Raw genomic sequence first — 72,089 nt, forward strand, 5'->3', positions numbered from 1 at the left:
TGCGAGTTTTAAATAGCTGCCTTTACGTGATATTTCTTAATGTATCTAACACGGTTTCTGTTTGGCATTGGACATTATTACACAGTCAATCATTGTCAAACTTGAATATTGATTTCTCCATAATCCTGAAATGGACTAAAAATAAGCATTAGATTCAATATGACAGTTACAAAGGCATATACTGGTGTCATGTACTCATTCTCTCTAGACACAAACTACAATGGCTTATCTTATATACTTTGTATGACATTTCATCATTGTATCAAATGCCGTCTTTCGACAGATCATACGAAATCAAACACATGTTTAACATAGATATGAAAAAAGGAATGGATATTGACATATCTGTGAACCATATGGTCATCGACTCTATAGCGAACAGACTGTTATTTGCCGGAAGAAGACCAATCATTCACAATCATTGACAATGTATATGCAGTCAATCCGTGTATTGTTTTCACACCTTAAATGCTCTAGAATCCCTTGCATGAATTATCAAAATCTACATGGCGGAAGCACATGATACTTAAGATTCCGGAGCAGGTCAAACATCGGCATTTTCAATTTGGTTCTGCAATGTGCAGATGCTGGAATGATTTTTTTTCAAAAAATCAACACTGCGCATTATTCTTCTTGTTGAGTACATATGTAGGTGACACGTGCGTCAGTGTAGGTGTCTAGAACAGAAAACAGACGAGTTTAACGACACACTTTAGACTGACAAAGTTATACGATTCCAGGTAGCAGGTGGTAAGCTGCCTTTCCCAAACTTCGATTACGAACGATACTGTATGTATTTAAATTATGAGTAATTCTTAAGACATGATTGAAATGATATGTAACATATAAATCGGTTAGATTGTTTTTAATTCTCTCTCATTTCTTCTCCTTCTTGTCTCCATAGACGCATACTTGCGTTTGGCCTTTAGTTGAGCTTTCGCTCTTGTGAGCAAAACTTTGGGTTTTGCCGCATGTCTTCAAAAACGATATTTACTACTCCCCGCGCATTATAGTAGTTGCAACTGGTTCACCCATTGTCATTATAATGTGACAGGGTTTCCTGCTGGAGGTAATATACTTCAGTGTGATAACACTATAAAGTCAACTTCAGCTCTGCGTTCTCAAAAGGACACTTACACGCTTACACGGAAGGCCTTCTTTCAATTACCCTAGCTGTTGACAGAACGTAAGCAGTATCAGTCTAACCAAACTAAACGTATCAAGAAATATCCTAATGGATTTATCAGGTCATCGTCGACGTGGACCGTCCGCCGTGCGTCTTGCGTAAACGTTTTTCTTTAAAACCCTACTCCTCTTTCATACCGTGGTGGATTTCAACCAAATTTGGTCTGATGCACCCTGGAGTGCGGATAATTAAGTTTAAATTCATAACTTTCATTTGACCTCTAGGGGTCGCGGGACAGGGCCCGAAAGATGAAGATGCTGAAATAAGCTTAAAATCCTACTCCTCCATTCTGCCTTGGTGAATTTCAACAAGCTTTGGTCTGATTCATCAGTTAGGGTAAGCAATTATTTTGTAAATTAAGAAATAAAAAAAAACTACTCCTTTTTAAGGCTTGAATATATTTCAACCAAATTAGGTATAAAACATCATTGAAAGTGGAAATCATTGCTTAAATTCAGAAAGTTGATTACACCCCAACGGACTTCGCGGTAGGGACCCAAAAAGGGACATCAGACAACGGTTTGCTTCAAAATGCTATTTTTTATTAAAACTTGAGTAGATTTCAACTATATTTGGTTTAAATTTGCCATTGGGAATGGAGAATCATTTATTGAATTCAAAAAGTTAATTCGATCCCTACTTGATATGAATGACCTTGATCGACTTGAAAGGTCTCAATAACCAAAGCCCAGCCCAGGGTGCAGGTATTGAGTAAGTAGCAGGCCAGGATCTAGGGTTATCAAGTTTTGAATAAGAATGACATTGACCCGCTTTCAAGGTCACAGGTGTCAAATATATTAAAATCTTTAAATGACTTCTCAATAACCAAAGGGCCAAAAGGCTCAAGGTGCTGATATTGGACCAACTTTCAAGGTCACAGGGGTCACATTGTCTTGATATTAGGCATGTAGGTTGCTTCTCAACAAGCAATACTTGCAAAGTAATGACATTTGTGTAGTTAATGTATAAAAAAAAATATTTCAAGTCTGCAGAAAATGTCTTTATGAAATCAAACATCTTCTATGTATAATGTAGAGTAGTTGAGCAATATATTTTATGCCTATTTGGCCTCTTTCATAAAAACACATCAAGTCGATGACGAGATTATATAATTCTGCTGGTTGCTGATGTCCCTCTTCTAATTTCACTCATTCCTACAGTTCGCTACCACACAATTCGACATGCACACATGCATGGACTGTTGGTATACGGCAACGTTTTCGGATATATAACATGTTTTAATAGATAAAACAGAATTCTTAGAGCGATGTAAAGACTGTTTGTTTCTTTGTACTTTTCATAATGGTAATCCAAAGAACTATTTGTGTGTACAGTAGATAGCGTGTACAACAGAATATCCTGTTGTGAACGATAAGATCACATTGGTCGCCGAACTCCAAGAGGAATGACGTAGGTTCGAAATCAGGTTTCTTCTTCTTCTTTGTAAAATCATATAAACTGCGCCCCACAAAATTTATTATTTGACGTCTCGTAATTTCAAAAACTACCGAAATACAAAACTTATAGTTAAATATTGGGTGAATTTTCCCTGTATTGTATAAACGTCATTTACATCGATTAGGATTTCACAAAACAGTACAGAAATTATTGACAAATCACCAGGATCTTCTTTCAAAACTTAAGATTGATAAAACTATGGCAGAATAGGAAGAAAGATTCATACGTAGAAATCTGTAAAAGGAAAGGGAGAATATGGCCAGATGTTCCAGAATGGTAAGTGCCTTCGGCAATTCTTGCTTTTCACATTTTTGTCCACAACATCACTACGAATCCTACCAGGAATATTATTAATATTTCATCGATACTTGGATATTTCAATATCCATTGTACATGTTCTCTACAACCCTTTAGCTGAATGGTCACATTATCTGGTAGATGTTTACGAAAAATCTGCATACTTAATACTGATCATTAGTGGCACCAATTCAAAATATACATACATGTAGGCATAAGAAGGTAATTATTTCATACGTTTCATGCATTTGTTAAGGTCGACTTTCTCTTCCAAATTTGCTTCATGCGTGGTTCCTAACCCCACTGAAATGTCTTGGGTTAGCAAGAGAGCAATATGATCCAGATTTACCATCCAATATGTATATCTCTATATAAAAAAAAACAAAAAATGTAAGGGTTAAGTTAGATAACACAAGGACGAACAATCAAACTGAAAACAAGATCGATATAAAGACGGGGAATCAGTGGGATTTGTAAAATAGCGGATTTTGTTTTTAAGAAGCAACAGCTAGGTTCTATTTGTGGTTCCAATTAACACGGGACCATTAATGGATTTCCTTGTTTACACTAGCTATCATTAACCATGCAAGTAAGGCTGGCTCGGACTAAATGACATGCGGTTCAGTTGAGACTGTATCTATAAACGCTAAAAGCCTGACAACGTCCCTGATTTATAGAACAGAGAAATATGGCCACAACAAACATTTTAATGAACACCTCTATTCCCTCGACAGGTTTAGGCGTTAACCGTATTAAATACACGTGCCAATTAGTGAAGATCACTTTTTCCTTTTAGAGAGACGTTTGCTATTCAAGTAGATCTCCAATTTGAACAAATTCCATACGGTCATAAGATGTGTAATCCTGGTGTACTCGGTAATGTACGATATACATAGGGTACACTGCTAATGTTACAGTAATTTGTACCTTATAAGTAGTAAACAACGAATCACACACTAAAATCTTTTAGAATCAATCAATATTATCGGCAAAAGACAGCAGCATGCGTAGGAGATGTGCATGTAAGTGGTATGGCGTTAATAGTCGATATAAATGCCGTACCTCGACTGTTCAATGTTTCTTCTCTGGTATCCGAATATGACATCTAATACATACATGGTATCTTCATAAACAAATCCTGCAATGTTTCGTGTATTCCATACTCAAATAACCAATCATTTATCCAATATCTTCTTAAAACAAAGTCAGTAGAGTTTACTTGTATACCTGTGGGCCTTACTTGGACAGTGCTGGGCAGGTAAAGGCACTATTTACTGGAACTTGTGTTTAGTGTGTATGATTACAGACCGTTCTGATGAGTGTGAAACGTCTTGATGAATTCCTTCAAAATACAGATGAAGGTTCGAATGACACGCCAACAAGGACTGTGAGAACACCTATTCCTCTAACGGATAGCAAAGGTTTCAGCCTTTCTAATGTTTATGATACAAATAACTTCCCATTCAAGAAGTGGTTTGAGGCTGGTGCCAGAGCTGAGACACTGGTGGATATTTTTACATCACGTTTGAGGAGAGCAGTTGAGAATAATGTTCTTGTATAAAATCAGCCTAAGGCATTTATAACATTTGTAGACTGCCCTCATATGTCAATCAAAAAATGGAACGTGTATAAATGTGTCCCTGACAAGAACGACGAAGTTGATGATAATGAGCTGCAACGTCAAGTGGATCTATTAAATTCTCACAAGGCCATTCTAAATATAAACTTAGTGGAAACCACTGTGAGAGTGAATAACTTTACAAAAAAGTAAAGGTGGAAAACGAGTAAGGAAGAAACATTACAAAACAAACTTCTCACTTTACAGAGATAGTGTTCATCCTGGTCCAAAATTAGCAGAATCTTGGAGACAGATTTTCAGAAAAGACATTGGAAGGGGTTGTGAAATTCCAGAACATGATGTTCTGTAATTGGCTACTGACGAAGGCACAGAGAGTATTTAGTATCCGGTTTTATTTTTTTATTTACCAAGCAAAGTCTGTTAAGTTCTTAGTCATATACCCATAAATTCTGACCATATTAAGACATTATTGCTTGAATTTATGAGGCATTTTATAATGTAAAAATGATATTATCTCGCATACAACTGAAATGAATATGGAAGTGGTCTAACTAAATAATTACTGTATAAAAATAAAATAAAATAAAGTTAGTGCAAAACATCAGATATTCTTTTAAGGAGAAGATAAAATACAATTATACATACAACATTAAATCAAATAGTTTTTCTTGTCTCCATCATTCTATCAGTACATCTACTGAGTAAATCTGGCTGGCATTGTAACCGTGCTGTCCAATGCATTGTTACAACACACTAAGACTTAGGCAGGGATGTTTTGTTTACAGTGACAGGCATGGTAACCGTGCTGTCCAATGCATTGTTACAACACACTAAGACTTGGGCAGGGATGTTTTGTTTACAGTGACAGGCATGGTAACCGTGCTGTCCAATGCATTGTTACAACACACTAAGACTTGGGCAGGGATGTTTTGTTTACAGTGACAGGCATGGTAACCGTGCTGTCCAATGCATTGTTACAACACACTAAGACTTAGGCAGGGATGTTTTATTTACAGTGACAGGCATGGTAACCGTGCTGTCCAATGCATTGTTACAACACACTAAGACTTGGGCAGGGATGTTTTGTTTACAGTGACAGGCATGGTAACCGTGCTGTCCAATGCATTGTTACAACACACTAAGACTTAGGCAGGGATGTTTTGTTTACAGTGACAGACATGGTAACCGTGCTAGTCTATAGGCCTATATAGATATATGTCTACACAAACAATTCATACACATGTGTATATTTAATACCTATGCTGCTTGACCAGACAACCTGTGAGTTTCTTACAGACTAGCATGGTAACTGTGCTAGTTTGATCTTCATATATCCATCACTAGACCAGACATCTTGTGAAGTAGCTTTCTGTGATTGCCATGGTAACGGTGCTATGTAATTAATTACTGTTAGTTTGTAGATAATAATAACTCTATCATCTGTTATGTGACAGGCATGGTAATCGTGCTAGTTAACTGCAGTTGAGTGATTGACCTCTTAAATTGTAAAAGTTTGTTCGTACTTGACCGGCATGGAAACCATGCTAGTACACTGCTAACTGAAAGTATTCATTTGTTTTACTGTTAATCAATTTTGATATTAAAAATTATGTTATCTTGATAGTGATTTCCTCCACTATCTACTGTACATATGACTGGCATGGTAACCATGCTAATCCAGATACTTTTGTATACAGTGAGAATTTGTCCTAAAGATTGCAGATCAGTATACTCGTAAGAAGAAAAAGGCTCCGTCATCTGATGTTTGCTCAAGATGCGATGGGGAACTTGTTTCCAGAATGTTCAAAGCATGCAATGGTTGTCATTTGAACTTCTGTCCTGCCTGTGCTAATGTGAAGGAAAATATTGACGGTGAACTGTCGGGCTTCAGATGGACATGTCTCTCTTGTAAAAATATTCTACCCACACTGGAAAACATCAGTAGAACTCTCTCAAATGTCAAACATACCAACGATAAAAGTCTTGCTAATCTTGAAAAGAAAACACAGAAGCTGGATGCTAAAGTAGAAAATCTTAAAGCTATCGAAAGACATCAAGGAAGTACATGTAACAGTTGTGAAAGAAATCAAGGCAGGTATTGAAAAGTTATAGATGAAAGAGTGAGAGAACTTGATGATCGACGGAGGAGAAACACAAACATTGTAATATTTAATATACCTGAAAAAAATCAATGGTGATGGCAAGCAAAAGAAAATGGAAGATGAAGAGGACATCAGACTGATAACAACAAAACTTGATGTACCCAACTTGGAAATTATAACACATTTTAGAATTGGTAGGTACACTGAAGCCAAATTTCGTCCTGAAAAAGTCGTACTAAGCAATAAACAACAAAGGAAACAAATTCTGTACACACAAGGAATACAACATCCGCCTTGTCAAGTACCCCATTATTTAGTCCTATTGGAGCGTCTAGATATGTCGTACACAGGAACCACATTCAGAATCACAGTACTATGATATGGAAACGCTTGACAATTTTGATCCCGATCAGATAATATTAAGCGGTGTCCCAAACCTGCAACTCTTTGCTGGGACCGATGGAGTTAAATCAGAATAGGACATAAGTTTTTCTCAGTGATTCTCTTAGCAACCTTCTCATTTTTATTCAAATGTGGATGTCCTGACCACAAACAAGTGAGAAGAACTTAAAACACTTGTGATAGAGAAATACCCACGCACGATATTGTTAGCTGAAATTCACTCAAAGAACAAATCATTACCACTGAACGTAAGCTTTTATAATATACCAGGCTTTAAATGTTTTATTAAAAAGGATAATGGACGTGGAGTAGCTATTTACACTGTCGAACATCTAACAGTGGAAAAGGTGACATATGCCACAACATTTAATGAACATCTGTCTGTAGAGCTAAGACTAAATAACGGAAATAAGTTTCTTGTGGCTAACATCTACCGAGGTCTTAATAGCACACAAGAAAATTTTAAACAACTAGTTAGTCTTTTGAGGGAAATCTCATAGGAATGCCAGTTACCTCCTGATTACTGGCGATTTCAACTTTCCAGAAATTGATTAGTCTGAATGGACCACAAGCGTTTCTGAAACACACAAGGCAACGCTTTTTTCTGGAATGTATCCGAGACACCTTTCTATACCAACATATATACAGTCCAACACGATACAGGGAAGGTCAGAATCCCACAGTCCTTGACTTAGTATTTAGTAATGAGGAAGGAATGATTGAAGAAGTGGACTACTTACCAGAATGCTCTACAAGATGGCGACATGACATTAAACCAGTCTTGGAGTGTCTTTGTTGAAACCTTAACCAAACCAGTAGATGATGAAATCACATCTTGATATAGAGGCCAAGCAGTCGATTCGCCGCAAGAGGCGCAAGTGGATTCGTTATCTGCATTGCAAAATTGAAAGTAATTTCTGAGCTTACCAGAGAACTAGAAATCCTGCTACACATCAAATCCGACGTTCCCACTACACATATCAGAGGAAATTGGCTCATAACATAAAAGAAAACAGTAAACTCATCTGGACATATGTTCGAGAAAAAACTGTAACCAACGTGGAAAAAGCTGACGATAGTAAAACCAATAATATCCGGGAAACCGCCAATGAACTGAATAACTACTTTGGAACAGTCTTCAATCCTCCTGACACCGATGAAGCACCAAACTTTCCTCACAGACCGTACCACCCTGAACTTTCAGATATTGAAATCAATCACAACATAATTTTAAAAGCTATAAAGAAACTAAAGCCAAACAAATACCCAAATATCCAAAATTCATCATTGAAATAGCTGACGAAATTTCCAAACCATTAGAAATCTTATTCAGGAAATCATTGGACGAGGGCAAAATCCTGGCGTGTTGCCAATGTAACACCGATAATTAAAAGTGGAAACCTCGACAAAGTTGAAAACTATCGCCGTACCAGTTAAACATCAGTTCCAGGCATTACAGAGGATAGTGCGAGACAAAATTGTAGAACACGTGGACAAAAATGAATCATTTTCTGAACACCAACATGGCTTCAGGTCAGGGAAGTCGTGTACCACAAACCTACTGGAAGATATAGAACATTGGTCAGAAGCCAATGAGTACAGACGTAAAAGAAATGATATGCTTGAGGTATATAAAATCTTAAACAACATTGACAAACTTGACAAAGAAAAACTATTTACAATGTCCACAGCCTCTACTAGAGGTAATAGTAAAACACTTTTCAAGAAGCATAGCAGGACAAATGTCACTAAAGGGACTTTTAGTCGACGGGTAGTGGATCTTTGAAACTCTCTTCCAACCACCGTAATAGAAGCCTCTACGCTAAACACTTTTAAGAGTCTTTTGAACAAACAATGGCAACAAGTACCGTTCAATTTTTATCCTAGTTTTTATGTGGCACAACCGGACAACGAGTTGACTCAACAGAATGCGCCTCAATTAGCTGAGCTAACAAGTGGTGTCTATGAAGAGGTAACAGGTAATAACAACAGACTATATTGTCCCCTTACAAAACGACAAATTTGACAGAATGTACACAAGCAACTGTGCAAAGTTCATTAGCCGGTTTTTATACAACCTTACTACCTTGTCCGCCCAGTTATATAAATGGTTGTGTTTTAATGATAGTAAAAATGGCTGATACTTGAACAACTGTCTACGTTTGTTAACATTATTCTGTATCCTGACTAGGATCTCTATGCGGTCCAGTAAATATAATAACACAAGCGTTCTGCTACGTCACCGAATTTGATCATCACCAATCAAATGACCGTATAACAGATGTAGGTACAGCGTAGTGTAGATGTTAGTATAGACAGTGCTGAAAGTCAAATCTGTAAATAATTTCAGTAGTTTTAAAAGATCAATGGGAATATCTTTCTCGAAAACAGTTTGGGATGTCGGAAACACGAAGCAAGCCAATTAAAAATGTGTAATTTTGGTGAGCACTTGTTGACACGAACACACCGAATTACAGATATCGTAAGAAGTGAAAACAGAAAACTAGTGGTATTATAACTTCAATCTATAAAATCTCGACACAGATATTTCAAAATTGATTTCTTACAACATCCTTCTGAACATTGGCAAAATGATGCCCATGAATCTTGTTGGAACCATCCTCGATACTCCAGCGGCTACTATCTCTTTCGCTCTCTGCAACCCTAGAACATTTTATGGCAAAATTTAAAGTACAAGCGAAGTAATTTGATTGGTTTATAACGGTTTCAGGGGAAAAAACTGACCAAACACAGGGGTGCAGAGAGTGGAAGTAATCATAACCCCTGGGGCATCGAGAATGGCTTGTAACAAATTAGCACATAAACTAATTTGGTAACTAAGCATTTGTAAAAAGGTTGTACCGTGTTGTACAAATCCAGCAAATCTTGTTATTGCCATTGAAAATAACTGTCACCGATGGGAAGATGCTATTTGGTGGGCAAATTTGGTTGCTAATTGGAAGCTTAACGAGACGCTCTAGTCCCTAGAAATGTCAGCAAAACCTACACAACATGATCCTCGATAAAATCCACCTACGGGCAAAATTAAGGAGGTAGTGTAGAATCGTGAACATAACATAATCTGGCGAGATTTATTGGTACCCCAGTGGAAATAGATATAATTAAATACGTACGTATCCTCTTATTTCAACTTTAAGTCGGTATGACATCCGGGGAAGAGTGGAGAAGGGTAATACGTGAAAAAAATAAATGTTTAGTTATATACTGAAGTGATTTTATTTTTATTTATGTCATGTCCTCGGGTGATATGTTGGGAAGTCTTAGGTACACAACAGTTGCTGATTGGTCCATAAATCAAGCACACTAATATTTCTGTTTGATATATATATAGTTATATACACTTCCAACACTGACCTGTGATGAGGACTTTTACCTGAACTGAAGATAGCCTGTATGTCCTTGAGCTTATATTTAGAAATAATGTTAGGGAAGCCAAGAAAACAGACTAAGGAAACAACTGGCGTATACATCTCTGTACAAAGTCTAATGACAAGAGACCAGTGGCATTTACAATCACATGAATTTCAATTCATTCGAATATTGTTTGTTACAGCAGTTGTAAATGTTCATGAACTGGTCTTCATTGAATGCACTCAATGATGGCACAAGATATTTAATTAAGCACCTATTAGCAAATATCATTTGAAAAAGATCCCAAAGTATTATTAGATAGCAGTCAGTTACAGGTGGATAATGGACAATATGCTTGTGCTGTATTACTGTTGACATCCAAGGTGGCTGCCTGTGGGCCACCTTGATTTCAAATCAGTCCAAAAAAGGTACAATGCACAACTAGGGACCAAGGGAAACCAATATCTATGAAATATCAGAAGGATCCATCCAGTACTTCCTCAGATATAGCAGTAACATCTGATGATGGTGGGCTAAAAATTCAAAAGTCATCTATAGCATGTACTGTGACCTATTTTATGATCCATGTGATGGGCGTGAGCACAAAACTGGTTCAAAAACATAATCAATCATTAAATTGAGCCAAATCCTCCTCATGGAAGTCTGCTGCATATTTTGAACTAAAATATATAGCGAAGTATTACAGACATAAAAAGTTATGGAAGTTTAACTGGGGGAAAAATCATAATTTTTCATTAAAAAAAATCAATAAATTCAAGTTTTTGGAAAATTATTTGACAAACTTAGCTATTCATCTGAAATGTTAACACATTTTTGGCCACGCATATGTACTTAAAGTACCGAAAATTCATCGAATTCCGGGACCGATGAAATTTTTCAAGTGACCTGTTTTCATGTGATAGCATAATCAGGAAACTTATTTCTTGCCATTTTTTCCCAGAGTGTTATTTTTTATACAGATATATGTTTATTTCAATTTCATTCATTATTTCTGTGTGCCGTTAATTGAAAATATCAAATCACGTTTTGCCTCATCGGATTATCAATAGAAATGGCTCACATGGTCTGTACTTGCTCTTGTTTTTTTTCAAATACAGCTGTATGGAATATATATTAACACAGCATTTCGTGCATCATTAATGAATCAATAAGGTGGTAGTATCTGTCCTTGCGTAAAAACATTCAAGCTGAAACATGACATGCCTGTTTTAAACTTCTAGGAAGTTCGATTGGAAGCAAGAAAACATTGTCAAATTGATTATTTAACAGATGGCATTCAGGCTCCTTTCCTGGTGATGTAACGCATATACAATATTGAAAATGAATGACACCCAGCTCAACCTAAAACTACACTTAAACAACAAAATAATACAGGTGAGAACAAGACTAGGTGTTATGGAGTTAATTAAATCCTTAACAGATTTGCAGCAAAAACAAACAATTTTTTTTTTATTAATTATGGTTTATTGCTGAAAGTGAATCAAATAGCTTGCATTTTTTTTTACAACAACCCTGACTGCTGTGAGGAAACCTGATCAGTACCTTTTTACTGATTTTGTCCTTTGACCCGAGTCGACCCCATGTCCTCATGTAGTCCCGGACTGCTGTGAGGACATCAACAAGGGACATTGGACACTTATCTAAAAGGTTTTACCAGTTTCATCACTGCCCTTCTCTCTTAATTATTTCAAAATGAAAAAATGAAAATGCATCTTTACTAAGTTATCTGAAGGCTTTACATCCTCTAATACAGCAAGACTTAGTATAGGTCATGTAGTCAATCATGATAATGGTATTTACAAAATAACAAAAGAGTCAATCACATATAGATATTAGGGATGTAGTTACACTATCTGAAGTCATAGAATTGGTTTCAGAAAAGAATATTTGCTGGTACTAAATCCTATACCTGGGTAAAGAATCTTAGTAGCCATTAAATATAAATACTGGCTTTTCCATGCTAGTAAGATTTTTTTTCTAAAGGATGCTAAAAAATGCAACATTAAATATTGCTAAATTTCTCAAGAACCAGGAATGACCATTAGGAATAGCCTGTGTCTAAAATGTGGTGTCTACAGCTGATAGCAAGGTCAATAGAACCAAACACTGAATGTAATATACAATTTTGATAATGAAATCAGCAAAGAATGATCACCTGATTATGACATCATTATAGAATGATGTTTTCACCTGACACCCGATCATCATTATAGAATGACGTCTTTACCCGATCATCATTATAGAATGATGTTTTCACCAGACACCCGATCATCATTATAGAATGGCGTCTTTACCCGATCATCATTATAGAATGATGTTTTCACCTGACACCCGATCATCATTATAGAATGACGTCTTTACCCGATCATCATTATAGAATGATGTCTTTACCTGATCATCATTATAGAATGACATCTTTACCTGATCATCATTATAGAATGATGTCTTTACCCGATCATCATTATAGAATGACATCTTTACCTGGTCATCATTATAGAATGATGTTTTCACCTGATCATCATTATAGAATGATGTCTTTACCTGGTCATAATTATAGAATGATGTTTTCACCTGACACCTGAACATCATTATAGAATGATGTTTTCACCTGATCATCATTATAGAATGATGTTTTCACCTGACACCTGATCATCATTATAGAATGATGTTTTCACCTGACACCTGATCATCATTATAGAATAATGTTTTCACCCGATCATCATTATAGAATGACGTCTTTACCCGATCATCATTATAGAGTGATGTTTTCACCAGACACCCGATCATCATTATAGAATGGCGTCTTTACCCGATCATCATTATAGAATGATGTTTTCACCTGACACCCGATCATCATTATAGAATGACGTCTTTACCCGATCATCATTATAGAATGATGTCTTTACCTGATCATCATTATAGAATGACATCTTTACCTGATCATCATTATAGAATGACATCTTTACCTGATCATCATTATAGAATGATGTTTTCACCTGACACCCGATCATCATTATAGAATGACATCTTTACCTGATCATCATTATAGAATGACATCTTTACCTGATCATCATTATAGAATGACATCTTTACCTGATCATCATTATAGAATGACATCTTTACCCGATCATCATTATAGAATGACATCTTTACCCGATCATCATTATAGAATGACGTCTTTACCCGATCATCATTATAGAATGATGTTTTCACCTGACACCCGATCATCATTATAGAATGACGTCTTTACCCGATCATCATTATAGAATGATGTTTTCACCTGACACCCGATCATCATTATAGAATGACGTCTTTACCCGATCATCATTATAGAATGATGTCTTTACCTGATCATCATTATAGAATGACATCTTTACCTGATCATCATTATAGAATGATGTCTTTACCCGATCATCATTATAGAATGACATCTTTACCTGGTCATCATTATAGAATGATGTTTTCACCTGATCATCATTATAGAATGATGTCTTTACCTGGTCATCATTATAGAATGATGTTTTCACCTGACACCTGAACATCATTATAGAATGATGTTTTCACCTGATCATCATTATAGAATGATGTTTTCACCTGACACCTGATCATCATTATAGAATGATGTTTTCACCTGACACCTGATCATCATTATAGAATAATGTTTTCACCTGATCATCATTATAGAATGATGTTTTCACCTGATCGTGACCTCATTTAGTCATGGTCACTTGTGAGATAAAGAGAATCTCACACAGACATATACAACATTATATGGGTATTTCACATAGGTCTTTCATGATGAAGAGAAGAGAGCAAGTATTTTGTCCAGTCAAGGAAAATCAAGCATTTTTTCTTTGAAAAAAACTGATGTTCATTCACACATATTTACAATTAAGAACAATCTCTTTACATATTATTATACCAACATGATCATTTTTAAAATATGAAATCCTTTCACACGTAATGACTAAATGAATTTACGGAGTGTTTCTTTCATACACAATGATCCAATGAAGTTACACTGACATTCTCTCTCATGTACTTGCACAGAATGTTGCACCTATGTTCTTGTATTGAATGGCTGTCTTTTATCCACATGATGAAAGGATGCTACTCTCAGTAATATTTGAACTTCCACACGAATATGTCGCACCAGTCTACAAACTGTCAATAAATACTGTAAAAGTGTTCGAAGTATCAACACAACTTTGTATGCAGTTTCTCCAAAGGTCTTTGGGATCATTACAGTTAGACATCAATAATTTGTATTTGTTTCACGTCTATGATGCCAGAACCATTATGCGTGGAGCGATACTCATAGACATGAGCTCCTGGAACAGCAGCTTACAGGCATATGGCATGCGGATCTGGGAGATCTGAAACAAGCAACAATTTTCACAGATGAGAAAAAAAAAGAACATTATCACACAACAAAACCAAAAAAGGAAAATTAAGGGTGGCTTTGGGTTCTCATTGTCTGCAGTTAGTTTGATGAATATCAAGGCCAGAAACAGTATTTCTGACAATATCATGTTAAAAGCAAGAAATACTTTTGAGAATATAACAAAGTAACTTTACAACAGCAACTAATAGTACCGATGTTTGTGAAAAAGGTATGTATTATTTAGGTATACAGTATGGTACATATCGTTCACAGCTTCATTTTTCCAGATCGGAACTTTAACATGAACATAAAATCTAATGCTGACTAGTGCTACTTAGTAAACATTTTAATTTAGGTTTCAGGTATTGAATATTTCAATGCAGCAGTATGTATGAAATGGAAATGGACTTTTCATCACCTATTGGCAAGTGCCGATACTGTGCTTTCTAATCAAATGTGTTTAAATTATCTGCTTTCATATCTATAAGAGATATCTGTAATAATATTCTGCAAGTATTTGCTGTCAAATCCTTTGCTCTGAAACCAGAGTGTTTTTCATAGCAGAATATTTGGAAGCAGGTGAATCCTTCAAAATTATTTGAAATGGTGAAATGTTAGGCTGCTTGCAATTAGATCTCATTAAAACTACCCGACCAATCAGAAACTGTCTTTTAACTAGCATTAGGAATAGCCAACACATAAAAGTTACAACCACTGTGCAGGTAAATAGTTTGGAGTTACTATATTGTAAACTGAACTGGAAGAAAAATATCATGGTTCAACTACACAATGTTATACTGTTTCACCTCTAATAAAATTGTATCCGCAACAATTCTTTTGACTAAAAGACAATCTTATATTGTATAGGACATTATTCTGTTGACTAAAAGACAATTTTACATAGTATCCAACATAATTATGTTGATTAAAAGACAATCTTATATTGATTCAGACACAATTCTGTTGACTAAAAGACAATTTTACATAGTATCCAACATAATTCTTTTGACCAAAAGACAATCTCATATTGTATACGACATAATTCTGTTGACTAAAAGACAATTTTATTGCATGAAATAAGGGATGATTTAATCCTGCAACTGATTGCATAAATCCAACTCCCAAAATGTTTCATAATATGCTTTGAAGAATACTTCCACTAAAATTTTCTTGAAAATTCATGTCACTTTAGAGCAAAAACTATTCTGCACAGCCAAGATAATAAGGTAACAATGAAACGATTCTTTAAGAGATTTAATTGTTTCCAGGCAAGAAATGCATCCTTGACAAATAAAACAATTATAAAACAATATATTATTATATTAGATGATAAATCATCACAAACTTCCACTGTTTGTTGAATGTTACAGATGTATCAAAATTATGAAGCAGTCAAGTTGGAAAAAATAACAATTTTATCATTAATGGGACATCTCACTACATTAATCAATACAAGACTGAAAATCTGATTGCATGAACAGGATTATTTTATGCTTTACTATAAGGAAAACAATTCTATATTTATATTATAATCTTGTATAAAAAGACACACTTTTAATTAGCTTTATATCAAATGTCCCATTACATGTTAATTAAGTCTTGAAACTTGTCAATTAAATCTAATACTCTATTTGTGACAATACTGCTTTATAACTAAAACATTCCTGAATCCAGCATGGAAATCAATTACCAATCAAATAACCCATTACCTTAATTGGGCAGGATGTGATTAGTTGTGTGGGTCCTGTATATTTATGTTGAATCATTAGAAAACAAATTTAATGTCACAACCTGTGTTCAGTAGAGCCACCATCTTATACAATGTAATACATTTCCAAGCTTGTCACCTATCACTTGAAAATGTGATTTGTCATTAAAGATAACTATCACTTCTACAAATAGAAATTACAAGCCACGGACAATTATCCTCAGAGCAGCTAAGTCTGCTTCTGGAACAGTTGACATCATCAAGCTAAAATTAACCTGATTTATTTGGAGAAGCTAAGACTTAAAGCTCAGTTATACAGCCTAGTGCCATTAAAAAGATAAAATGAGAATAGTATCTTATAGCCTCTGGTCTGTATCCAATTCTCATTACAGAAATTGAGAACTAACAAGAGACCCACGGGCCTTAAGGGTAATCTGACTTTAAAGACCTATACATGAAAGAAGCCAAATAAGCCTAAAATAAATTACTCAACTATGCTACTGCTTACATAGAAGATACTGGTTAATTCATTAAGACATTTTCTGCTAACTTGAAATAATATTCTTTATACATACACCACAATGAAATCATATTCTTTATATATGCACTACACAAATGCCATTACTCTGGACATATTTCTTGTTGAAAAAGCATGCTACAGATCCAATATCAAGATCCTTGTCCTTTTGAGTAGAAGCTGCTCATGCATTTCAAAACATTTGACCTCTATGATCTTGACAGTAGGTCAAGATGAACAAACTTGGTAGCTCTTCATCAAAGCATGCTACAGGCCTAATATCAGTACCCTAAGTCTTTTGGTTATTGAGAAGAAGTTGTTTAAACATTTGACCCTGTGACATTGAAAGTGGATCAAGGTCATTCATATTACAGTTGTGGGATCACACAACATTACACAATGTGCAATGTGTGCATGATGTCTGCACAATGTATGCATGATATAAGTGGAGGAATTAAGCTATCGCACATTGTGCAATTCTATCATGGTTAATATAAATTTAGAAATTACTTATAAATAAGCGTGGAATAGGGTTTATCTATTTTCTAAATATATAAGAATACAAGTAAGTAAATTTCCTTATTGAGCCATTAATATGTAGGTAGGACACTTGTTCATTTTAAGTGTTTTGTTCATAAAGATCCACACGTGATCAGCCTTAGTGTAAGGACACACATGATATACATTATTATGTAAACATTTAAGGGAGGTCTCGTTATGTCACAGCAATGATTCATTTGAAATCTCATATCGTCAGAAAGGAAGTATTCTTTTTTATTACCTCCATATTACTCTCATTTTCATTCATTTTGTTAACAAAAAATATATGCTCAAGTAAATCTTAAGTGTTGTGTTTGTTACACGGGCGACCAAGTCAGTATGAATCCGGACCTGTCACGTATATATCTGTATACAGGTAAACTTTTGATGCCCGAGACACCACTATTCCCCACTTTATGAGGTGTGAAATTATATATGATAAGAGTTATTAATGCAGGTCCAGTGTTATTTCGAAAATTGTCAAATTAAAAAGTACCTTTGTAATCACCAATCAATTCTATTGTTCTTGATGGCTATTTAGTAATAACTTCACAAATTTTCCGTTTACTTTTCAATTTGTAATATATTCGTCCCAGACAAACATTTATGAAAATTTGAAACAAGGTAAAACACCAAAATCTGATAGATTTCACATAAAACCATGTTGCATCCTGACCAATAAAGGAGGAGGAAGTTGTGCTTTAAATGATGGAGAAAATACAGCTGTTTTGTAGAGTGTCTGGAGGTAACAGGACACCAAAGGCTATTCATTCAGCAATATATTTCCTTCTAAATACATTTTATTGTCAAATTCATGAAAAATTACTTTCTATTTCAATAATTATTGCCATGCAAGGAACAACTGGCTTTATAAGACGCCATATGCTCCTTATCCGCCATTTGTTAAATGTAAAAATGTCTTTCCTGTATATTTGGTTTCCTTGTGTTGTATGAGGCTAAGAATAAAACATATCGGTTAGATTTGAGAGCAATTCATCAAGACATAACAATGGATTTTAAACTGCATCAAACAATATAGCAAACCTCGGCTAAAATTGGTTATATTACAGCACAATATTTCGTCGGGAAAAAATATCAAATATTCAATGACTTTTAAAATCAGATTTGTTCCAGATAAATCCTGGCATTTCAAACAACATTTTCAATGGTTGGCCTACATAGTTATCTTATGTCATGGGCCTTACATTGGACTTCACCACCCCTCAAATATATAGATCACCTTTTACATCGTGGTAGTGCAGACGCCCGTTAAACAGCCGGAAACTGATCTGTGACGTGTGTTTTTAACATGATGTAGTAAAACATATATACCAGCGTACTTGTAATGAGAGATAAATTGCTGTAGATTCAAAGTCTGGGACATAACATTATAACATGATTTACACCAGCCCTAAATCATATGAATTCTTTAAAAGATGTTCAGAGGTTTCTCACTACATTTGCTTTTATCCAGACACCAACAACTTCCGTGAGAATATACACAACCACGAGGTGGAAATAATTCACAAGTAAACATCATTTTTAGTAAATATTTGCAGGTAACATTTCTGAAACGATATGTTACATCCAGGTGCTAATGTTTTAAAAATGTTGTAAATGTAAATTAAGGTACATTTCTGAAAAGTAAAAACATTTCATAAATCTTTTCAATCTTAATCCATTCACCTTGTCTCATAACATTAACAAAACATTCAATGTTAACATTGTTTTTTGTTGTGATAAGACTTCCTCTTGACTATGGACGCCTATAATTGTGTGATGTCCATGCCACATGAGACTTGCATCAGAAATCGCAATTTAAATATTTCATTATATCACAAAATGTTTTGATAGTATATATCCTTGTTTGAGGAACTTTCAATTGATATAATTAATGTTTCGTTCAGCAAACTATATCTGGAGATACATTCAAAAGAAGCGGATGTAACATTTTATGACACCATGGACTTACTCTTATAACAGCTAAGAAGAATAGTATTTACATTTATTTATTTTTCTCTGTAGAAGTAGCTTTACCATAGAGCAATCATTAACTTTCCCTGTAGAAGTAGCTTTGCCATAGAGCAATCGTTAACTTTCTCTGTAGAAGTATGCTTTACCATAGACCAATCATTAACATTCTCTGTAGAAGTATGCTTTACCATAGACCAATCATTAAAATTTTCTGTAGAAGTATGCTTTACCATAGACCAATCATGAACTTTCTCTGTAGAAGTATGCTTTACCATAGACCAATCGTTAACTTTCTCTGTAGAAGTATGCTTTACCATAGACCAATCGTTAACTTTCTCTAACATTCTCTGTAGAAGTAGCTTTACCATAGAGCAATCATTAACTTTCTCTGTAGAAGTATGCTTTACCATAGACCAATCATTGACTTTCTCTGTAGAAGTATGCTTTACCATAGACCAATCGTTAACTTTCTCTGTAGAAGTATGCTTTACCATAGACCAATCGTTAACATTCTCTGTAGAAGTATGCTTTACCATAGACCAATCATTAACATTCTCTGTAGAAGTATGCTTTACCATAGACCAATCATTAACTTTCTCTGTAGAAGTATGCTTTACCATAGACCAATCATTAACTTTCTCTGTAGAAGTATGCTTTACCATAGACCAATCATTAACTTTCTCTGTAGAAATATGCTTTACCATAGACCAATCATTAACTTTCTCTGTAGAAGTATGCTTTACCATAGACCAATCATTAACTTTCTCTATAGAAATATGCTTTACCATAGACCAATCATTAACTTTCTCTGTAGAAATATGCTTTGCCATAGACCAATCATTAACTTTCTCTGCAGAAGTAGCTTTACTATATACCTTAGACAATGATAAATCATGACACACAGTACAATGTAAGTAAGGCTTACACAAAATATCAATAATCAGCCAGAAGAAAAGACATTCTATAAAATGTTCTGTGATCTGAATTTCTCTCTGGGAAAAAAATTCATATTTCAAAGTCAAAATGATAAAAAATGTTTAACAGCTCATTTAAAGAATTTAAGTGGTTCAGTAAATATGGTTACAATAACACTAATTGGAAGCAAAATTCACGATAATATTATTATTTACTTAAACATATGTGACTGTTCTTAACTACATGTTTCTTACCTGTGTTTTGTTCTTACATCCCCGGCATTCAAATGTCTGGTTGCGTAGATTAGCTATGGCGATAAGACCACAGAAGTTACATAAATGTACTCTGTAGGGATCCGACGCTTCAAACAGCCGTTCACGCAGAAATTGAGCTGCTCCATGGGCAATCTGACAATCACGTTCCATCTCTCCAAAACGTAAACCACCATCCCTGAGGGAAATACCAGATACAACACATGTTGAATAGAAGTTTGTATATTACAATTGATTAGAAAATTTATATGTGACATTTCAATGACTTCACTGGTACATTCAATTTGTAGTGTATTTGCACGAAGGACACACATAAGTTTCTATATGGCCATGACATAAGTACTTCTATGTACATTACCAACCTGAATTACAATGAGTTGAATTATTCTATAGAATTAAGAGCTAAAATTATTACATAATCCTATTTCAGTGTAATAACATCCATCATATAGCTACCCTGTTATAAGTATAATAACATCCATCACATAACTACCCTATCAGTGTAATAACACCCATCACTTTACTGCCCAGTTATCAATATAATAACACACATCACTTGTCTACTTTTCTATCATTGTAATAACACTCAGTACACAACTACCCTGTTATCAGTGTAATAATGCCCATTACATAAATCTTGTTAGGACAACACATGTAATTACACCTAGCTGTGAAAGGTTTAGATTCCCACAGTTTTAATCGTGATGTCATAATTTCATGACGTGTTATGGACATCTCCAAACAAAGAGAGAGGAAATATCACCAGTTTAGATTTTGTATTCATCCAATAAAATACTATTTTCTTGAATGCTTGCAAAAATATAAAAGTATATAATAAACAAAATCTTAATTCCTTTCCATTTCATACAAGATCTATGAAACTAAATAAAATATTCCATTTTACCTCATCAGTCCTTAAAAAAAATTCTCAGACTTGTTTCATAAAACAGAAACTCCTTCTGGATCCTCGATCTCTTTATGCTTTTCTGCTTATCAAACTTTCAATAAGCCTAACCACTATTTTGTTGTCGTGCGGTAAGCCCACCTTCTGCCTTAGATCACATTTTTTATCTTCCTCCCCTAAAGTATTGCATAACTGTGGTCCATCTTCAAGACTATTTCAGCAAAACATCTACTTGACCCCAAGTCTCCAAACTAAATCACTTTTATCAAAAATTCTTTGGGTGGTACTCCTTAAGAAAATTTGTGGTTTGGGATAGATGTTATACTGGAACAGCCCTTACCCAAGAACAAAACATTGAGTCGACCTGGGCTGGGATATATGTTTTACTTGTAATGAATGCCCTTCCCCTTAATATAGCCTGGAGTCTTGGATTGGGATGGATGCTTTAGTGGAACAGCCCTTACTGCAAAATAAATAACTATTGAAAACATTTGTAAGACTCCATTAATCTCTTACCTGGCTCTTCCCTCCATAGGTTGTCTGTTGAGGATTTGAAGAGGACCTCGCGCCCGAGAATGGATCTTGTCATCCACCATATGCTTCAGACGCTGGTAGTAGGTTGGGCCTAGGAACACCTGGGCATTCAGCTTCCTTCCAGTGAAGCCATTGTATAGAATCTGTGGCAATGATTAATTTAAAGGTATTTCTATATTCATAAATGTTTTATTTCACGTTTAAAGCCTCTGATAACTGACATTATTAATTTGAATAGCTAATGTCATATATTTTTCTAAAATTCGTTTTAATACATAGAAAACCTGTCACAGTTTTTCCGGTTTTTTCTCAACAGGTCTGTTCTACACCTACCTCATTTCCTCGCTGATGATAACCATACTGGTGTAATAAGTTTGATACTTTCTGTACATTGACAGCATCGTTGAAAGGTGTGGCATCACCGATCTCTCCTTTGTTGGCCGCAACTTTACTCTGCAGGCACTCGAACAAATGGCCAATGGTCATTCTACTGGGAATGGCGTGGGGGTTGATAATAATATCTGGAGTGATTCCCTCACAAGTGAATGGCATGTCCTGATAAAATAAACAAGAACCTTTTATTCCATGATTGCTGCAGTCCTTTCAGTTTATTTGTGATTTTGGTTCAGTGTATGTTCTTATAAATGAAATATAAACAAGGATAGCCAAAACACTGTATTTCTATTATTATACATGAATTGTTCACTATAAAGATGTGTACATAGTCTACTATGCTACGTAACTGAATACCATGATGTCTACAAGAACTTGGTATTTACACACTGACAGTTTTTTCCTGATACTTCATTACATTTGGTGCATAAGACTTTAACATTTAATGTGTATTTAGATTACCTTGAAGCAATATAGGAGATCAATTCTACAGTAATATCACAGCTTAGGCACAGAAAGACTTTTTACCTCCTGTCGATATGTGATTCCACAGGTTCCTTTCTGACCATGACGACTGGCAAACTTGTCTCCAATCTGAGGGGTCTTTACTGTTCGTACACGAATCTTACAGAACTTGTAGCCTTCCTGGTTTATAGTGACCATCACCTGAAGTTAGAAACATCACTGGTGTCGAGATGTGTAACAAGCAGTGTCAAGTAACATAACAACAAGACTACCAATAAAGAACTCTGAATATACCTTCTTCTTGATGCCGATAAAAGCTTATATGATGAAAAGTGTTCCAAATAATTCTGAATTTTATTTTCGTAACTTTATTTTTGTAGGTGGATCACACACAGTATGTTGAACAGAGAATGTAAACTTTTGATAAAAAGTAAAGATCTGCCATTATTACGACTCACTGCACTTCTGCACTTCTACTCAAGTGCATTGCCATTTTTTTTTATATCTTTTTCCTTTTATATTCAAAATGTGACTATTCAAAATATTTTGAAACTTTCAGACTATAATTGTTCACTGAAAAACGCACCATTTTTCTTGTCAAATGTCATTTTTAACATTTATACATTCATCTTGACCATTTTGTGCCAGACTACACTTCTGACAAAACTTTAATCCTGTACATAAAACAGTAAGAAAGAATACCTGATCAATAATTCCAGTTTCACTTCTTCTCATGAACACACTAGCATCGCGCTTGGAATATCTCCTTGCAGTGGCATCAAGCTACAATACAAAGAGGTACATAACCAGAAATCAAACAAAAATAACTACCCACTAATATTTGTGATTTTTAAGTACCTTTGAAATAAGATCAATATACAGAAATTCCTAGTCTGATTTCCGACTTTTCATGAAAAATACATCCTATTTACTTCAAGCAACACCACAACATATTTAAGCATCACAAAAACAAAACAAAAAAAATCGAACGAAAGGCTCTACATAAAATTTTCATTAAATACTGCAGAAACAATGTATTGTTAAAATGATTTCTATTTGGCGACTTTCATTTTTATCTAATGAGGTCATTCCTTACAATATTTGAAGAGATTTTCACTTTTATCTAATCAGTCTATTCCTTCCAATGTTTGAAGCTATAATAAAATATCAATCAAAACCTGAATATTTCATAACTTGAATATAAGTCTAACAAATCAATGCATCGTACCTCGTCATCATTGGGAGGTAAGGTCATTGTCTTGCCAATCAGTACGTCGTCTCCAGATACTCTAAGTCCAGGAGATATAATACCATCATCGTCTAACTTGTCGTAGATGGCCGGCCTCATGCCTGTTACATAACATTCACAGGTGTAATAAATGATACAGACACTGAAGAGTCCAACATGAAAACTATTTTTACAAGTTCATTACCGAAGACCTTAAAAATAAAATGTATCGTGAGAAAGAACAAAACATATCTATTTCATACCAAAAACAGTTAAAGAACTCTCCAATCAAAATATCAAATACATCTTCGTTACAATAAAGCCTTTAATACGTTCCAAAAAAGTAACACATTAGTACTATATAATAATTGTACCTTGAACATTTTCTCTGTCTGGCTTTTCAAACAACTCTTCTTGATCCAATCCTTTCTTTGCTTCAGCGTCTTTGTAAGACCGAAAGAAGAAAGATCTGTAGGAAATGAAGAAAACACACTTTTAAAGGATGATTTTATCTGTCAGGAACTCAAACTTTCAACTTACCTATTCAAATCTTCATACACATCTGTGTAGAAGTTTAAGGGGTTGTACAACAAAGATCAAAGACATGTTTTCTAGGAACTTATCCAATTCAAACTGATGAGAGAAGATTTTGTGATTACACGAGGGCTGATCAATAAATTGTGAGCCTTGTATTGAAGAACTTAAGAAGAGATGTTCATTTTCAGCTCTACTATTCCCAGACTATTGAAGACTTTTAACCAGAAGACTAGTGTCATTTGGTCAGTTTATGTCGAAGAGGTAGCACTCTAAAAGTAAAAACGACAAGTGACTTTTGCAAAATGGACAAAATCGCATAAAAAGCAGCAATTCAATATTCCCATAGGAAAGGTCTAGCACCTAAGCATATCCATACTGATGTGGTAGCGTCACTGAGGAATAATGCTCCTTCCTATGCTACAGTGAGAGGTTGGATGGCAGAATTTAAATGTGGCAGTCGGAGCCTTGGGGATGACACCCCCTTCTGGAAGGTTGAAACACCAGAAATAGTCAATAAAGTCTGTACTGAAGGGGATTATGTTGAAAAATAATGCAATGAGTCTGCCAAAATTCAAACCCTTAAATATGAGGCTCACATCTATAAATCACACCTAAAAGTATTGGTAATTAATTGTATTGGTTTCTATAAAACATCGTTAAAAACAATCAAATGTTTTAACTCAATTATAATCCATACCTTGACATAACTGAACAACATGTTTACCCATTTGTAACAGTTATATTAGATCAGACACAGACTGGCACCATCTGGTAAACCATGAACAGTGTTAGCTCGCAAATTGTGTCATAAATACTGAGCGAGGGGAGATAAATCTTGTTTCAGTCCTCAACAATTTTATATGATATATGTTAGATTAATACATAATGCCATCCAATCACAACATACATAGCACTAACAACTTGAAAATGTTATTTTACATGAACATTCACTCTGCTGATATTTTCAACCATTTTTTACGTAAACAAGATGTTGTTACCTGAAAAAGCCCCGTTCAATAGCAGAAGCATTTAGAATGACAGAATCTTCCTGGTTATATCCTGTGTATGTCGCAATGGCAACAACAGTATTGATACCTGTAAAAAAATATTTACAAGCGTATATCACAATTAAAGGGATGATGGACAAGGTTTGGATCCCTGTAAAGCTGTCTCCTTATCCTATTCTACACATCCTATGTTGTAACTACTGTTGGTATTTTCTTGTATTTAGTTAATTAATCACTACCTGATCTGTCTAACTTTTTAAAGCAGTTCTGATTCATGCTAAATGATTAAATTTTTCATATGTTGTGTGTGTCTAGTTTGTATGACATTTAAATATGCAAACAATTTTAACACAAACTGATCAATATGTACAGTAAAACATGGATAAGTTGAAGGAAGTCAAAGAGACCAAATGAAATATTTGACTTATCCGATGTATTCAATTTAAGTGTGTTCGACAAAAGCTTTACCGTACATCCTTGTAATGCAAATCTTATATAATCCACCAGAAACAAATCAAGTCACACAACTTAATAATGCCCTGATTTGGATTCCTTGTTATCATTCCTGGCAGAAATGACTTGTCATCAGAAACATAGCCTATGGAAAGACCCCAGAAACAACAGTATGATTATAATATCAGAACTCTGAGTCTTGAGTGAAAAGTTACCTGCAGGAAGTTCTCTGAAGCGGAGATACTCCATGGAACGTGTGGTGACTAGAGGTTTCTGAGGGTACAGGAGTCCATGGGCAAGGGTGTCCATACGGACATGGAAGTTGGTAATATAGACACCCATAGCTTGCTTACCCATAGCGGACTGGTATGTGTTACGTGGGGACTGTCAATAAAGAACAAAAATTACTTATTTTTCTATTTGTTAAACCAAAATTGGTCAGTTTAAATTGCAAGTTCAATGTCTTACTAGCATTTGTAAAAGCATGAAAATGAATTTCTCATGATGAACTCAACAAAACCATTATGGTCTAACTGATTGCCATTCCAATTAGATTGTAAGTAATCACCCACAAAATAATTAATTGATTTAAATATTACGATTTCATCTTTTTAAGTCACCTTTTCTTTCCTTTGGTTCTAATAAGAATTGCAATAAATCAATAAGATACTCTACCTGGTTGTGATCTGGGAATGGGATGATAGAGGCACATACACCAAGTATCATGGCTGGATGAATCTCACAATGTGTATACGTAGAACAGTACTGGACATCCTTGTCCTCGGAGAGGTCATCAGGGGTCATGGCCAGCATAATGGACTCTTCTTCTAGGGGGTCAATGTACTCTACGACTCCACTCGCAACCAAATCCTGCCAACTGTCACATATAAAGGGTTACATAAGTACTGTAGAACAGTTGTAGATGTAGATGCTGCTTTTTTAATCATCAAAATTTTCACCTTTAATTTTCTGAAATCTTACCTGTAGCTGTTGTATTCCTTCTGTTTCAGCTGTTTGATATGACTCTGTTTCAACAAAAGTTTTTGGTTGTCAACAATTAACAACGGCCGACAGATCCTTCCAGCATCAGTATAAATTCTGATTTCTCTGTCACGAATATCTCTGATCATCGACACCTGTAATGATAGGCAAACCATCATAAATAAATTTCTACAATACTGGTCACAAACTTTTATAGTATGCTCAGATCATAATGTGTCCTTCAGTGCAGCCAGATATAGCAACCTCCTATGATCTGTAGAACAATACATGTTATGGTTTTGTTCAAATTACATACATTTAACAGGTGGTAAAAGTTTTAACATTTCTGGAGTTCTCTTGCTGCTGCTGATATTTTGTCCTAGTTTAAAATGTAGGTAGTGATTTTTTTTGTTAAGAGATTACATCAAGCAAGTGAGTACTGAATGATATTGTTATGAAACAAAGCATGTGATGTCATCCTTTTTTCTGTTGGTATCACTTAAGATGATTGTGGTTAGTAATATATAATCAATATAAACTCTGCTGCTCAAACAATTGTTAAGAAGTTATTTTTTGACTGACACTTCCTATCTCGAAATGTAATATTCCGAGGCCCTAATGGCATTTTATGTGTTGACTGATCGCTAAAAAGGCAATAATAGTAACATTCTGATGAAACAAACTAAATCTCTTGTGAATCAGCTCCGACACCATTCCTCCAATGACTAGCAAGCTCCCTAAAACTGAAGCTATAATAGGGAATATAATCAAAACAATATTTGGTCGATCAGCACTGATGTATTATCCTAACGTAATTAATTTACTATTTCTCATAGCACATGAAGCGGTTCTATATCCATCCTCAATAACTATCTCCTCGACAACCTTACCTCAGAAACAATGATGTCCATCTCTCTGCGGAGTTTTCTCAGAGTGTTCATCAGATGTTCTGCATCCCTGTGTATTCCTACCCAACAACCATTCACAAAAATTTTTGTAGCACTGAAATTGACAAACGAATCATTGCAATATACATCAGATAAATAAAGAAAATCTTTTGTGTGTTTAAGTTATGTTGTATGCCATAAAGAGTTCACCTTTGAACACATCTTCTTCATTAACTTTTATAAAATCTGTTTTCTAATGTCAATTCAGCCTATGACATTAGAGTTACTATGTATCTGAAACTTTGCTGCAATAGTGACTGTATCATTACAAAACATTCCTAATGGTTAGTAAAATCATAACTTTGCTTAGCTAAGATTTGTTGTTACATCTTAAATACATGCCTTTTTTAGGCCAAATTTAACAGTATCGAAACATTCAACTGGACAAATTTTAGGTCAGAATTTACTGGAAATATTACAAGACAGATCACATTTATATGGCATCTCGCTTACTCCTGTATAGATGACGGGGCAACCTCCTCCAAGTTTTCCATACTCCACTCCTCCAAGAACTCAAGGATTGGTGATGGTTGAGAGCCAACAGAAATGTAAGCCATTAGAGCGAGGTTCTTCACCAGGCCTACAGCTCCTCCCTGTCCAATTACAATATCAATCTCACTAAAACTTAACTCAAAAATAAATCTTAAAATGGAGTTGCAATATTTTATATATATTAATCTACTTGGATGTGGAATGATAACAAGAAAACATTGAAACAAAAACAAAAAATGTTAATAGATCTTCCTAAATGAACTACCATCCTATACACCCAGCCACAAGAATGTCAGCAAAGATGATACCTAACCAATCTCAACAGCTTCTGGTGAGGAGATTCTGTCTAGAATCTGAGGAACGTGTGCTAGATAAGCTTTTGGCTTAACATGTATTTATCCTTGGAAAATAAAGATTATCAATTATTATTAATAGAAGAAACTTAACAGCTTTGGTAAAGCACAAAACAAATTGCTTACACGATTTCTTTGTGATCATGTAAAATTTTGTTTTTCATTTTGCATTGTTCTGTCTTACCTCAGGAGTTTCAGCAGGACACACCATCCCCCACTGTGTGTTGTGCAGCTGTCGAGGACGAGCCAATTTACCGTCTCTTCCGATTGGAGAATTCAATCTCCGCAAATGAGACAAAGTGGACACAAATGTCAGTCTATTTAACACCTGAAAACATAATTGGCCAATTCTGTTATACCTTACCTTATGTAATAACCTTTCTTTAAAATGAGGTCAAGTCATAATTCCAGCAATATCATTTTCAATATTAATGGTTATCATATACATATTTAAGGATAAATATAGAAGTAGGGAGACAATGACTCACTAACTGGGGGCATATTAACTCAGTACATTACCCTGACTGACTTACTCCACTTAACAGGTACATATAACACTTGTCAAATTACCCCAGACACACTAGCCAACTAATCTGGAACACATGACACTTGTCCTAATTAACAGAGACACACAAACCCATCAAGTCTGATTACCTTAAATACACTAGCCACTACCTCAAATTACCTGAGACACACTAACCCACTAAGTCAAATTACCTGAGACACACCAGCCCTTGCTTGATGAGCCTTCTTTTGATCACCCCAATTTCCTGTAGCCAAAGAATATTTAAGTCCATCAGTAATGATTCGCGTCTTGATTGCCAGCTCCAGATTGAAATCTTTCCCTCTGTCAATGAACTTCTGTGAATACATTCTTACTTCCTTCATCAGATTTCTGAACATACTGTAATTGAAACAAATGAAAGAGATATTAGTTATTTTCATTATCAATGAAGTTTTCAGAAATAACTGAAAATAATTAAACTTTTCATTGAAATCAATTTAAAGCTAACAAACCTATTCAGAGACCATGAATACGTGACTTATACAGACACATGCATTTGTCACTGTAAATAGATTATACTATATCTCACAATGCTTCATGGGATTAGGAAGTACAATGTGATAGCACAATGAAAGTGTTATTTCTTGTACATATTTAACTTCTTCAACAACAGACATATGACTAAAAAAAAAAAAAAGTACTCAGAATTTATAGCAATACCTCCACTAGGATTTGAACCCATGAGTCCTGGCTCACTAGCCTGATGCTCAACTGATTGAGGTAAAGAGGAGTTCTCTCTAGGGGTATGATGTGGCTAATACTTTACCAGACTAACAGATACAGCTGTCTTAGTTAAGGAGATCATTAAGAAACAACCTAATTAACTTAAAATTCTAATTAGATGTGCAAACCTACTAAAGAAATCTTCAGTATGTATAAGTATCTAATCGACTTAAATTTTACCCTCTGAATAAGAAAGCCAGTAGAGGGCCAGCTAAGTCTAGTCTCTTGTTTCCATAGTGATCTCTGTCATCTACTTCTCGTCTGCCAAGGGCTGCCAGAAGGAGACGATGTACCATGTACCTATATTTTTACGAACAAATAAAAAAATAAACATTGAAAGTAAATCTGAAGATTTCTATTTAAAAAGGCATGATCAAAATACAATGATATAAGCAACTTCTGTATGTAGATACATTTCTTCTTTTCTGCTCCTTGGCACAGAATTGGAAACTACAATGCATGCGCATCCATTTTTTTTTCAAAACAATTTCAGCAGTAATTGTCTTTTGCTATACTTTCCTAAAATTCAGAATCACAGAGTCATCATTCTGGCTTTACTTTAATAAAAATATATATTTACAAAGAATGATTACCCTAAGAAGTAAGCTTTCTTGGTCTCACAGAAGTCACTGACACCAACATGCGGCAACATTTCTTTCTGCAGAATTTCACGAGCATATTTGATTCTCTTCTCCTTTGTCACACCAGGCCGAGCACCACGAGAACCTATAAAGTTGAGTGCAACATTTCTCTCTTGTATCACAAATGCCTCATCAAGGGAGGGCTTCACCTATAAAGGAAAACACAGAGGCTCTTTCTAAGACACAACGACACATCAAGGTCCTACTAAGGAAGTCATATGTAAAGGTACAAACAGGTTCATCATGTGATGGGTTCAAAATACCAAAGCATTAAGATTTCAGGCTTACAAACTTGTTTAAATGCCATTTGAATAAATCCTAGTTTAGTTTCAGAACACCAAAAGTATAAATCTTGCATCGAACATATCAAATGAATGAAACCTTTACACTAGTTTCTTTTGACCAAGCTATGTGCAATGATATCAGGCTTACTACACCTTAATTCCAACCTTACTTTGCCAAAAAAATATCCAATAAAATTTGATGCCTCACAAAATACAATCAACAAACCATTTCCATCATCTCAGGGTCATCAAAGTCATAGATGATATGTTCCAAGATGTCTCTGTCCGACACAAAGCCAAGGGCTCGGAATACAATAATGATTGGAATCTCCTGTTTGATATATGGCAGAATACCAATGATTCTCTGTCCTATGGCACTCTTCTTGGCTCCCTGCAACACAAAATCTAGAATTTATTGTAAATCAAAGTACAACTTCTTAATACATATGAATTGGCAAAGTAATGGCACCTGTATAATCTTTGGTGAAAAGTGCCACAATATTTGAGAGATATAATTCAGATATCAAAATTCATGACTTAAATTGAGTTTTTTTCATTAACAAGAAAATATGTATAGCTCAATCACTTCTAACACTGACTTCAGAGTGAAGCTTTCCCGATTCACACAAAGCAAACCATCTGGAATGTCAGTCCCATGTGGATTACTGTCCTTTGATAATGACAGGTTTTCAAAATACCATGGATGTCCAAATGAAATGACTGAAATCTGACATTAACTAGACCTACCCCTCCTCCTTTTGCCATCATGTTCACCCACAGTGTACTAGTGGGTCTGGAAGAATGTTCCAAACATGATCTTATCTCTGTCTTGAAGGCGTATTTGGAATCTTTCTGTTGAAATACATACACTGCAAACCACAAGAAAATGAAAATGATTCAGAATGAAAAACTGGCTCATACACAAACACAGAAAGAGGCTGAATTCCGCCAAATAGTGTCTTTGTTCCAAAACAGACAAGAGTAGAACTATGGCAAAAATTTCACAATACACATTTATTACAATTTTAGAGAAATCCAAACATGTATGATGAACATGTCAGATTAATTTTTAATTCTAATTACTCAAAAACAAGATCTAACAATTCTGATGATTCAGTTCCAGGTCAGCAAACAGAATTATGTAGGCAATAGAAATTGAATATCCTTATAAATCATCAATATTACAGACTGGAACTAATGAAGTGTTGTAATATCTGGCTGATTCTGGCTTTTTTTTTATTACCTGTGTTAGTTGCCATTTTCTCTTGAGCAATGAGCACTTTTTCTGACCCGTTGATGATGAAATATCCTCCAGGATCAAGTGGACATTCATTTAACTCAGTTAAATCACGATCTGTTAGTCCGCTAAGTAAACAATATGTTGATCGTAACATAATGGGTATTTTCCCAATAAATGTCTTTTGGTGAGTGGTTTCAATAGGATCCTCTCCTTCCTTTACAACTGTTTTGGTAATATCCACATACAATGGGGCAGAATACCTGTTAAAAAAAAAAATTTCATCTAAGCTCTACAATATCCATTTTTCATTTATCATTAAAGTTTATTTGTTATCACAGTAAGACAACATAATCTGGATATCAGGCATTGTGCATCAAATACTTCTAATATTCAAAGATTCAGAAACCATAAAAGTAGATAACCTAATACTGTAAACGTACATCTTATTTTAGTGCTTTTATGCTAAAAATGTCGCACTGAACAATGATTGCTCTATGAACTACAGTTCAGTAGTTTAAAACAATATCAGATTCAACAACGATAATTGTTCACATTATATCAATATTTTCATATATCAAGATTTTATGTATAATCAGAATAATCATATATGTGTTAATTGTAAAAATTTCTAAATTAATGCATGGTTTTAATAACATACGTTAAATTTCGAAGTCTTGCTTCATTTGGCATCATAGGACTTGGTGCACCATCTTTTTCCCAATGTGTTGGCTTTGACAAATAGATCTGTTCAAATTTTAAGAGATATCTTGGCTGAAAAGAAAAGAAAGTATGATTTAAATGAAAGACAACTTTTTGACTTGAGGTCTCATCCTATTAAGAGTCATAGTTACAGGTAAGTTATCAAAGGTTCTATAAACATGAGTTAGACTTTAGACATCAATTGAGAAGATGTTTTGTTAACATAAACAGTGATTGAAAAACTGCTTATGAGCTTTGAAAATATGTTTCCTTAAAAAGCAAAGACTAATTTGATGAAATATTAAGGGAATTTTCCTAATGTGATCACTTTCTGGATAATAGTTCGAGGTGAATGACTCCATTTTTATGCCTTACAGGAGTTTCAATGGTTCCGGATGTGTGCTGTGCCTCAGCTTGTAGGTCGATCTGCGGGGAGTCTTCCACAATACGCTGTACTGACATCTGGATGAATTCATCAAAGGAATCCAATTGTTGTCTAACTAATCCCTTCTCATCAAAATAGGAGCTGATGACGATCCAACAGGCCTCCTGCCAGAGATCAGGTGTGATATCATCACTCTCATCCTCCATCTCTGTAATGGTAAAAGGAATTGAGAAAATTCATCATATAGCCATGACTGGCATGTCAAATATTTATCAAGATCACTATGCAGGAAATGCTCTTTTCAAACCAGTGCAATGGAATTTTTTTAAACATAGATATTTCAAAATGTTTTTAAATACAACATAGACCAAGATGTCTATTGATATTATATATTGTACAGACATCATTACAAGTTTGTATCTAGTAATACTGCATCACCCTCTTGCAAGTAGTATGTGCAGCAACACAAATCACTGAAAGGACAATGGGATGTTCTCAAAAGCCCCTCAGTTTTACTGACATAAATGGCCCATCAGCATCAAAGATTTTACTCTATGCTACAATCAGGAGACATGATCTGACTGATCTATGGTTGTTGGTGCATGGAACATAAAACATTTACAGAACACAGTAGGTTCTACTCTTTACACATATGGCAATAGATTGTGAAATATAACGTTCTTTCTACGACGTGTATTGGAAAAGGCTCCTGCTTACGATTACAAGAATAGGTGTTCTACACTCGAAAATATAGCTTTATCCTACACAGACAAACAAGAATCACCTCATGTCTTTATAATATGACTGCTATTTAAGTAGTATGACTCGTAAGCCAGACATCTAAAAGCCCAGCTCTGACTGTTAACTAACCAGACTTCAGTACCGGGAATTTTTGTTGTTGTCAATCTTCCTTCCATTAAAGTTCTGCGTTTGACAACTGGTTAGTGATCTTCTTAAATCAATAAAATAATTACAGTTGCTTTCTTATTACACTAATGGTCACAATAAGTATGTAATTTCATGACAATTGTGTTTTGTTCAGGAAACGGCAGAAGCGCCATATTTGAATGTACAAAACGTAAACAAAGATTTTATTTTATTATTATTTGTGGGTTTCTGTTACCTTCATCCTGTCCATACATCATGGAGAAGTTTGTTGGATTACTTATCTAAAGAAATAATTGAGAGTTATCTCTGAGAAAAATCACATTTCCGCGATGTTTGTCGATTAATGAGGAGCTACTTTCAATATCCGTTGTGCAATATTCCACAGACACGCGGAACTCTCCTGTTGCGGAGGTAAAAATAATATAAAGATATATACATTCGGGTGCTATCTGGAGTTTTCATGATTTGGTATTCCGAGTTCTCTCAGCTTGTTACATGGCACAGGTAAAAAGCTCTATTTAAACCCACCATAACATCGTAACCGCATGACCGATTTCCGAGCAGTTTTCGATAAAATGATCATTCAGACACAGGTTTTGTTCTACTTACAAAAAAAAAATTTCAGTAAAGTTACACTTCAAATAGGCATAATGTATTTGCTCAGGAGGGACCGATATATCATTTCTGCGAATGATTATCTATTCATTGAACATTGGTTCAATACACAGAAAAAATCCTTACAAAGTCAATCACATTACGACCACAGTAATAATTATAGAGCCCAAGTCCTGATGTAACTTAGGACAAAAATACAATAGAATTGAAACGTGTTAAGTGTCACGATTTCAAACCTGCAAAATATATATAAAAAGTAAGACAAAGAAGAAGACCGTGAAATATACTGAAGTACGATAGAGAAGGAGACAGTGACATGTACTGAAGTAAGATAGAGAAGGAGACAGTGACATGTACTGAAGTAAGATAGAGAAAAATACAGTAGACATGTACTGAAGTAAGATTAGAGAAGGAGAAATATATATACTGAAGTAAGATAAGAAGGAGACAGTGAAATATACTGAAGTAAGATAGAGAAGGAGACAGTGAAATGTACTGAAGTAAGTTAGAGAAGGAGACAGTGACATGTACTGAAGTAAGATAGAGAAGGAGACAGTGACATGTACTGAAGTAAGATAGAGAAGGAGACAGTGACATGTACTGAAGTAAGATAGAGAAGGAGACAGTGACATGTACTGAAGTAAGATAGAGAAGGAGACAGTGACATGTACTGAAGTAAGATAGAGAAGGAGACAGTGACATGTACTGAAGTAAGATAGAGAAGGAGACAGTGACATGTACTGAAGTAAGACAGAGAAGGAGACAGCGACGTGTAATGAAGTAAGATAGAGAAGGAGACAGTGACGTGTACTGAAGTAAGATAGAGAAGGAGACAGTGACATGTACTGAAGTACGATAGAGAAGGAGACAGTGACATGTACTGAAGTAAGATAGAGAAGGAGACAGTGACATGTACTGAAGTAAGATAGAGAAGGAGACAGTGACATGTACTGAAGTAAGATAGAGAAGGAGACAGTGACATGTACTGAAGTACGATAGAGAAGGAGACAGTGACATGTACTGAAGTAAGATAGAGAAGGAGACAGTGACATGTACTGAAGTAAGATAGAGAAGGAGACAGTGACATGTACTGAAGTAAGATAGAGAAGGAGACAGTGACATGTACTGAAGTAAGATAGAGAAGGAGACAGTGATATATACTGAAGTAAGATAGAGGAGACAGTGACATATACTGAAGTACGATAGAGAAGGAGACAGTGACAGTACAGTAGAGAAGGAGACAGTGACATGTACTGAAGTAAGATAGAGAAGGAGACAGTGACATGTACTGAAGTAAGATAGAGAAGGAGACAGTGACATGTACTGAAGTAAGATAGAGAAGGAGACAGTGACATGTACTGAAGTAAGATAGAGAAGGAGACAGTGACATGTACTGAAGTAAGATAGAGAAGGAGACAGTGACATGTACTGAAGTAAGATAGAGAAGGAGACAGTGACATGTACTGAAGTAAGATAGAGAAGGAGACAGTGACATGTACTGAAGTAAGATAGAGAAGGAGACAGTGACATGTACTGAAGTAAGATAGAGAAGGAGACAGTGACATGTACTGAAGTAAGATAGAGAAGGAGACAGTGACATGTACTGAAGTAAGACAGAGAAGGAGACAGTGACATGTACTGTACGATAGAGAAGGAGACAGTGACGATAGAGAAGGAGACAGTGACATATACTGAAGTAAGATAGAGAAGGAGACAGTGACATGTACTGAAGTAAGATAGAGAAGGCGACAGTGACATGTACTGAAGTAAGATAGAGAAGGAGACAGTGACATGTACTGAAGTAAGATAGAGAAGGAGACAGTGACATGTACTGAAGTAAGATAGAGAAGGAGACAGTGACATGTACTGAAGTAAGATAGAGAAGGAGACAGTGACATGTACTGAAGTAAGATAGAGAAGGAGACAGTGACATGTACTGAAGTAAGATAGAGAAGGAGACAGTGACATGTACTGAAGTAAGATAGAGAAGGAGACAGTGACATGTACTGAAGTAAGATAGAGAAGGAGACAGTGACATGTACTGAAGTAAGATAGAGAAGGAGACAGTGACATGTACTGAAGTAAGATAGAGAAGGAGACAGTGACATGTACTGAAGTAAGATAGAGAAGGAGACAGTGACATGTACTGAAGTAAGATAGAGAAGGAGACAGTGACATGTACTGAAGTAAGATAGAGAAGGAGACAGTGACATCTACTGAAGTAAGATAGAGAAGGAGACAGTGACATGTACTGAAGTAAGATAGAGAAGGAGACAGTGACATGTACTGAAGTAAGATAGAGAAGGAGACAGTGACATGTACTGAAGTAAGATAGAGAAGGAGACAGTGACATGTACTGAAGTAAGATAGAGAAGGAGACAGTGTGACTATGAAGTAAGATACTGAAGTAAGATAGAGAAGGAGACAGTGACATGTACTGAAGTAAGATAGAGAAGGAGACAGTGACATGTACTGAAGTAAGATAGAGAAGGAGACAGTGACATGTACTGAAGTAAGATAGAGAAGGAGACAGTGACATGTACTGAAGTAAGATAGAGAAGGAGACAGTGACATGTACTGAAGTAAGATAGAGAAGGAGACAGTGATATGTACTGAAGTAAGATAGAGAAGGAGACAGTGACATGTACTGAAGTAAGATAGAGAAGGAGACAGTGACATGTACTGAAGTAAGATAGAGAAGGAGACAGTGACATGTACTGAAGTAAGATAGAGAAGGAGACAGTGACATGTACTGAAGTAAGATAGAGAAGGAGACAGTGACATGTACTGAAGTAAGATAGAGAAGGAGACAAGTACTGAAGATAGAGAAGGAGACAGTGACATGTACTGAAGTAAGAAAGAGAAGGAGACAGTGACATGTAATGAAGTAAGATAGAGAAGGAGACAGTGACATGTACTGAAGTAAGATAGAGAAGGAGACAGTGACATATACTGAAGTAAGATAGAGAAGGAGACAGTGACATGTACTGAAGTACGATAGAGAAGGAGACAGTGACATGTACTGAAGTAAGATAGAGAAGGAGACAGTGACATGTACTGAAGTAAGATAGAGAAGGAGACAGTGACATGTACTGAAGTAAGATAGAGAAGGAGACAAGTGTCATTTACTGAAGTAAGATAGAGAAGGAGACAGTGACATGTACTGAAGTAAGATAGAGGAGACAGTGACATGTACTGAAGTAAGATAGAGAAGGAGACAGTGACATGTACTGAAGTAAGATAGAGAAGGAGACAGTGACATGTACTGAAGTAAGATAGAGAAGGAGACAGTGACATGTACTGAAGTAAGATAGAGGAGACAGTGACATGTACTGAAGTAAGATAGAGAGAAGGAGACAGTGACATGTACTGAAGTAAGATAGAGAAGGAGACAGTGACATGTACTGAAGTAAGATAGACAAGGAGACAGTGACATGTACTGAAGTAAGATAGAGAAGGAGACAGTGACATGTACTGAAGTAAGATAGACAAGGAGACAGTGACATGTACTGAAGTAAGATAGAGAAGGAGACAGTGACATGTACTGAAGTAAGATAGAGAAGGAGACAGTGACATGTACTGAAGTAAGATAGAGAAGGAGACAGTGACATGTACTGAAGTAAGATAGAGAAGGAGACAGTGACATGTACTGAAGTAAGATAGAGAAGGAGACAGTGACATATACTGAAGTAAGATAGAGAAGGAGACAGTGACATGTACTGAAGTAAGATAGAGAAGGAGACAGTGACATGTACTGAAGTAAGATAGAGAAGGAGACAGTGACATGTACTGAAGTAAGATAGAGAAGGAGACAGTGACATGTACTGAAGTAAGATAGAGAAGGAGACAGTGACATGTACTGAAGTAAGATAGAGAAGGAGACAGTAACTGAAGTAAGTAGAGTGACATGTACTGAAGTAAGATAGAGAAGGAGACAGTGACATGTACTGAAGTAAGATAGAGAAGGAGACAGTGACATGTACTGAAGTAAGATAGAGAAGGAGACAGTGACATGTACTGAAGTACGATAGAGAAGGAGACAGTGACATGTACTGAAGTAAGATAGAGAAGGAGACAGTGACATGTACTGAAGTAAGATAGAGAAGGAGACAGTGACATGTACTGAAGTAAGATAGAGAAGGAGACAAGTGTCTTTTACTGAAGTAAGATAGAGAAGGAGACAGTGACATGTACTGAAGTAAGATAGAGAAGGAGACAGTGACATGTACTGAAGTAAGATAGAGAAGGAGACAGTGACATGTACTGAAGTAAGATAGAGAAGGAGACAGTGACATGTACTGAAGTAAGATAGAGAAGGAGACAGTGACGTGTACTGAAGTAAGATAGAGAAGGAGACAGTGACATGTACTGAAGTAAGATAGAGAAGGAGACAGTGACATGTACTGAAGTAAGATAGAGAAGGAGACAGTGACATGTACTGTAGTAAGATAGAGAAGGAGACAGTGACATGTACTGAAGTAAGATAGAGAAGGAGACAAGTGTCATTTACTGAAGTAAGATAGAGAAGGAGACAGTGACATGTACTGAAGTACGATAGAGAAGGAGACAGTGACATGTACTGAAGTAAGATAGAGAAGGAGACAGTGACATGTACTGAAGTAAGATAGAGAAGGAGACAGTGACATGTACTGAAGTAAGACAGAGAAGGAGACAGCGACGTGTAATGAAGTAAGATAGAGAAGGAGACAGTGACGTGTACTGAAGTAAGATAGAGAAGGAGACAGTGACATGTACTGAAGTAAGATAGAGAAGGAGACAGTGACATGTACTGAAGTAAGATAGAGAAGGAGACAGTGACATGTACTGAAGTAAGATAGAGAAGGAGACAGTGACATGTACTGAAGTAAGATAGAGAAGGAGACAGTGACATGTACTGAAGTAAGATAGAGAAGGAGACAGTGACATGTACTGAAGTACGATAGAGAAGGAGACAGTGACATGTACTGAAGTAAGATAGAGAAGGAGACAGTGACATGTACTGAAGTAAGATAGAGAAGGAGACAGTGACATGTACTGAAGTAAGATAGAGAAGGAGACAGTGACATGTACTGAAGTACGATAGAGAAGGAGACAGTGACATGTACTGAAGGAAGATAGAGAAGGAGACAGTGACATGTACTGAAGTAAGATAGAGAAGGAGACAGTGACATGTACTGAAGTAAGATAGAGAAGGAGACAGTGACATTTACTGAAGTAAGATAGAGAAGGAGACAGTGACATGTACTGAAGTAAGATAGAGAAGGAGACAGTGACATGTACTGAAGTAAGATAGAGAAGGAGACAGTGACATGTACTGAAGTAAGATAGAGAAGGAGACAGTGACATGTACTGAAGTAAGATAGAGAAGGAGACAGTGACATGTACTGAAGTAAGATAGAGAAGGAGACAGTGACATGTACTGAAGTAAGATAGAGAAGGAGACAGTGACATGTACTGAAGTAAGATAGAGAAGGAGACAGTGACATGTACTGAAGTAAGATAGAGAAGGAGACAGTGACATGTACTGAAGTAAGATAGAGAAGGAGACAGTGACTTGTACTGAAGTAAGATAGAGAAGGAGACAGTGACATGTACTGAAGTAAGATAGAGAAGGAGACAGTGACATGTACTGAAGTAAGATAGAGAAGGAGACAGTGACATGTACTGAAGTAAGATAGAGAAGGAGACAGTGACATGTACTGAAGTAAGATAGAGAAGGAGACAGTGACATGTACTGAAGTAAGATAGAGAAGGAGACAGTGACATTTACTGAAGTAAGATAGAGAAGGAGACAGTGACATGTACTGAAGTAAGATAGAGAAGGAGACAGTGACATGTACTGAAGTAAGATAGAGAAGGAGACAGTGACATGTACTGAAGTAAGATACTGAAGTAAGATAGAGAAGGAGAAGGAGACAGTGACATGTACTGAAGTAAGATAGAGAAGGAGACAGTGACATGTACTGAAGTAAGACAGAGAAGGAGACAGTGACATGTACTGAAGTACGATAGAGAAGGAGACAGTGACATGTACTGAAGTAAGATAGAGAAGGAGACAGTGACATATACTGAAGTAAGATAGAGAAGGAGACAGTGACATGTACTGAAGTAAGATAGAGAAGGAGAAGTAAGATAGAGAAGGAGACAGTGACATGTACTGAAGTAAGATAGAGAAGGAGACAGTGACATGTACTGAAGTAAGATAGAGAAGGAGACAGTGACAAGTACTGAAGTAAGATAGAGAAGGAGACAGTGACATGTACTGAAGTAAGATAGAGAAGGAGACAGTGACATGTACTGAAGTAAGATAGAGAAGGAGACAGTGACATGTACTGAAGTAAGATAGAGAAGGAGACAGTGACATGTACTGAAGTAAGACAGAGAAGGAGACAGTGACATGTACTGAAGTAAGATAGAGAAGGAGACAGTGACATGTACTGAAGTAAGATAGAGAAGGAGACAGTGACATGTACTGAAGTAAGATAGAGAAGGAGACAGTGACATGTACTGAAGTAAGATAGAGGAGACAGTGACATGTACTGAAGTAAGATAGAGGAGACAGTGACATGTACTGAAGTAAGATAGAGAAGGAGACAGTGACATGTACTGAAGTAAGATAGAGAAGGAGACAGTGACATGTACTGAAGTAAGATAGAGAAGGAGACAGTGACATGTACTGAAGTAAGATAGAGAAGGAGACAGTGACATGTACTGAAGTAAGATAGAGAAGGAGACAGTGACATGTACTGAAGTAAGATAGAGAAGGAGACAGTGACATGTACTGAAGTAAGATAGAGAAGGAGACAGTGACATGTACTGAAGTAAGATAGAGAAGGAGACAGTGATATGTACTGAAGTAAGATAGAGAAGGAGACAGTGACATGTACTGAAGTACGATAGAGAAGGAGACAGTGACATGTACTGAAGTAAGATAGAGAAGGAGACAGTGACATGTACTGAAGTAAGATAGAGAAGGAGTCCCTGTCACACTTGAAATTTGAACCGATTTCACAGGATCGCGATAAGCTTATATATTGGGCATAAACGCTTTGCCGAGTTAAAATGTGCAGTTAACTTTTAGTTTCAAAGTCCCCGCTTCTAGATGTATATATTCATTATCCGCGGTGTCTGCGGTGTCTATTTCATCATTCATTAAAACGACTTATATTTTCCAACACTGCGTCTTGACTTCCACACTGATCAGGTTGATTGCCTCTAACATAACTGACGACTCATATTATAGAAAGACGATACAGTGGTCTCACAAAGTTAAACTCAATAATTGGCATATATTTTATCTCTTGTTAAATTCATATCTACAGATACTATTTAAATACTTGTCTTTCGTATAAAATTTTTGCGTTTTGTTCTCGCTAAGTAAAATTGTTTTCCACATATACAGAATCCCTTTAGTGTTAATGCGGACCAAACGCTCCGCAAATATCTATCAAATCAAACAACACTGAGTGTTGTATAGTTCTGGTATCATTCGGAAAGAAACTACAAACACGCAAAACGATCGTCTTTGTAACGTTTATTAATGCTTACAACTGTTTATTATGATATATTTAAAACAAATATCGATTTCGCTGTTAGCATATTCACTTAATCATAAATAATGAAGACGATGTTAAAAGTATTTATTTCTATAGAATCAACATAACGTTGACGTAATGAATTGATATAACAATACTGAAACACATTCCGGCTATGTTTTCATTCACATACATACACATGTAACACAAAACGTCATGATACAGCGGAGTTGTGCTGTAGAAATTGTATATAAAAATATTTGCAAAAGAAGCTGAAGAGTATCAAACAGTCACATAGATATGAACAACATATGACGATATTAGTGATCTACAATGTTCTCTAAACGAATGGCTAGATTCTCTAGTACATGATTAGCTCAGACAGCAGATAAAGTAGGACACGTTTATATGTGGAATCTCTTATAAGTGAAAGACATATGATTACAGATAAATAGATACTGAATGATGTTGTTTACTTGTGTAAAACAAATAGGGATAATACTGTCATTTTAATTGCATTTTTTTCGTTCCCGTTTCCCGTATGATTTTCGTTAAAAATGTAGTGAATGATTTGAAAGTAAGAGAACAGTGTCTTACCATGAATTTTATATCTTGTGTTGATAAACGCTAAATTAAATATATTATTGATAGTATTCTTATCAATGTATGTAAACTTAGCCAGAGACTGGTGCAGTCTGTATATGGAGCACTTCACTAAAAACTGTAAGTTTTATTTTAAAAAGTGATATTTTTTCAAGAAAAAAACAAAAACAAACAAATAAAGCAAAAACAAAAAAGTGCAAGGATCATACTGTGTAATATTCGAACACACGGATAAGTTCATAGTAGCTATAGATGTGGTTAAAAAGCAATACTGGGTATTAAGGTAACAATAACAAAATATCTTTAGTCTAAAGCGATAGAGACAATAAAATACCAAAGCACCTATGAAAATCTGGAAAAAGCATTGTCTTAATAAACTTTTCTCCACAAAGTAGCGAAACTTACACAATGATACTTTAAGGTGGCTTGCTATTTTTTGTTTTTGTTTTTAATAGCTAAACACGTTGGATTTATTAAAACATCACCATTTAATACATATATTGTCTTATTGACTTTCCATGCATCGTATATTACGCTAGTGTTACGTATCTAATACGGTGGTTTATATACAAACGCGTCTGGCACTGGCTGAGGAGTAGACTGCATTTCTCCGTGTTGTTGTGGAGGAGGGTAAGAACTGCTTCCACCTGCTGGTGGAGGATAAACAGAATCGTAGGCAGGAGGGGCGCTTGGCGGTAACCCACTTGATGGTCCTTGCGGTGGGGAAGGAGGAAGTGGATTTTTTTTCTGTCGTGGAACTATGACTTTATCTGGTTTGGTTTTTGGCTCTGAAACATGGACAGATATCATATTGAACAGTGAACAACTCCATAAGGTCATCGTAACATAATAAAAAACAACAGAGAGAGTTCCTCTTTAGATTGAATATCCTAGTTATTTCAGCGGTGTCTTATCTTTCATTGAATCTATCGTCCTATTAATCCTCTCTGAAACCAATTTGACAACAAAGATAGGTAACTGACTTTCAAATCTTATATCAAATTTGGTGCGGTTCACATCAATTTATGAGTATCCGTTCACATGCCTTGATGTATATATGAAGGGATGCTTTTTTTTACAATAATATGTCTATATGTCAATATTATCTAAAATTGACATTTTAAAAATCTGTCCATGTATGATGTATGGTACAGGTGGTTATTACCCACATGCTCGTCATAATGACATTGTTCTATCATTCCCGTGTGTGTATGAATATATACTCATGTCTAAAACTCATGTCTTCAAGGTGAGTTCTTACTGTCCAACGTGTAGGAGAACCGTAAGTAATAACAGATGCTCGGGGTTAAGTCTGCAATGCATTACAATGTATTATTATCGTGTATTGGCCAACAGGACAAGAGGAAAATACTAATTATGTTGTTGTGGGTACAATATCAGGCTAAGGAATATTTCAGGAAATTTTTTTTTCAAGCGATAATTGTGATCCATTCGCACTCCCGTGTATGTCTCGTAAGTGGAATCTGCTACCCTTTTCACTAGATAAGGAACGGTTTCATCCAATATACCATGAAACAACAGCCATAATGATATGATATGTGGTCGTACACAGGGTGATATATTGTGTCCAGTAAACAAAACTACCCAAGATATATCAGCTAACAGAATAGTTCTTATAACATAACCAGTTGAAGATTTAAGTGTGACTACATGGTCACCTTTATCAGACAAATGACCAGCGTAGCCGAATTGATTACAGTGCATTGTTACTGACGTAAAAAAAATGGTCGGTTCCTTACCACCTCGTACATTACGTTCGTCAGTACTAGTACGCTCCACACTGGTCATTTGTCTGATGAAGGTGACCGTGTAGTCATTGAAATGTCACACTTAAATCTTCTACTGGCTGTGTTATAAGAGCTTCTATTCTATTGATATTACCAGCCCGAAGAAAATGTTCCGAAATATCAGTCTACTTTACCTCGTTTCTTAATTACCACTGGCTGCTCAGTGGCAATGACCGCAGGTGAGGTTCGACGATTAGAGGACACATATCTACATCGAAGGTAGACGACGAAGACGATTAATGCAATCAAAATAAGACCTCCTATTACTCCACCCACAATGGCGGCAGTCCTACAAGGAGATAAACAAAACAAAAATAATATACCAGAGACAAAATAAATAAATAAATAAAACGCATTCACTCACCATACAGGGATGGTATTGGCAACGTCTTAACAAAGAAAACAATAGGAATCGGAGACGATGCATGTCAAATATTACGTAATGATTTCAACCACCGGAACGTGAGAATGGCTGCTATTGGGAGAACCTTATCGTTGTGAGTCTGTTAGTATGGAAATAGGGAAAAACGTGGCCGAGTATAGATATGATGGAAAATTGTTTAAGAAAAGATAATCAATATAACGTAAACGGCAATCATGGAATTTGCGATGTAATGGGTGAACAACATCTATCTCGAAAAATATTGTTTAATGAATGGGACGATTGATTTATTTTATCAAAGAGCTTGATAGAAAGCCAATCATTTTTATAACCTGTTGGTTGTATTTTTTAAGTTATAGAAATGAATGTAAATAAACTACATTACAATGTAGAATGGACTAAGAACTAGCAATTTCCGTACCGTGTACGGCGTAATTGTTAATAAATCTTCGGGGATTAAATTATATCAATGATTATATATGATAAAATGCACCATTATTATCTATGATTGCTACAAGCTGTAAGGACGTGAGAACGTCTTCTTAATTTAACTCTGTATATATCGACTCATCCCATTGGGTAGTTGGTGTCACATGGTAATCATCTATACCTAGCAGTCTAACGTTGCATCAAGCACCATGGTATGCGCCGCTTCGAGGTAATTAACAACCACAGAAGATATACAAAACGTTTCTCCTTATTGTTTTGTCGTTGTCTGTCATGTTCAATCGAAAACAAAACGAAAATGCCAAAATGTCGGCATAATTACAATCCAAACTCAAATTCAACAAAAATAGGGCAAAATATGAACAATAGAAAGATTAACACGAAGACTCCTGAAAACGTACAAGGAGAATAAGATAAGGTCTTTCATCGACGACACTCACCATGTAAATTTTTGTCATTCTAAGTAAGTAAGGTCATGTTTTCAAATGGGAACAAAGGAAGATACATTCAGCATTGTTAGAAATATAGCAATATCATCGTACAATTAGGTGTTATACATTTGCGGTTGTTGGAAAGATTCCCAAATGAACCACCTGTCTGCAATAGAATCACCAAAACACAGGAGGTATTGATTGCACCTCTCTATGTGTAATTAAGGAATACAGGTGTACATAATGAAAAACTAATCAGTATAAATAATAGATTGTAAGGTAATTCTAGAATCCGTTATTTTAGACAATATCTATGAAAAGGTACATATTTCCCGGAGGCGGACCCCGGCCGGCCTGCAATGTGAACTGGAATTTCTCATTGAAGGTTTGCTCATTCAAAAATCTTTGCCTTATAGTTCATGTGTTAAGAAACAAAAGCATGCTCGAGTTCGACCTTAAACCTTATATTTATTTATTATAATATTTGTTACTCCTTTTCTTTGCTGGGCTGTAATATTATTTTAATTATTTGTATCTGTACTGGTTGGCATTGATACCTACATGCTGGAGCCTGACCCCGAGCCATCAGACGAGTAGTAATATGTTTGGTAATAATAGTTGTAGTATCTTGTATAACTCCGGTAACTTCTGTAACTCCGGTAGCTCCGGTAGCTGTACCGCGCTTCACCAAGATCTGTAATCAAGGTCAACTGTAATAATACATCGGGTCCCAAGTTACTACAAAAATGAAATATTTCAGCATCTCAATTTACCATAAAAATAATGTATTTCATCATTCTAATTTACCTACAAAAAGGGGTGAACAGCGTTCCAGTTTTCTATGAAGATAATGAGTTTTTAATAAACATAAAAGTTCATCATTCCAATTTACTACAAAAGAAAGTAGGATGGCATTTCAATTTATTACAAAATGGAGTACTTCAATATTCCAATTTCCAACAAAAATATAATTCATCATCATTCAAATTCACAAGAAGAAGGAAATATTTCAGCATTCCAATTATGTAATAATTCTAGAAATAAATAATCAAACCCAAAAGTCCCTTCGTTAACAATAGGATGATGCATTCAAAACAAAACATAGGTCACAATCGTTTTAATGTGTGTCAACTTCTTTTTCATTCACCTGCTAGGTTTCAACAAAATAGGCCCTTAGCATCACTGACAGGTCCTAGAAGGACAAAACAGCTGTAGGATGCAGTTTATTTCATTGATGATAATGTATTTAATTCTGAATTTTTATCGAAATGTGCCATTCACTTCTGTACCTTTTGTACAATCTTCAGGATCCACAGGGTAGACACATTGCTGGTGATCTTTTAGTCCGCGAAGTATGCAGTAACCTGCATGCCACGTTCTGATTGTATATAGCGGCGTGGTTGAGATATATGATGCAGTCTGGTTTAATCAATACCGATGTGTATACTTTTCAACGAAATAAGTAGTAGTGAGAGTAATATGTTCAACAGTAATTTTGCTGAACAGACTGCCGTTCCCTACTCTCCAGGTCTGAGGAGAAGAGCGGAATTCAAATAAATATACCGTTTAGTTGATCGGGAGTTGAACTGATCTCATGAATGAATCGAGTTGTAAGGAAGGTCAAATCCATGCCGAATTCTCTACCAGTGCTACCAACCATAAGGATTAAGACATGGCATATGTACCCTAAAACTCATAAGACAAGACGACCTCAGATATAAGCCTATTCTGAAAATAAGACTTACTATAACGACCATCAGATAATGGATACAGAGCCAACAGATTAGAGCAAAAAACTGCATTACACAACTGTGTTGTAATCGATGACCCAGAGGAGTGTTAGGGCGTAGTTTTTAATAGACAAAAGCAATGGGAAAACAATAACATGTAAACATAATTATAACCCAAACTGAATTCAATAAAATTGTAAACAAAATGAACAAAATATCCTGTACACTCCTGTAAAGGTACAAGGAGAATAAGATCAAGTGTTCCGTAACAGTAAACATGCTTCTTCGAGGACACACGCAAAGTAAAATCGTGGTCAACACAGGTATGTCGCTTTCTCAAATGAGAACAAGATATACAGCAACGGAACCAACAAGCAAAGTAACAAGCATCAAAGACATTCAGGTTCATATCACAAAAAGAAAGAAGGTCTTTTTCAATGAGATCACTATGACGACCGTAAAAATCTTTCCCGTCATTTTTTGTAATTCTGCAGCTTTTGAAACCACGTGTTTTGAGTTGATATCGAGAACAGGCTTTTGTATAAAGACATTTCTTTTATTTATTGGTACTATTTTTTAACTTTGCAAAGAGAGCACACACTTTTGTTCAAAAGACCACATGCACGGTTATGGAGATCATGATCACAGTATTATAGAGTATTTAGGAGAAATACCAAAAAGAAACAGATCTATCGTTATATATTCCACTTAGAGTTCTTGAAGGCTATTTTATTTTGTGGTTCCTTATTCGTGATTTAGACAATTTAAACATAACATCTCCTTTATTGTGAACCATATATAGAATAACTCATAAATATTGCCAATACGCGTGAACGTGTTTAAGTACATTGCAGTTAAAACATTAAGTATCTTACTAATGGACTTTATAACACACATGGCACTACCCAAAACCTACATATTTAGCTGGAACTAAAGCATGTATAGAGTAATTCATGTCACGCATTGATACAACGTATATTCATATACCACACTACATTACATCTTCCAGTTTGTATACCGTCACGTTTTACACAGTATTAACACACCTGGTCAGGCTGGTCATACATCAGTAAACATTGAATAATTCGACAAGAACAAATATACAAGCATACATAGATATGAACATACGTATGTAACTTAAGCTTACCTACAAATTGTAGAATTCCAAGTAGAATCGTTAAGCCTGTGTTTCGTAACCACATGGTGTTAATATCTGCCTCCATGTTGAATAAGATTGAATTCTGAAGCCGGTCTTATGTATTTCAGATTTCTCAGTGGAGTTTCAAAACATTTATCATTTTTCAAATACAACAAAATTTATTTTCAACGATGATTCGATGCTACCGAACTCAGTTAAATAAAATTCTCCATACTATTAGTACAAGCAGCAACACGACAATTGATGATTGAGAAATTACGTCGACCAGATCTCCCGTGAATGACCCGTCGTTGTATCTAGGTATACAAACCACAACAAGTACTCGGTGTGTACACGCTTGTGTTCGGGCGACAGTTAGTGGTGTTCAATAGAGGATTTAAAAAGCTTGTATATTGGATTACTATTATAATAAACTCATTGTTGGTGGGGCCTCTGGTATGAGGTATATCATTGTCAAGTATATACTTACCTGGGTATTCCCCTCATGACAAAAGGGTGCTTATATTTAGAATACTTAGTTAAATTAGTGCATTATTTCCATAAAATTTAATTTTCAAATAGAGCTTACATATATCTCATTTTCGCTATTGTTTTGTCCAGGAGATCTAAATTGTTATCGTTGTATTTTCAAACATGGATTCCAATTACAAAATGCACATAGTGTATACAGTGCTGAATCCTGTATCATATGTATAAAAACACAGTATGAACACTTCGTTAGATAGACAAATAAGATAAACTAGATAAACAGTAGTTCACATATCCCTTTATTATCTGGGCACAACCATGGATTCTCTTACACTGGTTTTCTGATTTCCACAAGATTCCCTTTGATTAATGCGCCATTGCTGCCATCGTCAGTTGTGATACTCATTTTTAATAGACACAAAAGTCTTAAAAAACAAACAAACTAGATATATGCTAATAAGAGTAGTGTTTTCATTAAACACTAATGCCTTATTTCAAATATAAGGACCTTGTTATTTTCTGTCTGAAAGGCATGTTTTGAAAGAAAATATAGCTTGCACCAAGGTATAAATATCTCTTGCCATGTCAATGTTCTGTTATTTCCTTACCAGCTCGTTCGGGGGAGAGATATGACGGATGTGTTCTCCCTTTTTATCAACCTTTGAGCTCGACAAACACTTTCAATAAGTCTATGCGCACGTTAGTTCTTATTATTGAACTTTTTCTATGACACATATATAACCAGCCAATACAAAAAGACGAAAAGACAACTATTCACCCATTATCCTATAAGTAAACAAACCATTACAAAACATGGCTTTTATCAATGTAAATACGTAAAGTAACATTTTGTCCTAGAGTGCTGACACTGTTGTATATATTTATTTTGATTTATAATACACAATGTTTTAAACACTATGGTATATACATGAAGGAACTATCACAGAACGATATGCTGTACAGAAACATATTGGGTTACGTTATTGTGCAATACACAAATACAACATATATTTCAATCTTTCCGATTTATGAAAAGCGTGATAATTGAAAATCCCTTTTGTGAGTTCTTTATTTCTGGATTATAAACTTTTCTCAACCTATCTTATCTACATATCGAATTTTATTCCATTTTTTAAGTCTCCAAATCACCAATATCCGATAAAAGGAAATACCGACCTGTCAACATAATCATAATTCCATAAAACTAAAGCACAATAGGAACAAAAGAAAGATTTACACTGAGTATAGGGAGAATAAGACCATGTGTTCAGGAAGAGTAAGCACCATCTGCTTCATAGTTGTTATTATCACTTGACATTACTTACTGGCCTTTTGCATATATTGCTAGCCTTACAGAAGACACTCACCCATCATCTTGTCTGTTCCCCTTGTACATGAATTTTTGAACGGTCGTCCTGTAATTAGTTCTGTACATTATATCGTGCCTTGTATTAAGTTTGTTATATCTAATTAACATGAAGGTATTATCTTTCCACCACACTGACAATGTACAACGGCAAGATATACCAAAGTCTCAACTTAAAAAAAATAAAAATTCAGAAACATCCTACAGCAAAATTAAATATTGATACTGGTGATACAGGAATTCTTAAGTCAGGTGACGAATAAAAATAACAAAGCAAACACAAACATGTCAACAGAATCATAATCCAAATTCAAATTCAATTAAACTAGGGCAAAATATTAACAAAATGAAGTGCAAGGAAAATAATATCAGGTATTCCTGCCTTGGAATACAGATATTCTAACGAGCATCCAACACGTCGACTCCCTATCGCATAAGGAAATAAAATATTTTCCAGTGACATCATTATGATAACCGAAAACCTTCCCAATCTTTTTCTTGAACCTTAATCTCTCAAAACCCTGTGTTTAGAGTTTGTCTATCATTGCCGACATCTTACATGTAAATCCTGAAATTGAGAATAAACCCTTGGATATAGAAACATCAGCGACATGAAAACACCATAGGTTGGGGATGAAGGAATGCTGCTCTTCAGAAATGGAAAGTAAACGATAGAGAGATTGAAAACATCACATTTATCATAAAGGTGTCCTTCTTCACTGCATTGTAGGAAAACACCTAGGCAAGTCGCTGAAGTAGTATAGTCTGTGTCGTGTCCTTGATTGCCACTTAAGGTGAATACATACACTAGGCAAAGTCAATAAAAGTCATGTTGATTAAATTCAAAACATGATCGATACACTTGAAAATAAATTTGAAAGACTTCATAAGGCGGCTATTTTTATAAGCTCTTTGATGATATTTAGACTCGTATTGGGGAAAAACAATAACAAAAATAAAGAAGGGGACATAGAGTTTGTTACCATACGTATACTAACAGTCTGTTAAAGGATTACACCGCCAAACTCGAGAAAGATGTTGTCAACTAGAAATTAGATGATTTTAACAATTTCTACTTCCATATAATTTTTCTTTGAATATTTTGCCGAGCTGGTGGAGAATTGCGGCTACAGATTCTCACAGATTCACAAAGTCTTATTTGTGCCACAACATCGATGATTTTAGGAATTCTCAAGGTTCGATTCCAAAGACCAATAGGAGCAGTACTAGCTAAACTCTGTTGAAGTTGTCATAAGACTGAGAAAGACAGCAAATACAACATAGTTCGAATATGATGGACACCTAATGGTTTGTGTAAAGTATCCGTAAGATTTTCAAACGTGATGGTATATTCGCCAGATTTATTATAATGCCCCTGTTCGTGGCTACAATTATACCTAATTTGGGAAGCGAATAAACTCGTAATGTTAGTGCTACTGCATCCAGAACAAACGTGAGTCCATGTACTCATTGCAACCATATGGCACAGCAGAGCCCAGGAGTCTAATATAACGGTACAATGTGCTAGATAAGGGTTTATCAATATGGGGATATGGTTTTTTTCCAGAATATGGACAATCATCGGCAGTTTAGGGGAGAATGAAAAAAATATTTATTCTGACATTGATTTTGTCCACGGATCACTGCTTAACGATGATCATTCGTACCTTGCTTTAATTGTCCTTTTGTTACACCAAGATATATATTTAATCGCACACAGCCCATTAATACCAAAATACAACGTTGGCATTGTGTATTTAAACAATGAAGGGTTCGAAGCTTCCGGTAGAACCTATTTTTCTAGTGATAGAACTGTTATAGATATTATCATTAGCAAGTGTGTTGTAGGTTTTGCACTTTTTTGTTCAGAGTTTCGAATTGTTGAAAATCTCTGATGTGCCGGATTTGTGAATAAATCAATAAAATTAATTTTTGCACACTTGTAATTGTGCTAAATTGTCCGAAGTTTTACACTGACTCTCCATTATTTCTTTTAACCGATTTTTGTTTCCTCAGTCATCGATACTTTTTAACACATTAGCAACATAGTATTACTGACGAGTACTAAACTGACGCCACGACGGTATGATACAGTATTATGTACTATTCGGCTCTGTTCTATCTCATTCTGTATTATCTGTTTTGAAGAGCGCTATCACTTTCTGTAGACAGACGCCACAGCTATATGATATAGTTAATTCAGTAATCTGTATTGAAAAGTTCTATCGTCTTATGTCTTTTGTGCAACCCTTCTGGAACTTCCATCGACGTTAGGGACTAAAAGTTACATAAGGAAAGTTTAAAAAGTGGTAGAAATTGATCTAAACAAACATGAATATGTAGAAAAGGGATGTGTAATTACATCCTTTTGAAAGCATTTTACTGATTTTGAAGCATAGGCACTCTGCACAAAATTAAAGGAAACATTAGTCATGTACACCTGTGATCATTATACACACAGTTTGTACAATAAGCGGTTTATTCCTGTAGAAAGAAGACTATATCCGTTATTTCTAATCAAACTGAAGTTATTCTAATTTTTAATGGAGTCTTAGGTCTGGCAGAGAACGACCAGAGAGTGCCTAGTCTACTTCAATTGCCGACTCTGTGTCTGATTCCGAATAGCTGTCGCTCAGTTCCGGTTCCGGTGATGGATTGAAATAATTACTTCCTGTAGAAGCAGGATATGGGAGAGTAAGTATTGGAGGCAGTGGGTCAACAGACTCTGTGAAGTGGAAGGATTTTTCCTGTGGTTTGTTCTCTTTTTCTTTTTTAAGAATAGCTGAAAGTATAAAGAAAATTCATATAGAATGTACAAAAAGACACTAAATACGGAGTAAAAAACATTGTATCCTGGACAGCTCTGCTGGTCTTCTATGTTAACTTTTAATACAGATGTTTATTGATATGAAGCAATATATCGATCAGTAAAAATGTACAAGTACCTTTTAGATAGTAATAAGAGGGGTAAAACCCTCCAAAAAACAACAACTACAACAACGAACAAACAAACAAAATGGATTCGATTAACTTAATACTAAATAATACTAAATACGTACATGGAAATGCCATTTTTGTGTCTTCATTTGATGACGGAGGTAAATCTGGTTTCTTCGTAGACGGATCAGGCTCTGTACTCCAGCTGGACGAGCCTTTCTGAGAGTCGACTACAGCAAAAGTCAATGTATGAGTTAGTCTAATGAGCTCTGCTATTCATCGAGTCCGACTTCAGCATGCAGAAATATCAAATACGTACAAACTATGATTGTTCCTTCGAATGTGCAAGATTATATCGTTTTCAGTAAATGGCTCAGTCGGTGGCTGAATCAATTACAGCGAATTTATTGTAGCACTTTACTGAAGTCGAATCACGTACAAGGTACTTACTGTTTTGTTTATTGTGGGATCCTGATAAGGTAGAGTGTTTATAACAGCAATATCGTCTGATCTTACAACACATGATGATGAGGAAGATGCCAACGGCGAGGACACACATCGCAAATATCATCATAAAGATTATGAACGAAGGACTGTGTTGAGAGAGAAAAATATCGATAGTAATATTAAGTGCGAAAATATGTTTTGCTTTAAGAAGCGGTAACACAACTGAATCTGTAAGACCTTTCTAGCGGTGTTGGTGCTATCTCTGTTTCTCTTTGTGTCTCGTTTAATTTTTCCTTGACTTTCTTTGTTTTACTTGATCCAGTTACTCTTGATACACCCTTTTACTCTCTCAACCTCGCCTTCTGACTGTTTCCACCATTTCCGACCACATTCCTTTGCTATTTCATACCTCTTTCCATGATTACAGCTACAATCGGACAATGTTTCCACATAAATACTAAGCTTCTGGTATATATTGAATAGAATTGCTTACTCGCAACACTGTCTTCTGATATATAATGAACATTTCTTATAGTCAAGTAGTTATTTATGAGTGGCGTTTCGATACTACTCTATCACTATCAACAGATAAAAATGACACAGATCACATATTCGACAATTTTATACGATAATATCATCGCCAGCTCGTCACACTACCTCTACATTTTATGTATATAAGATCATACTTCAATCGAAACGTCCCTTATGTTTGTACTAATCATTTGTTAGGTGATGGTGAAAGTGTTACCGTCACAACATTCTAACTAGTTGTGATGTAAGAACATCTATTCAATAACTTGACTGTGTTACCTGCTGGTGTCTGGACCTCCAACAAATCCCGCTGATTCAGAATCCGTGAGAACGGACCCTGTTCTACTGGAGGAGCCTCCAGATCGGGCGGCGGAACACACATCTATATGTACCGAAAACAAGTGATACAGAATAATCACCGAATTGTTAAGTATATCTAGGCATATTTCTTTGTCAAAATCAGACAATTGGATGAGAGATAAGTTCTCACAACTTCTGAATTCTTCTTTATCAATTATAATACACTTATATCGTGTATATCACATTCTTGTATGTGCATACCATTGTGATTATATTCCTGTTTAAATCGGTGGATCAAGGATTGGATAAAGTGATAGAAAGTAGTAATGAGGAGAAGCAGAAATTATACGGATCAGTGCCGCCAGTGAAAGGTTCAAAAATCGTAATATCATACAATAATATGATGACGTTGGTGTTATATTGTTTCACGCCATAGAAATAACGTACGCTGAAATGAGTGCTCCGCGATGAAATATAGTTCCCGAATTCAAAATATACAATAACAATTTCTCTTACTTTTCCTAAATTAACTTGTTCAAAAATTACGCCAAACCGCTCATTTATGATTAGTCATTACGCTGAACTTTGCCAAAACTATTGCTACGCGACAACAGGTATAACAGCGATTTTATAAATTTGTTGTTATTATTTTGTATATAAACTTATTTGTTCAACAAGTAAAATCATTAAATTAACAATTGTTTTTATTTTCAAATCTTATACTTCAGTAAATTCAGAAAGTAATTCTGTAAAATAATCGCACGTGCTAAAATTCACTGTCGCAGAAATATATATGGTACAGGTGTATTCCGACAATGACAGTGCCAGTTGCAGGATAAAATGTTATACTAATTCACAAAGTAATATCCGTAAATAGATGCAGGTCATGAAATAAAGTACAGCAGAGACGTACATGTAGCAGGCGACAGCCCAAGCTGTCTATATACCATGCTAACTAACTTTGATTTGTGATTGTGTTCAGACAAGTTGAATTCATATGTCTAGATACAGTTTATGATGAAATTCTTTCTATATTGAGATCATATATAGAGTACATGTATATTTTTAGGGTCTGATTTAGACATATTTCTGTTAAAACTTTAATCAGCTATAAACTTGTCATTGTGATATAGGTATATATATATGTACAAATAACACACCATTTCACCTATTGCCTGTATTGTTGCTTGTTAACCTATAAAGTCAACATTACCTGTCTTTCCCACACTTCTATATCTACTCTTGTCTAGTAGACATTTCAATACATAAAACCCTAATGAATGCTTACAAATGATTTGATAGGTATTTGTAGGTTATTATGTAAGGTATTTAAATCTGTCGAGTGATATCAAGTAATTATTATGATTAAAAGCCAAACTTTTCAATAGCCAAACCGTCAAGTTACAACACAGGAGAAATGACACCATAGAAGCTGATTATCACCCACTTACTTTACTGGTAAGCAGATTTTTTTGAAAACGTGAACTCCAACCTGCTTTCATAAGGATTCAAATGACTACACGAAGACAAGAATCACAAAAAATCATAATAAATTATAATGAATAAACTTATTGCTAACACAAGCAGTAAATGATTTTAACATTTCAGTACACTTTTAAACGACCAAATTATTTACACAAATGTTTATAATCTAAAAAGCTTGGAATAGAGGACGTGGGGTATGATATATCTATCGTGTACATATTCTACCAAAATCTACGTACACATCGAGTTAAGCAAATTTATGGTGTTATTGACAGATAACTTACCGAACAGTAATGTCCATACTGCACACACACCAATCATCGTGTTTCTTGTATCCATCGTAAACAAGTTATTCTCTAATAAATGCCTCACTTCCAGTCTCCTTCAAACATGTTTGGTGACGTCACATATCATCTCTCAAAAATGAGGTATACAAATTTTTGAAGTCTAAAATCCGTTGAGTGTTAGTATTCCTGACAAGTTTTAGTGGGGAACGAAACTAAATATAATAATTGCAGATGTCCTTGTGTTCTGAAAGCTAGAAACAGGACCTCGGAACTCAACATAGCAAACGTCAACATATATAGAGAAAAAATTGAACAACTTGCTTCTTCAGGTTTAAATGCGACCTTGGAAAGCTGAAAAGTCCACAGTTATTTAGAATTAAATACCCATTTTAGTCCTCTCTGCCCTACAGGTGCCTAAATACCCATGACGTCACACAAAAGGCGTGCGCTACACCTGTAGACTCCCCGTACAGGTAGACAAATCATTGCCTATAGAAGTGTGTACATCGATAGAAGAGATTTGCTTGCCTTATTGACACACCTCACCGGCTGACATAATGCCTACAAAATAATGTATTTTGATAAATCATTATTACTGTTAATCCGTAAACTGTGTGATTAGTTTATATGGTGTTGTCATGTAAGTTTAGGTAAATAGAGTTGTCTCTCTTCCTACAGTCTTACCGTCTTAAATAAGACAATTTGTCCATCATAGTCAATTTTCTTTGGTTTGTTAGGTTTAACATAATATACATGTATCGCAGTGTGGTCTACTTCTACATGGTAATCAAGGTCACAACCCACTGTTTCAGGATTTATATAGATAAATGATAGACTGCGTGACATGTTATATCTTGTTAAGTGTAGGTACCGGTTCAATATCCCCCGGGATATGATAATAAGAAAGACCAATAGGGATTTTCGACATCTCTATCACGTCCGGTCAAGTTCACGTGTGAACACAGGGCCAGAGATGAATGCATTTCTGACCAATCGCGGAAATGGCAATAAAAATGGATTATGTGTAAAGAATGAACAATGCGACGATAAATCATTGACATCTACTCCGCAATGAATAATTTGTAAAGAAAATATGGCGGGATTCAAAAGGCTTTGTTTGGCACAACTGGCGATATTCATCCCGTACCACAGACCAGTACCATACAATGTTATGCTGTTAAGAGTGGACACTAAAGAGGAGAAGTACTGTTAGTCTCGTGGCTAAAACGTTGGCATGAAATTGTAGTGTATCCCTGTACACGGTCTTCATTTCTTCAATAAAGCAATTTGATATTTTGATTTCGTATTCATTTTCAACACAGACTGACTGGGTTTGAATTCTTCAGCTTTAGGTACTGCAAAATAGATCATCAGTAAAATGATAGAAGCATGCCTGAGTGTAAAGTTCAGTAAAGATACGAAAGACTCAGGACATGATATTTAATGGTCAAAATGAAGCCAGCATAGTTAAGATGAGACAGCGTCCTTGTAAACACAAAGTGAATCCTGACATTGACGATGCTGGGATAATAGCTAGCTAAGGCTGATCTAGACGTTAGACGAACAAGATTCTTTAGCAAGAAAATACGGAATCGAAATCATCTTGCGATAATCTCGGACCGGTTGATCTTGCGTTAGAAACAGTAGGAGGTTTTATTTCAACTATTAGGCAGTTTTCCTTTTTGTTAATCACATCTGTATTTAAACAAATTCCATCAGCTACATTTGTTTACGTGTAAGGAAGTATACAGATATACGGGAGTGAAGAGACGTTCAGGATCCGTCCTGGCCACGTAATTTCATTACACTAAAGCGTTGTGTAGTTTGACAAGTGTTGTTGACTGCCTATCTTACTGGGATTAAAAAGCTGGTTGAAGGAACACTGTCCAGCGCGTTAAAATCATTCAATGGTTACTTGGCCAATAGTAAACGTGTAATTGATAAGATCGGTTTCAATTTTATGCCACTGATGACGACAAATCGAATACTACCCTGCCCTAATGCGATTTCGTGGGCCGGGGGATGGATTTATCAGGATGATGTTAACAAGGGTTGCGTCGTACGGATTCCTAGGGAAGCCAATTACAGCTCTATCCGACATGTTGATGACTCGGACCAGGTGATGGACAAAGTAATCACTGTTACTACTGGACGTTCGAATATTTAGTCTCATTGGTATTAGTATGGTGTTCCTAACACTCATTAGCGATATAAACTTAACGAAAGTGTGATCTACTTTAATAGATGGTGTTCTGGCTGCCTAGTCGACTGACCTTGTGACAAATTAGTGTACTATCTCCCGGAAATTGAGTAATTATACTTCGGACACATCCGAGCAATCACCAGGGCACATAGCAATCAGATTGTAAGGATACTCGCCGGATCGACTATCTCTGGGAGGCAAAGAAATCCCGTGGACGTGGGGGCGCTTGCCTTATCAGATATTGTGGCCGGGGATATAGGAGGATCCGAGATGGCTTCTCCTGTCGACAAGGTCATAATAAGGTAGGTCAGACGGAGTCAAAGGTATATTCGAGCAAATGTAATCGGGGTCAAGGTCACTGACTGGTGATCTGAGCATCTATCATGTCATATCTATTCGAAATACCAATAAAGAGTGCATCTAACTGTGATAAGTCGATATTCTCATACTCGATGTTCTTTCAAAGATATTTGCTATATTTCATAAATACGTGTATCAGATATCCCAAATCTGAATTAGATATCGTATATGATTTGATTAAGGTACTTCTTCAGAAAAGTAGTTTTCAAATTGTGGATAAATAAATTTGTGATCATATCAAGGCATTTATACAATAAGTCGTACCGGCTGGTGTTGAGAAGAAAAAAAACAAATTAAAAAAACCCGATATTTTTGTACCATTAGCCATATACTATGTTATACATAAAAAAGGTTATGTTGTATTCAAATCATTCCCGGTATAAAAGTGAGATTGTTCTCACTCTCTATTTACCACGGACAAGTACAAAAATACCTAACTTTAGGGGTATATGCTGTAATACCCTATATTGTGGTGATGTATATTCCTATTTGTTTACTGTATAAGAGTTATCTCCCTTAAGGGTACTTTCAGTACAATTATCTATTGTGTATATTTTAAAAAAAGGTTATCTTCGGAACTGTTCTCTGACCACGGTGTAGCGATACAATATTTACTTAAACGCGCGAGACTTTCTCAGTAATTTTCAATGTCTATCAAGAGTTCAGAAATTGAATAAAAGGCACATTTTATCTCTTTGAAAGCATTATGCGTAGGCAAATTAATTTTAGATATACTGGTAAAACAATAAGTGTTTCCTTTATTTCATTAAGTGGATAGAATTGATACTTATGTTAACTTAAATGGATATATCCAGCCCGCAAGATGGAGCGTGAATACACAACATCACTGTTTATCATCAATTACGGTGTCATTTGAGCGATTTGAAATATAGCCCTGTTTCTCCTAAAATGACGAGAGCCGTATTCCTATGTATCGCTGGAATAAATGCGTATTTGTGTAATTAGGGGTGAAATAGGAAAACAGAACCATATCGTCGTAATGACAGATTCGTGAAGTTTCTGGGTCGCATTACGTTAGACAATGGAGTATCTGTGGCTGAACGTAACTACACCAATCTATCAGTTATGTATCATGATGTCTGTATAGCCACTATGGCAAGTTATCATTTCCTCGAGGAGTATATTCCTTTATACGGTATCGTTGATTTCTTACTTAAAGTTTATAAGATATCTTTTATCTTATAAAATATATGTCTTGTACATATGTACGGAATGTTATAAAAAAATAAATGTCTCATTTTCTTTATAAGACATCTTATCTACTGTATAAAACATATGATTAGGGTATATATAACATCATTATTGCTCCTTTAACAGATAACAACACGGCTAGCCATAAGTCACTCAAACGTTTACTATCGGGTCATCTTTACTCCTTCAAAGATCAACATAAACCTCAAACTCCGGAATCTGTTCTTGGTCTTCTACTAAACGTTTGTGTTCAAATGAATATCGATGAAGGACTAATTATTATGGTGTAAGGATACTGTAACTGGTAGGACTTTTCTCTCTGCAGTTGTCTTTATCGAGATACTACTTTCCCAGTGAAGTGACAACGAATTTAGCTACAAGAAGCTTCTCCACTGCGGGCAAACATCGGCAGATCAAACAGTGTTTTAAATATAAATTAGCTAATTGTTCGTAATCATTTTTATATTTTTCTCTTGTTTTGAAAATAACTCCATTGCTTCCTCAATGGTTCATGTATTTGTTTCCTTTCTTCCTTGTCTATAAAGCGTCGCGTTATTCGTAATGAACTCAGAATCATATAGACCTACCTTCAGTTACTAAATTACTTTAATTGATATTAGTTATCAAATTACATAATACGGGAATTTGACTAGGACTTTCATTTCCGTTAGTTTTCATGTTCTAAATGGTGTAATGAAGTTGCCTCTACAGAAGCTCTACCAAAGTATCAACATTTTACGTGTCACAGCCTCTTACTTAACAACATGGTCGGCATTAAGTTAGGAAGCACAACATTGCCTTATTTTCATATACCGTCTGTGTATTTTGTTACAGTGATTTTAAATATCAATTATTCTAAAAGTACTACTCAATTTGATGTGGTGTACTCAATCATAGTCTTATCTGAAGAGATGTAGATTCAAGTTAATATTGCTTTATGAGAAACCTTTGACAGTTTCTCTGTCATTGTATTGTACTGTTATCTAGACTTTTGTTATCTGACGTTATGTCATCGATATTAAGTTTTCCTCGGCAATAGATCATGGCTTTATGAGTTTTGTTATATCTGTTATGTAAAGGCCCTGAATCACATGCTTGGATCGGTGGAAATAGCGGGCTAATCGATTCCAACTAATTTACGTTTAATCTGAGAACGTCTATAGAGGGCGCTACACAAGTTCTTGTTTTCCTGTCTGATATTTGACACTACGTAGGTCTATAGAAGGCGCTACACGACAAAGTTCCTGTATCATGTCAAACGCTTTACACGACGAATGTCTACAGAGGGCGCTTCACACTCAACAATAGCTGTCACAAGTCCTTAAAACAGTCACAGACTAATATCATGGAAACTATCCTGGTCTTTCCTCAGTTATACTGTCCACTTACTCATATGATAGAATGTTATGTATGTGTTATATTACTCAGTAAATATCTTAATTATGTCATTCACGCCCAAAGGGGAAGTAACTCCATCCCCAATATTTGTTATTATCACACTTATAAAAACATTCATTTATTTATTTATTGTTTTCTTTGTTTGAAAATCAATTTGAATGTGTTCAACAGCACAGTTTTTATGTCAACCTAATCTTAATTCAAACTTAAACATGGTAAAATACATACAAAAGATTTATGTATACAGAGAACGTGATTGGCGATCATTGACGACACCAGCAATGTAAATGTTGGTCAATCCAAATAAGTAATGCCACACTCCCTTGTGAGAACAAGGTATACAACAAAGGAACTATCAGGCATACTAATGAGCATGTAATATGTCCAACCTCATGTCACACAAGAAAATTAGACTCCAGATTGAAGCTATATAAAATGACAAGAATATCTTATTTACATCTACTACACACTACGAAGCTCTCTTGGTCGGACACTGTATTAATTGTCTAGTGTATATTTAGCCTTTGTCCGCTGGGGTTTGCTTTTGTAATGAAATATCTATTAGATGCTCACATAGACAATTTCTGCTTCTCCGCGACAATCTTTGTCACTTGCACTGTATTTGGTGCTGTACACCACCATTCGTGTCAGTAAGTGTGGTACAATTTTAACATGTCTTTATTTCTGTCGGTTATATAATGCGTGGTCTACCATGACAACCACAGTTAAACATTTCCCCCTTATCCTAACTGTTGTATTGTCTTCCTGAACCAGTATAAGACGGTGTCTGATCGATACTAAGTAACAGAACAGTACACGTCTACATCCTAGTAATTAAATAGTCTCAACAGCTAATTCGCTTATCAGCAGAGAAGTGACGAGAGGGCCACAGACATGTAACAGAACTTCGACATAAAGTGTAACATACACAGAATTAACAGACGGCAGGTCAGCATACATTAAACTTCGACGTAAACTTGTTACATACACAGAATTAACAGACGGCAGGTCAGCGTACATGAAGCTTCGACATAAAAGTTTTACAAACACAAAGTTAGCAGACGGCAGGTCAGCGTACATGAAGCCTCGACAAAAACGTGTTAAATACACAAAGTTAACAGACGGCAGGTCAGCGTACATGAAGCTTCGACAAAAACGTGATAAATACACGAAGTTAACAGACGGCAGGTCAGCATACATGAAACTTCGAAGTCAAAGTGTTACGTACACAGAATTAACAGACGTCAGGTCAGCGTACATAAATCTTCGACATAAAAAGTTTTACAAGCACAGAATTAACAGACGTCAGGTCAGCGTACATAAAGCTTCTACATAAAAGTGTTAAATACACAAAATTAACAGACGGCAGGTCAGCGTACATAAAGCTTCGACATAAAAGTGTTACACACACAGAATCAACAGCCATCAGGTCAGCGTACATGAAGCCTCGACATAAACGTGTTACATACACAGAATCAACAGCCATCAGGTCAGCACACATAAAGCTTCGAGGTAAAAGTGTTACATACACAGAATTAACAGACGTCAGATCAGCATACATAAAGCTTCGAGGTAAAAGTGCTACAGGCACAGAATTAACAGCCATCAGGTCATCGTTAAGCGTAATAAAAAATAAAATTAGAAGATGTCGAGATGATGGTATATTAAACACATCCTAGTAGTAGATAAATTATCACCAATACAAGATCAGCTCAACTTCAGGTCGATTAGTCTACTTTATTGTTTTGTTAATACAATCTTTTGTATATTTGAATTCGATAATACATGATTTACGATGCTTTGACTTTGACTATGATATAATGTCTTCCGGCCGTGAAAGATCTAAAAACCTTATTACAACTTCATCACAAACCAACCTTACTAAATTTCCCTCGAACAGTGCGTTATTGCCTACTTAGCCAATCATACGACGTCATTCATTCATGACGTCACGAGTGTGTCGTGGCACGTGAACACTAGACTTTGCAATATAACATACTCGACAAAAATGGGTTTACGATATTCTATTTACTCCTTCATGTCGGAAATAAGTTCTAATCCAAAATCATTAAAACAAACAGATTATAATGGCATGTTTTCCGTGCACAAGATAACTGTATCAGAAAACATACGGCAACGTCATACTGCTGGCAGGTTATGATCTGCAAATGAAATCAGTCTCATTCCTTTAATCTTGATGATAGATGAGCAATTAGGAATCAAGCGTAAAGGTATACACAGCCTAGTCTGTAATCAGTGACAGAAATTACCGGGGACTAATGAGGAACACCTTGCCGTAGTCTTGTTAGGCTTCTCTTACCGTGTCCTGTATAATAAAAATCAAACGTATTTAAGGTTAGAAGATATCTAACAATTGAATAGTCGTGGGATTGTTTTTATTGGAAATTTGAATGTAGTGTGTCTGACAGATTAATTAGAATGAACGGACGTCATGATTAATTATCTGTAACCCAGATTGTCATGATAGCAACAAATACAATCTGATGGCCACTCAACAGTTCAGTTAATTTTGAGATACTAATAAAAAATATCTACTAGTCTATTCAATCAATTTTTTTCTCTTGTATGTTTATGAACTGGAATAGTTTTCTGGAATTCTCCATCACCTGGATGATTTACGTAAAACTATGTAATGTATTTAATCTGAGGCGACACGCAAAGAGTTGACTGACGTAACGCAGTTCATGATGGCGCCAAAGTGACGTCATATCATATTGTCTTTTGTTCTTGAGTGTATCTACACTCCCGAGAATGGAGATATTCTTGGCACACATATTTCTTGAATTGTGGGGTATTTTCATCGAATTGTTTGAATGCTTCTCAAAAGGATGAGAGTGGACAACACAATGATGAAAAACGGATGTCATACATTTCATTTTAAAGACCTCAAAATTCTGACCCGCCTTACCAGATGTTTGTTGCGTCCTTCGTGTTACCTGTTCAGGTTTCTTGTTTGGTGATGGCCCTGCTAAAACGGAAGATATGATAGAACATCTATATAGACTTATCTAACCATGTAACCAGGAATGTCAAAATCATACTATTCTTACGATAGCTGAATATAGATATTAAGCTGAAGCGCAATATAAGAAACAACAACGGTTTATCAGCTTTCCAATAGGATGTAATATTTGAACAGACAGCTACAACCTGAACAAAGTATACGGTTTGTTTGTAAGAGTTTTTCAGCCGATAGAATGATCAAATAAGCAGCAACAGATGGGAGGGAATGTGCACGTGTATTGTTAGATATGGTTGTTTTATCGTTCATGTCTGACCCCGCCGACCTAACACAGACAGTGCCCTCTATTCAGTACAAATTACCAGTACAGATGCGTGAAGGTTACACCAATTAATGAATAGTACACAAGTCCCATGATGGAACTATTAATTACAGAGACAGTTCATTAATCATCAAATTTAAACGCACACTAAATAGTCTCGCACCGTGAATGTGAAAGAGAAACGTGATGATCGGGAGTCAAATTTCTACATGTATTCGGAATTTGATAGACGTTGTTACTTGAAGCTCGTACAATCAATTGAGAGAGAGAGAGAGAGAGAGAGAGAGAGAGAGAGAGAGAGAGAGAGAGAGAGAGAGAGAGAGAAATGTCATTGCATCATTTATAGACAAAACGAGGAGTCAATCAACAAATCAATTAATAGATCGAAATATCATAAACAAGGTTTGAAATCAGATACAATCGCCCTGTTTAGTATGAAAGCTCTCTGGTAGATATTCCTGTGTTGAAGTAATCTCCATAATATATCTGGTAAGGTTCTAAAACATCAGAAAATTGACGTTTTAAGGAAACGTAATTAAACTTAAAACAAAAAAAGAGGGCAACATATAGACAACAACAACGACAGTATTGGCATGTCAACGGAATCTTGATTCCTACTCCAATTCCAATCATCAAGAAAATACCAACATGTCAACAAAATCATAACGCAAACTCAAATTCTATAAAACGAGGGCAAAATATGAACAAATGAAAGATTTACACAGTCTCTGAAAATAAGGCAATGTGAAGAATTCCAGATATTCTGTAAGAGCCTTCTGTTTCATCGACGACATCCGCCTCTTAAATCTTGGTTCATATAAAAAAATTACAAGGAGAATCTTACAATTGTAAATGATGGAAAACACTGTTCCTGTAGAGTAAGCTAGACAAGCGTTATAACTGTGATATAAACACATGATACTGAGAACAAGGTCTATTGTTTCAGACACGGCTGTATATACTAACCCTCTTTTGTTGTGGTCGTACCGTCTGTGCTTTCCGTTATGTAGTCACTGCTGTTATTTTGGTTTTGCGATTTAATATATTTCTCTAGTGTTATGTTTTCTAACGGCTCTGCAAGTGAAATGGAGGACGAAGTAACAAAGGACACTGACGGGCGGGTAGGTACTCCATTGGTGTATCAACAGTACTTGAACATCAACATAGAACTCACCACTTACAGTTGTATGAATTTTATTGAAGGGTGAGGAGGTTGTCTGGGAAAATCGGCACTGGACGATTAATACTGAAAATAGTAAAATCAATCGCAAACTTTTTATTTAATCTGCAGGAAGAAATTTCAAATAAAAATGTTTTAAGTCAAGAGATAGCAATACTTCAAACATATTTCGTTTGCTAAAACAAACAATTTTAAATTGAAAATATATATTTATCATATATATTATTCATATTTTGTTAAAATGATCAAACTTTATAACGTAATCCTCCAAGTATGATGACTTGTAGATGTTATGCTATTGATATACCAGAACTAATTGATTAAGTTGTGAGCCTCATATTTATGATGAGCGTCATCCCCAGGTCCGCCTGCCGCGTTTAAATCCTGCCACCCACATTTTCACTGTAGCATAGGAAGGGGCATCATTCCCTAGTGTTGCTACCATATCAGTATGGATATCCTTAGGTGCTAGGCCTTTCTGATCAAAATATTGAATCACTGCTTTTTCAGCGGTTTTTTCCATTATGCAAATACAACTTGCCTTGTTTACTTTGGAGCAATACCTCCTCGATAAAAACGGACCAAATGGCAGCAGTCTCCGGGTTCACAGTCTTAAATAGTCGGGGGATATAGTTAAGCTGAAAAAGATCATTCCTGCTTAACTTTTTTCAATACAAGGCTCACAATTATATTAACCCTCGTATATTTTACAAATATGATAACTGTAAAAACCTTATACTCCGAGAAACATTATCACGTATTATACAGTTTCATGCCGATAATTTACAAAGATAAAGTCTAGAGACCAGTGTTTTACTATGTCAACAGCAACTGTGGACTTAAAAAACAACCAGTTTATAGGTTAAACACTGGCTTAATTAAACATTTAATTAAGGTGTTTCGTGTTTATAGGGAGAAGTGACGTGTTTATTCTACTTCTCGCTCACTAATCGGCCCTGTAAAGATTAATGTTGATGGAGACAATCACGTATTTACAGCTGTTTCCATGACAGATGCATTTCAATCAGCTTTACCTTGCAGTTGTCAGTTAACACGTCTTTATTTTACCAAAACTGTTTGGATGAATTGTATCAGATACACGAGAAGAAGATGCACGTTTTTCTAGGATCTGAAACCTAATCACTGACTATTGTTACCCATTCTCTCTATTCTAAGCTGACTGTTATCTAATATATTGTGTACATACTGCTATAAACATGCTGTTGTTTTTGGTTTATGTCGGAATAAATATACACGTCCCAGCAGATTGATGACATCACCAGGTCTACATCTGTTTAAGCATTGATTTTGTCTTCGTGTCCGATGAAAGGCCGAAAAGCCGTGATATTGGATGTAAAATCCGTTTGATAAATAAATGTTATTTCATTTGTTCTCTGTATAAATGACAGAAATTTGCAGGCAAAGATACCATGTCGCACATGTAGGTTATGTATTAGAATAAGTCATTTAACATCGACTGTTTAAACATGAAGGAAAGCCTTCGCTGTTTCCATGCCAACAAATCTGACATGATAATAGTTAGGAGTTGGTTGATATTAATTTACCATTTCCTTAAAACACACTTATTAGTTAATACAATGGCATTGCTTACATATCAACTGAAGAAGCCACCAAACGGATATCATTGTCATCATGATAATTGTTTATATAGAAACTCATATTTACTAAATCGAGATCCTTATAGAAAAATAAGATAAAAGTGGAATGGAGTCCGGAAGTGTTAACTCTTCAGTTTATTTGTTATTCTTATATATAAGTGTGACAACAAATCCGCAAGGTACAAGGCACACAACAAAAAGATAAAAACAGTATCGTACAGCAGAATTATTATTCTTGGAGTCATCAGTATTACCAAGAGCTTAAAACCTAGTTTATGATAGCTATAACCATTTCAGCATAGTCTGCATCTCTGAAAGACCTTTGTTGTAAGTCTCGAATTAGCCTTTGTTTTAAGTCTCCAATTAATCTTTGTTGTAATTCTCCAATTAAGTTTTAAGTTTCCAATAAGTCCTTGTTGTAAGTTTTTCAACAACAAATCGACATTTATCATGTTATTATGGCCAAAAAACCTTTAAAAAAACAGACTCGAGAAAGCAGATAATCCTTATGTGTTTTATCTAAGGTTATAGTTACTAATTTCGGATTTCTTCATACCATGCTTTATAGCCTTGTGTTGTCTGTCCAGTTCAATGTTTAATTGGCAGATTACTCGTCAGATCGTTGTCAGATGATATTATTATAATTTGTTTAAAAAACAGACATGTAAATAACACCACGTAGTCATAAAATTAGAAATAAAATATATACCAACAAGTCAATAGAATAATACATGTAATTGTTTTATCCCTCCTGCAACTTTCTGTGATGTTGGGCCGAAAGTGTTCAAATCCAGAAAGTGTCACTTCTTCTAATTGGACTGTTCCCATTGGACTCATCAAGGATGTTGGGCCAGCAGCGTTGAAATCCAGAAATCACTTCTTCTGATTGGTCCGTCCCCATTGGACTCATCAAGGATGCTGGGCCAGCAGCTTTGAAATCCAGAAATCACTTCTTGTGATTGGTCCGTCCCCATTGGACTCATCAAGGATGTTGGGCCAGCAGCTTTGAAATCCAGAAATCACTTCTTCTGATTGGTCCGTCCCCATTGGACTCTTTAGTGATGTTGGGCCAGTAGCGTTGGAATCCAGAAATCACTTCTTGTAATTGGCCTGTCTCCCTTGGACTCTTCTGAGTTGGATCAGTAGTGTTGAAATGGAGGAATCACTTCTCGTAATTGGTATGTCCCTCAATTGAAATCCCGTATGAGAATTTCAGTCTAAAAGTTAGATAATAGAAAAGAGAGAGATTAGTACAATAAACTACTGAATGTTAAACTTGAAGTTTGTAATTTTGGTGATGGTGACGGTGTGCGGGCATTCATCGATGGTGTAGTACCAAAAGTAATGATGAGTTATCCTGTGTATCTCATAAAAAGATGATAGTGTATGGTCAGGATAATGCCAAGACAATGTGATTTCTATTGGTTTTCGTCTCAGACATTCAGGATATTTACTATCCGATTTCCCAAAGGTAGGACTACATCAGGGTCCGTATATCACACGTAAACACGACACATGTTGTATAACGTTTATATAAAGTCTGTCACCGTATTGTTATTGTGTTATGATAATGTACAATAGCGTTATCAAATTCTGTTGTATGTCTGTGATGTACATTTACAATACTATCTAAATTATAGATGCAACCAGGGAAACTGAGTGTCTGTACGGGATACAATTGTATGTTATTGGTCCATACATGTCACTACTGTATCATTATCAAATCTATAGCATGAGGTAGGATCGAGTTGATTATTCAATTTTCATCAAAACACTATGAATACCAATTAAGACAATTTATACGTAATCAAAAATGAATACTCGATCATATGTACGCTAATGAATTGACCTGTTGGTATAGTTTCTTGTTGTTTTTATATCACAACCACTTAAAAAAATATTGCTAATGACTACACCATCACTTTCATAAGACGAATAATTATGTGAATCATATTTGCACGGAGGTATTACAGGATTTTCGGTTGTAGTGTAATTGTATATATGTAATATAGGCTGATGTTCGCCTTGTTTCTATTTGTTATATTTGTACTGGGCTGATGTGTGTGCTGTTTGTTCTGTTCTGTTCTGTTTTTGTATGCTAAATTTGCACTGGGCTGGCATGTATGATGTTCGCCGTCTTTCTAGCTGGTGTTTGTCGTGGGCTGATATATGTGATGTTCGCCCTGTCTCTATATGTTATATTTGCACTGGGCTGGTATGTGTGATGTTCGCCCTGTCTCTATATGTTATATTTGGACTGGGCTGGTATTTGTGATGTTCGCCCTGTCTCTATATGTTATATTTGGACTGAGCTGGTATTTGTGATGTTCGCCCTGTCTCTATATGTTATATTTGCACTGGGCTGGTATTTGTGATGTTCGCCCTGTCTCTATATGTTATATTTGGACTGGGCTGGTATGTGTGATGTTCGCCCTGTCTCTATATGTTATATTTGCACTGGGCTAGTTATGTGTAATGTTCGCCCTGTCTCTATATGTTATATTTGCACTGGGCTGGTATTTGTGATGTTCGCCCTGTCTCTGTATTTTATATTTGCACTGGACTGGCTTTTGTGATGTTCGCCCTGTCTCTATATGTTATATTTGCACTGGGGTGATATATTGGATGTTCGCCCTGTCTCTGTATGTTACATTTGCAATGGGCTGGTATGTGTGATGTTCGTCCTGTCTCTGTAGCTTGTGTTTGTAGTGGGCTGATATGTGTGGTGTTCGCCCTGTCACTGTAGATTGTGTGTTCTGAAGTTCACCCTGTCCTTGTTGCCATTACTTTACGAAAACGCTCCAGTATAATGCTTCTGCCGTCAGATCTCCAGTCTTATATATCCGTAACATGCCAAAAGGTAATGTTCCATTTATTCCACGTATCCGAGATTGCCAGGACCAATTTGAGCCGCCACCAAGCCGTCCATGCTGGTTGTTGGAGGCGAGTGCTGGCGGGATAACGTGGTGTTCGGCCAGCACTACAAACAGACAGAACATGATGTATGCTCATTGTATCTGACAGCCCCTACATACGACATGCATATTTCATGAATGCTTAGGAACAGAATTAGATTGGTTTTTAGAACTCTTAAGATCATAAGTTGCTGTTGAGAAAAAAATCTTGGCCATTCAAAAATTCATTGTATTTATACCCTGGTGTGAGACAGGAGCAGTGTTAAACTACTGCATTTACAAAGTTGTCCGGGACATGTTCTGAATACCTCCCCCTCCCTCCAGATCGATAAACAAATTCTCAGAGTGGTGTGTTCAGACAAAAAATAAATGGTTATGTTTTTGTTTGGGCTATTATATGCAAACAATGGCGGCATTTTTAGACTTGAGGTCCAAAACCTAGCCAGGAAGTATGAAATGTCTTTTTCAGAGGACGATTACCTTAAAGAAAATACCACATTACGTCAATATATGAGACATGCACATTGAAAAATGGAGTAACCGTGTGAATTCACTGTGATTTAAAAGTATTATATTAATTTTTTTACTTTTCACTGTATCATATATTTCGGAAGAAATGATAATAACAATGATAGGATAGCTCACGATACTTCAAAACTTAGCTAAGTCACAAGAGGACAGCGTAAATTCAGTCTACTGGCAACAAAAACAGCAAAAATTGAATGGAGTACCAATGGTTTGCTAAGGAGCGGGCTTTCATAGACTTTGCCTGTTGCCTAATTTTGCATTAAGATCATTGTAACATAATTATAAAAATAATCTGAAATAAAAGGCTTTGGCAATAATACAGTGTTAACATCGTAAGGGGTGTGTGGTTCAGTCTTCATATCGCAAGGGGTGTGTGGTTCAGTCCTCACATC

At 35.7% G+C, this 72,089-nt stretch overlaps 3 protein-coding genes across 3 annotated transcripts; all 3 read right to left on the reverse strand.

The window, feature by feature from the left end:
• Positions 1 to 11,864: 11,864 nt before the first annotated feature.
• Positions 11,865 to 34,807, reverse strand: LOC132546948 (DNA-directed RNA polymerase II subunit RPB2). Its single transcript, XM_060210677.1, has 24 exons — positions 34,682 to 34,807; positions 33,549 to 33,766; positions 33,133 to 33,245; positions 32,478 to 32,734; positions 31,982 to 32,103; positions 31,461 to 31,625; positions 30,903 to 31,099; positions 30,490 to 30,609; positions 29,739 to 29,925; positions 29,206 to 29,349; positions 28,630 to 28,769; positions 28,120 to 28,231; positions 27,230 to 27,384; positions 26,924 to 27,125; positions 26,464 to 26,632; positions 25,787 to 25,883; positions 24,626 to 24,720; positions 24,252 to 24,373; positions 23,726 to 23,806; positions 23,087 to 23,224; positions 22,499 to 22,720; positions 22,148 to 22,308; positions 20,710 to 20,905; positions 11,865 to 14,793 (listed from the first exon to the last, which is right to left on the reverse strand). The coding sequence occupies exons 1-24, from the start codon at positions 34,701 to 34,703 to the stop codon at positions 14,698 to 14,700; spliced, it is 3,531 nt and encodes a 1,176-aa protein (XP_060066660.1). The 5' UTR covers positions 34,704 to 34,807; the 3' UTR covers positions 11,865 to 14,697.
• Positions 34,808 to 43,748: 8,941 nt separating this feature from the next.
• Positions 43,749 to 49,199, reverse strand: LOC132546927 (protein masquerade-like). The gene is made up of 4 exons (XM_060210654.1): positions 49,145 to 49,199; positions 46,829 to 46,961; positions 45,142 to 45,296; positions 43,749 to 43,987 (listed from the first exon to the last, which is right to left on the reverse strand). Exons 1-4 carry the CDS (start codon positions 49,197 to 49,199, stop codon positions 43,749 to 43,751), a joined length of 582 nt encoding a protein of 193 aa, XP_060066637.1.
• Positions 49,200 to 53,572: 4,373 nt separating this feature from the next.
• LOC132546928 (uncharacterized) lies at positions 53,573 to 57,029 on the reverse strand. Its single transcript, XM_060210655.1, has 5 exons — positions 56,982 to 57,029; positions 55,185 to 55,306; positions 54,378 to 54,520; positions 54,050 to 54,157; positions 53,573 to 53,772 (listed from the first exon to the last, which is right to left on the reverse strand). Exons 1-5 carry the CDS (start codon positions 57,027 to 57,029, stop codon positions 53,573 to 53,575), a joined length of 621 nt encoding a protein of 206 aa, XP_060066638.1.
• Between the last annotated feature and the right edge of the window lie 15,060 nt (positions 57,030 to 72,089).

Source organism: Ylistrum balloti, unplaced genomic scaffold (genome assembly GCF_031769215.1).
Source record: "Ylistrum balloti isolate Yb309-2 unplaced genomic scaffold, AGI_CSIRO_Ybal_v1 Utg369922, whole genome shotgun sequence".
NCBI lineage: Eukaryota > Metazoa > Mollusca > Bivalvia > Pectinida > Pectinidae > Ylistrum > Ylistrum balloti.

Excerpts from the sequence above, each read along its gene's own strand:
- LOC132546948 (XM_060210677.1), bottom strand. The coding sequence starts at position 34,703 with ATGATGTATGGACAGGATGAAG. Across the intron at positions 28,770-29,205 it reads GTCCTGCTGAAACTCCTGAG|GGAGGAGCTGTAGGCCTGGT; the intron begins GTAAGACAGAAC and ends GTAATTGGACAG. Across the intron at positions 22,721-23,086 it reads GAATCACATATCGACAGGAG|GACATGCCATTCACTTGTGA; the intron begins GTAAAAAGTCTT and ends TTATTTTATCAG.
- LOC132546927 (XM_060210654.1), bottom strand. The coding sequence starts at position 49,199 with ATGTGGTTACGAAACACAGGCTTAACGATTCTACTTGGAATTCTACAA. Across the intron at positions 45,297-46,828 it reads TCGGGGTCAGGCTCCAGCAT|GACTGCCGCCATTGTGGGTG; the intron begins GTAGGTATCAAT and ends ATCTCCTTGTAG. Across the intron at positions 43,988-45,141 it reads AGTGGTAATTAAGAAACGAG|AGCCAAAAACCAAACCAGAT; the intron begins GTAAAGTAGACT and ends TCCATGTTTCAG.
- LOC132546928 (XM_060210655.1), bottom strand. The coding sequence starts at position 57,029 with ATGGATACAAGAAACACGATGATTGGTGTGTGTGCAGTATGGACATTA. Across the intron at positions 54,521-55,184 it reads GGAGGTCCAGACACCAGCAG|TCCTTCGTTCATAATCTTTA; the intron begins GTAACACAGTCA and ends CTCTCAACACAG. Across the intron at positions 53,773-54,049 it reads CACAAAAATGGCATTTCCAT|CTATTCTTAAAAAAGAAAAA; the intron begins GTACGTATTTAG and ends TTATACTTTCAG.